This window comes from Lagopus leucura, unplaced genomic scaffold (genome assembly GCF_019238085.1).
Source record: "Lagopus leucura isolate 7727_CA_CO unplaced genomic scaffold, USGS_WTPT01 Super-Scaffold_739, whole genome shotgun sequence".
In the NCBI taxonomy this organism is placed as follows: domain Eukaryota; kingdom Metazoa; phylum Chordata; class Aves; order Galliformes; family Phasianidae; genus Lagopus; species Lagopus leucura.
Window position 1 is genome coordinate 7,898,076 of NW_024962255.1, and position 66,250 is coordinate 7,964,325.

General features: G+C 39.5%; 1 protein-coding gene across 10 annotated transcripts; it reads right to left on the reverse strand.

The window, feature by feature from the left end:
* Window positions 1–6,717: 6,717 nt before the first annotated feature.
* RHOBTB1 (Rho related BTB domain containing 1) lies at window positions 6,718–60,688 on the reverse strand. 10 transcript variants are annotated; one of them, XR_006177434.1, is made up of 16 exons: window positions 60,609–60,688; window positions 56,396–56,490; window positions 46,413–46,489; window positions 45,854–45,967; window positions 33,979–34,180; window positions 33,496–33,599; window positions 22,736–22,921; window positions 20,083–21,050; window positions 19,555–19,673; window positions 16,923–17,073; window positions 15,329–15,417; window positions 14,096–14,201; window positions 13,410–13,618; window positions 10,223–10,335; window positions 7,336–7,417; window positions 6,718–7,053 (listed from the first exon to the last, which is right to left on the reverse strand). XR_006177434.1 is itself a non-coding variant. In XM_042863313.1 (14 exons), the coding sequence occupies exons 6-14, from the start codon at window positions 34,168–34,170 to the stop codon at window positions 13,449–13,451; spliced, it is 2,085 nt and encodes a 694-aa protein (XP_042719247.1). In that variant the 5' UTR covers window positions 34,171–34,180; window positions 45,854–45,967; window positions 46,413–46,489; window positions 54,286–54,388; window positions 56,396–56,490; window positions 60,609–60,688; the 3' UTR covers window positions 11,332–13,448. The 10 variants fall into 10 exon arrangements, 9 of the variants coding, with proteins under 9 accessions (XP_042719247.1, XP_042719248.1, XP_042719246.1 ...); XM_042863313.1 differs by lacking the exons at window positions 6,718–7,053; window positions 7,336–7,417; window positions 10,223–10,335 and adding an exon at window positions 54,286–54,388 and having other exon boundaries at window positions 11,332–13,618; XM_042863314.1 differs by lacking the exons at window positions 6,718–7,053; window positions 7,336–7,417; window positions 10,223–10,335 and having other exon boundaries at window positions 11,332–13,618; window positions 46,433–46,489.
* Between the last annotated feature and the right edge of the window lie 5,562 nt (window positions 60,689–66,250).

Sequence of the window (66,250 nt, forward strand, 5' to 3'; positions counted from 1 at the left end):
ACAGCACGTACCTGGGAACCTGCAGCCCCACACCAGACTTGGTAGAGGACTGGAGAGGAGAGGGGAGGTTTGGCTTGGCTGCCCATATCCACGCACCCTCCCAGAGCTCATGTTCTGAGGTTCCTGAGCCAACCTCTCCACGCCACTGTCTGTGACTTGTGTTTGGCAGCAGAGGTGGGCACAGAGGAGCTGCTCTCCAGACAGATCCATACGGATCTCTTCCGTGCATTACCAACTACACTCACAGCTGTAGACAAGTAAAGCTATGGCATGAAGGGCGTTTGCCCAGGCCAGGTGCCACATTGTGCATCCCTAAGGCCTTCATAATGCTGAGGAAAACATAGTGCTCCAGAGCAACATGTGGACGTCCCTAGTGCTTCCTCCATATATTTAGTTACATGCATACATCCCTTATGAAGATGTATATTCCTCATACTTTTCATGAACGGAGTGTGTGTGCCAGATAATTAAAAGACTGATTCCCCGAGGAATTCATGAACCTGTCACCCGTAGGATAGGTCACGATACTATTACGAAGGGATGTTTTCATTTTTGTGTTGTACAAAACCCAATAAAACTGAAATACCTTTTCCGCATACCTTGCCAGCTAATAGAAGCAAGAAAAAAAAAGGTTATGCTTGACTAAATTCAGGAAAACTTCAGTTAGAGATTGAAGGAGAGGCAGCAGCACACAGGAAAGGATTAAACAGAATTATTTTTTCTGGTCAGCAAAACAATTGCACTCTTTTTCCTTAAGAACCTGTTCATTATCCTCTTAGCAATCCAATCCTCAAATTTTATATAGGACTACAGCAGATAACAGATTACAGAAGGATGTCAAAGTTTGCGAATGGGTCTCCTCTAAGAAATAAGCTTAAAATATTTTTAATTTAAACTTTCTAAAGAAATATCTGCTTTATGTGGCAGAACGAAAGCAAGAAAACATTAATACATTTAGCACAGCACAATTTCAGTAGATAAAGATGTAATTAAAACCAATGCTACACCTGAAATAAATTCACTTTCCTAGTAGGTTAAAACCTGAAATAAAGGCTGGAGGAGGAGAGATAGGGAATGCTGCAAAGGTTTCTGGGGGACAGCAGGGCAATAAAAGCTGAAGTAGCAGCAGCTGTGTTGATTGCTTCAAAGCTGGAGGAAGGTAGAGCAGTGTTTAAAGTTAAAAGGAGTAAAAGGTAATGAGTTTCATGCTTGCCTGATTTAAATTGATATTTTTGTTCTGTTGTGTGAGAAGAATTAAGTTAGAAAGTATTTAAAAAAAAAAAAGAAAAAAAAGGAAGAAGAAAGACAGCTCTTATGAGGGCTATATGGAAAATCCCCTTCTTACTTTGCAGGGGAATTTCCACTGCTGGACAAGGAGGTAATGTTTACATACTAGTAGCAATTTAGGTGGGGTATTTGCTTAACCTGTATGTTTGCTCGCAGATCGAGCTAAGGATTCCTTACAGTTTCATTTGCTACATTTTAGCATTCAAGATTGTGGTCTGCTAGAAACCTTCTGGCTTTGTTGGGGTTGGCGTTGTGTAAGTTTATGACACTGCAGGATTCCTCTTATAAGGAAATAATTGTAAGCTTCTGTTATTTCTAGATTTCAGTCTGTGTTCCCTGATGCTATACTGCATCACTGTGCAAGAGAAAGAGGTGTTTAAATAAGGAATGAATAGTAAAACATCTAGTAACTACAGGAGAGGGTTGATACAGGGGACAAATCATGGCTTGGCATTAATAGCTGGAAAAAATGCCTTGCTCGAAGATATAGAAGGTATTGTTGCTGCAGCATTGTGCAACAGCTGAAGATAAGTAGGTGTGGGGTTCTCTGTGCAGCTGATAGATGGTAGTTGATCTGAAAGTAACGCCTCCTATTTTGTTATATTGGTCCATGATATCAGAGGCAGGTGTTGATGGTATGGCAGTAAAGACGAATCTTCTCACCAATATTCTGTTATATTTTGTTGCTGTGTGACAAATGGCAATAGAGGGGCAGTCTGACAGGATGTGTCTAAGGCAGAAATGAGGATGAAGCAAAGGGATGGGATTGAATTAGCCCATATAGGAAGAAAAAAAAAAAAAAAAAAAGGGACCCACTGACATTCAACGCTCACTGAATGCTTTTTGAAAATGAAACAGTGGATGTGAGCAAAGCCAGGCAGAGGGTGGAGTGTTTCAGCAATGGCAACAGTGACAGAAGGTCATCTCTGCTGGTGCAAACTCTTAGGAGTCTGGAATGCAGGCTGTTGGTCATTGCTGGTAAAATGCATAGCTAATGGCAGGGACTGTACTGAGAAATCATGTTTCGTAGTTGAGAACTTGCTCTACTGAACAGTGCTGTTATGCTCTTTGTATTTGTTCTAGTTTTCATGGAGCTAAATAAGCATTACACTTGAAACGACCTACGCTCTTTCAATTAGCTTCTGCAGACTACATTTATTTATTGCATTTTTCCCTTTACGGTTCTGCCTATTTCACAAAGGTGTCACAGTACTAAATTGATTAATCTTGGAGCACTATGTCATACTACAGGAATATTGCAGATTAGCCACTCATGTTGCTTGAATCAGACCTTCAACAATATGTTCAGTTTTTATCTTACTACTTCTGATGTTGTGATTTTGTCTTTTTTGACACTTTCCCTGTCTCCTGTTTCTGGTAACCTTTAAAACCCTCTGCAGGCAGGTGAATAACCCAAAACATAAAAATGAATCTAATTTATCAGGAAATGTGGAAGCTCTTGTAACTACTTGCAAAGCTATGCAGTAGCTAGCTATGCAAAGGTAGAATTGATGTGAGGTAGGCTTTAATGTGCAGTGCTCAGGAGAAAGCAAGGCCAAAAATAAGCCATTTGTGTGACTGGCTTGCATCCAAATGCAATGAGTCTGAAGGTTGTCTTAGCAGCTCACCTGTGGTAGTGCTTAATGAGCTGCTCCAGAGCTTTCCTGCAGCTGGAGGTCAGAGGGTGGCTGTGCAAGAAGATCTGTGTGCATGAGTGAGGCTTGCAAGCATCCTCCTCAGCTAAAGCAAATGTAGGTGAATAGACTAGAGGTGGCAGTTGTACATCTAAACACAAGCCTCACCTACCACCTTCTATTCAGCCTTGCTTAAACATTAGCATTTTCCTTTTTCCTCCCCCTAGTCACAAAGACATTGAAGTACATATCATGTTTTCAAGGGCTTGGTTTGCACTCACAGCAAGCTACTAACACAGGGCGAGGATGAAAGGCTCTGCTGTCCCTGAACTTTATATCCTCAGTCTATTTTTAGGAAAAACAGTGGTTTTCTTGATAACCAGCTTAGTACTGACAATGTTTACTCAAATGTTCTCCCTAAGGCTTGTGTCTTCAATTAAAAACTGGCACTACACCTCTGCATGAGTATCATTCTCAGCTGAACCTGGGTACTTCCCAAAGGGTGTTTATGGTAGATGAAGCAATGTTCTGTGTGTGACTGCAATCTGCTACCAGACTATCTAGGAAGAGTTGCTCTTTCTTTGTCACAGGAAAGTAAGGGCTGGCCTAGTCTGGCAGCTCTGACTAATTTGCTTTGTCCTATCTGAATCTCTGTGAGCTCACAGCAGTGATGGTAGTACCTGTTTTGTACTAAGTTTTCCCTTTACTTTGATGTGAGTGTACCCTCAGTCATCTTTAATCACACAATATCTAAGCTTTGCTACATAGCTTAAGAAAAGCTTAAGCTAAAAGAGGGAAGAGGATTTATGGAGAGGGGGAAGGTGGGAAGGAATAATTCTTAAAGGCAACTGTAAACAGAGCCTGGACTGTTTCTTTTAAAAAACATCTTTAAATATAGATCATATATATATAAGTAAAGAGATGTAACTTAAACTAAGGATGTAAAGCCAGAAAACTAAATGAAGCTCTGAGGGATAGTTGTAGCTTGCTGTTCTAAGGGTTTTCAGCTGTGCTGGACAGTATTGAGAAGCTTCTCCTCCAGGGAGGATGCCAGACCCTCTGTCATCTATGTGGAACTGAGAATTGGAATGTGGTGGCAGAAGTCAGCAGGTTCAAAGTCTCATTTCTAGGTGAAAAATTGCACTGCAAAAGCTATGAACATGCTGATCAACTAGCCAGCAAAGAACTCATCAGAGACATATAAATACAGCTTCGCACACTTTAATGTGTGTAACCTATTCAACAAAATAAATTATGCCACACTGGTAGAGTGGTAAAAGGCCTAAAGAAAATTGAAAAAGCTTATATAATAATGAAAGATTATTCCCTGTTCAGTAGAAGAAATGTATATTGCAGTAAGTGTCAGAGCTTTGTCAGCCTTGTGTGTGAAAAGAATGAGCAAAGTAAAACAAAGAGGGTGGGCAGAAGTGGTAGCAGGATGCAGCCACCAGGCTGTTCACCAGAGTAAGCACTACACCTGAAGGCACATCTCCCTGCTACTACTGTTCATTGTTGCCCTTTGACATGTTACTGTACAGATATGGAATTAGAAACATTCATTTCCAAAGGGCAAAGAAGACACCCAAAGAGCAGTGCAGCACAGTTGATTCTGAAGTCACAACACTGAATCTAACATATTGCTTAAGTGCTTGCTTAAAATCCCTGGCAGGCATCTTATTCATACTATGCTTTACCATTATTTAGCATCACCCATGACAATGGCTGGCATTTGCTGGAGATTGTGAGGACGGGTTTCACCATTCATTACGTGTACAGGGCATGACTAGTCTATCTTCATCCTGGGAGATGGCACCTGGTTCTGACTACTGTGCTCAAAGGGGCTCCCATTTTGCAGTCTTTCCATCTGTAGCTTTAGGGATTTGGCCTCATCTAATAAACTTACTCTTTGCATGGAATGCTGTGAGAACATAACCATCTTCCATAAACAGACACACAATCCCTCTGCTTTCTCTTTTTCCCCTTCACAGGCTGTACTCATGCTTGCCATCAGCAGGTAAGTGAGCTCCCGAACTGACACTAGACAAAAGACCAGACTGTTCATACACTCTATCCATCGCACAGGGTGGGAAGCAGGAGACAAGTGTTTCCATGTGGAAATGGAAGCCTCGCTAGGGTAGGTCACAGGAGCAGCCACAGCAAAGTGCTCGGTGATTCCCTGATAGCCTTTCCATCCTTTGTGAGTTTGGGCTTAGCCAATATACATACATTTTTTTCTGTCTCAGGCTGAACACTGCCCTTACTGTAATAGAGATGGCTGCCTTTTAGCCCTCTACCTCTTCCTGAGGAGCCCTCTTGCTTCCTAGTGTGTGCTACTCCTTGCAAATGTGCAGACAATTCAACACAAAAATAGTGATTTTGCCAGTCCACCTTCTCTATGTCCAAATGTAGTCTGTATACTAAAAAAAAAGGCATATTCATTAAATTTCAAGTGCCCAAATCAAATGTTTTTTGACTTGATCGATATTCACTCAAATTCTGCCAAATCAGAAGATGACAATATAGCTGTGAATGGACAAGGGAAAAATGTGGCTTTATTTTATTTCCTGAGTGTAACAGTTAAGGCTAAAAGGGAATTCAAAGAGAAGGTATCTTATGTTGGTGGGTCCTTGAAAGGAAATAGCAGTAGATGAAGCAGTGCAAAGGGAGCACTTAGTTCTTGTATGGATCATTAGATATAAGCTGAATTGATTATGATTGGCTGTGCACCTAGAGGAGAGAGATCAGAGGTAGGTATTGCTTGTCCTGAAAAAAAGCACTTGTTTCAAATCTGCTGCTGTGAAGTAAAGAGCAAATATGGTAAATTTGGATAAACAGCCAAGAGATGAGAAGTGTGCCACAGAACAATGGACTCCTGTGACTGGTAGAGAGAAGACTGGATAGTGCCCAGTCTGCCAGGGTGTTGTGAATGAACAATATGGAAATATTCAGCACAGATGGTAGTAAAGGCTGCATGTTAACCTTCAAAAAGTGCAGGTGAGTGAAGTTTTTTTCCCCCATGTGTGCTGCCCTCAGTGCCACTTATATTTATATTGGCACTCACTGTTACAGGGACTGCTGTCAGTAGTAGAGCTTCTAGAAATGTAGCTTTCACAGTTAAAGATGTTTTAAAAAAAAAAAAAAAAAAAAAAAGGCAGGGAAACATCCCTTTTTGATAGCTTACTGCAAAAGGACCATGCAAATAGATAGGAAAAGATCCCTCTGAAGCTTGAATCCCTCATCCCATCATTTTTTAGAGCATAGAAAATAGCAGTGCTAGGTCAGACCAAGGACCTGTGTATCCCTTGCATTGCCTCTGAAACCTAGAGAAGGAATAGCGTGATTGCTTAGCAATGCCTCTTCTGAAAACTCCCAGCATTTGTTTGACTTGGGGAATTGCTCAGTCAAGCGTAGTGTCCATGTATTTATTAGCATCAATAAATATTTCATCCATGAGCCATTCCGGATTTCTTATGAACTTGTGTAAGATCTTTGTATCCCCAGTGTCACGTGGTGAGTTCTGCAGCTTGACTGCTCTGCGTGGGCAGCCTAGCTGATGAGGACTTGAACTAGCTTAGATGGACTGGGAGTTCAATATGCTAAGTTGTTGGATTTCTGCTTGGCGTCTGTGCACCAAAGTTTAAGAGAACAAGTCTCTGAAGCCTGAAGAAAGAATGTAGCTCTAACTCAAAGGTCATCTCCCTGGAGTGAATCTAACCTTTATTTAGGGGACTGGGAGGGTGAGGAACATCTCCTTGGTACTTATTCCTAGAGAAAAGGGAAAGCCATGGAGCTAGATAAGAACAGCAAGGTCATCAACTGCTGCACCTATGTGTGCACTTGCTGTAAAAGTTGCAACCACCTTGTACAGTTATATGACACATTTACTCCCTGTAGTGCTGTAGAATGCTTTCCCAGAGCCATACAGCAAGCTCCAACCAACATCACCTACTGCAGCGTACTGCAAAGATGTGGTAGATGGTGAATCACTTCATGATCTCTAACAAAGGCACTTTTGCCCCTCTTTTCAGCTAAAGAGAGGCAGTTTATTCTATTAAGAGTTGGGACAAGTCTGCCCAGCAATCCCAGTACTGATCTTCAAAACCTTCATCATAGTCTAACACCTGGGAGATGCCTAAAAAAGGAAAGGAAGTCCTTAATTACCCAATTGCTTTTTGATAGTTACCCAATTTTCTTTTAATGCATTTTCAATTTTTATTCTTCCTATCTAAAATTAGTTTCAACAAAATAAACCTTGCTGTGACTACAGCAAACAAGCTCCCCACAGAATATAAAAGCTGTGAGAAGAAGATACACTGGACCCTATTGCTCGTTACTACTGCTATTCATTTTCTATCATTACTAATCTGAAAATGAAAAGAATATTCAGCTGTGAGTCCTCCAGTTCTCCACTCACCACAGTGACTTCTAGAGATGTGCTCTCATCTGGTGGGTCAGACATCACTTCAGCGTTCTCCAACTTTTCTGCCCTTGGCCAGCTGAAATCAAATGGGAACGGAGCTAGAGAGGATCTGCCTCAGCAGGTGAGTCTGAGGGAAGCAGAAAAAGTTCTGTACACAACCCTAATGGAAAGCAGAGACAAATCCTATTCTCCACAGATGAACAGTGAGTGTGCAAGAATTTACATTTGATTGATGCTCACTTAAAGAGCCGTATGTCTTACTGACTGCAGGACTAGTGACCCTACATCACACCTCTAGCAAGCTACAGCTCTTCCTGCAGAATTTGCTACACAAGAATAGGGAGGATTCAGTCTCATGCTCCTGAGTGATCCTGCTCAGGGATCTTCTAACGGAGTCTTTTTTTTAATGTGAGATTTGTTAATTGTCTAAAAAATAAACCCACACACCCCACAGTTGGAAATGCACGTGCAAATCAGAATGGGGATCCATGAAACTGTGCAAGTGGACTGTAAGTCCAACTGAGAACCTAGGATAGAAGCCTTATGAATGACATTTGTAATATGAAGAGAGTGAGCTAATGTTTATAAGGTGGTAGGGAATTGCATCTCATCATATGCTCAGAATGCCCATCTTATACTTACGGCAAAGATGTAAATTTAATGATATATTCCTAAGATGCTGCCAATTGTGTTTTGTTTTTTAACCCTTGAGGGTATTTTGACTAAGCACAAGTATCAGGAATGCCATGTAATCCTTGTTCTACAGCCTCAGTGTAAAACTAAAATAGTTCCCATGAGGAATAAATAATTACCTTTTTTTCTTTCTTTTTTTTTTTTTTTTTTAATGTTAAGGTCAAGAATTAAAAATCCTCCTTGTGAGGTGTCATCAACTGGCTGCTTATCTAAACTTCACTGAAGCCAGAATGGGAGCTGGGGGGAGATGCTCCACTAGTGCAGCTACTCAGGCCTGTAGAACACAGAAGGGATGGCACCCAGATCACTAAATATCTAATGGTGAAGACCTAAAGCTGAAAGTCAGTGTTGGTATCTACAGGGAATCTCCCCCACCCCAGTGTAGAATTTTTATATGGTACCTGAAAAGCTGTCGCACTGCTGCTACCCATGTTTCTGTGACTCACCCTCTTAACTTTGTGTTTTTCAGAAGCTGATGAACTTTTCTACATTGAAATCTCTGAAAAGGCCACTCCCTGGTGTCACAGAACTTTGCTGTGTGCTGTCCTGATAACATAGATCCACTGGAGATCCTTTGTATATTGGGGTAAGGACTTGCTGTTCTGGAATACTCTTTCAGAAGACAAAAATAGATATCCCAGATGGTACTGGGCTCTTTCTAAGGCCAAAGGACAGACTGAGGTTTCAGTGCAGTATGGGAACGGATTTGAGATGAATCAGCAATACAAAATAATGTTTTCACTGTAATGTGTGCATAGGACATGCAGGAGCTATAACTGAGCACATCTCTAACTGTAAAACAGCCCAGCAGGATGTTACAGTGATTGTGTCTGCTTGCAAATGAGATACTAAGATCAAACAATTATAGAGGAGCCGTAACAACTTTGTTCTGTGTTAACTGCTCTCTCTGAATCGCATCTTAATCTTCTCACTGGACACTCTTCAGAGTTTAGATACGTTAGCGTTACTTGTGCATCTCATGTTCAAGTTTCTTCATAGGCTTCTTTAGCCTTGATCCCAGAACTTCTCACATTTCTACCGAAAGCTCAAGATTTTCATGTAAGCAGCAGGGAGGGATTTAGTTTCCCTGTATAGAAGGATATACAATAGTCTCACTACTCTGGCTGCTAATGCAAAGCAAATCTTGACACGGGTTATATTCTTTTACCTGAAGGCAAAGGCATATGCTAGCTGACAATGAGTTATCCTGTTGCAGGGCCTGCAGGATGGGGATTATTTCTGCTAACACGCTTTCATCCTGCATGCAGTACACAGAGCAAATTTCAGTTAGCAGATTTTGAACAAAGACAGGTGATAATGTGTAAATTCATTAGGTGGCAATTCAGAGCCCAAAGTGTGCTTTTAGGATAGCTCATTGATTTCAATAGGAATTTTGCCTGCAGGAGAAATAGACTCATGCAAATGCTGTTATATCATTTTAATAGACAAAAAAATCTAAGGGGATTCAGGAGTGGCAAGAAGACACCTTAAGGCATCTCTGCATAGTACGTGCCTTGGACTCCAAATAAGAACAAATAAATGCCGGCTTATCTGATGACAAAAGACTGACCTGGGTTTTTAAAAAAAAAAAAAAAACTAAAAACAAACAACAACAAAAAAAAACAAACGTAGACAAAAACTGTGGCTTAATCTGACAAGGTCAGCAAATCTCTCTACCAAACTGCAATCCTTCTCAGTGTGGAAGAACTGAAATATTTCACCATTCAGATACCAAAAGTTCAGATACCAAAATTAGTCCTATTTAGTATAGAAGATGGAAGACTTGGCCCTCAGAGCAGGATTACCAAGATGCCTTTAGACAGACTCTGAGTGCTTGTTATGGCAACAAAGGGAAAGCCCTACATTTTACAAATCAAACACTTCAAGGTATAAATTGCTCTAAACTTGGTGGATTCCTGTAGATAAGTTGACGTAGAATTAGGCCAATAAACTACAGTGCTGCTCCTTTCTTAATTCCTTTGGCAACACCACCATGCTTTCAGTGCTCAGAAGTTATGTTCAGATTCATCTCTTCTATAAGGTAATCCTTTTTAATGTATCCATGAATTCAGTGCTTTCCTTTGCACACCTTGAGACCTTGTCTGACTGAAAGGCAAGGACAGCTACATCTTCAGAAAATGAAATTAGTGAGTTACAGCTGAAGTATGGTCAATCTCTTATTACTCACAGAATATCTTATTTCTGGCTCCTGGTGTGCTGTGTGCAGGTGGGAAGCTGCAAACATTGGCTCTTGTTGTGATACAAGTACTCTAGGCCAGATCTTGCTTGTAGAAGTTCTTGCTGTCTCAGAAAAAAAAACCAGAAGAATGCTGTTTCTAAGCAATAAGCTGAGTCTCTCCAGAAACAAAAGCTATGCAGCTTTCTCTAGATTCTATATATATGTATTTTCACCTATGCTTTTAAAATATATTTATATATGTGTGTATGCATATATATATATACACAACACAAAACAGGCCTGAAAAGCAACAATTCTGACTTGAAGCTACTGGTTTAATCAGAAGCATTTTCATATTTTTTGTCACTGCTTTTTGTGTTGAGATCATTACCTTTTCTAATGGTAAATTCAAAAGAATAAAAAATTGCTTCCAGAAGTATCAAATTGCTGACATTAACAATCCTATAAATTAGCACTTTAGAAAAAATGTACGTTGTGTGCTGAATGCATTTACTTTTCCATGTCCTTTGTATTGACTAAAAGCTTTGAGAAAAATCATAAATGCTGTACTTTTCATTGTCTTACCACAGTCTTCTAGAAAAGCAACATCTTTCTAACTAGTATCAATGTTAATATCTGTAGCTGGGGACACTTTTGCTGAGGGGCTACTAACAGGTAATTAGGGATTCTGTACAATGGCTGACAACCTCAGTAGTGAGAAAGCAGGAAACTTAAAGCACACTGAAAACCTTACGGATTTCCTGCTGTTTACCTGCAATTTTTTTCCCCATGTCTGTCTTGACTAATTAGTTTCATGTCCCTTGGGTAGTATCATGGTAATTAAACAGTAGAAACCACACAGAAAAGTGGCAGGAGGTTTTTTGTTATCCTGTTGAACAGTAAATGACAAGTAGCAACCTTCCTGCATCCCTGACACATACAAACACTAGAGAACTTCCCTGTCACATTCCCAACCATAAATCTGAATATGTCATGCAAATACCAGCTCAGCAAATCTCCCTGAATGATACTGAAGTCAAATGCTTAGAAGTAGCTCCAAAAAAGCATGGCAGACTTTTCAGGAATTTAGAAAGCTTCTTAAAAAAGCTGAGAGACCATTTGTAACTAAACAGTTTTATTGACTTTTTTGCAAAATAAAAAACACAAAGTAACCACCAAGATTAAAGGCCATAGACAGCATTAACCAAATGAACCAGCCACTTGGTTATAGTAGCTGATAACTAGCACAACTGGATTTTATTGCATATACCTCAGGTTCACTTATATATCCATTAGTTTGGCAAGATTACAATCATACAGTAGCTTTGGTTGTGTAAAACCTAGTAGTAATACTTACTCAAAATGGCTAATGTTTTATGACAACAGATACTTATCACATCTTTGCCTTCACACATCTTTTCTCATTCTTTCTTCTCTGTAATTTCCATCATCACTGACCAAGAATTAAGGAGACAGTGTTTGCAACTATCATTTATAGCCCTTCTTTATCACCGTATGGTGATGAATCTTTTATAGGGATAGGAATCTGTTGCTTGCTTGCCTTATAGAAGCCTGTAGAGCAGCATCTCTTTCCCTGCTAGGCAGCTTCTACCACCCTGCGGTAGCATGTGCCCAGAATTATTCCAACTGGAACCTAAATAAGTAGAGGTGTATATGGCTTTCAGTCCAAAGCCTTCCCTGACCTACAGCATGGGGGCTTGACTGCACTGCCTTACCTGTGAATACAGAAAATAAAAACATAAACAGCTTTTCACATTGGTATGCTGAGACACCAGCACAAAAAATATTAACAAACCTAACATACAATACCTAACTTAGTTACAGAATTGTGCCTGAGACACTGTGCAGGGCTGCACATGTATGTTCTACAATCTATGTTTTACTTTTGGTCTTTTAAAAATGCTTCATTCTTATATAATCTAGTATAACACCGCAGCTTTAAAGCAATGGTTGATAAAAAGTCATAAACACACAGCGTATCTGAGAACACTGGAGGCTTTTTTTTTCTCACATTGCTTTTGAGGAATTCCTTCCTTTCTGCCTTTATTTTGCCTCCAGCTTTCTGAGGATATTTCCAGAGGAAATACATGACCTACTCAAACCCTACCACTTTGAGTTCTACCAGGGAAAAAGCTACAGAACACTTTAGATTAAAATGAAGTGATAGTGTGCGAAGATCATTCTTCACTTACGAAAGGTTATAATACTAGATAACTTAGTTGGTTTTGCAGCCCTTTCATTTGCTTGCACTGAAGTAAAATGGAATTCGGCATGAGGAATGGCTGCATGGTTAAGACCACAATGAACAAGGTAACTGCTGTGCAGTACTTCAAATGCAAGCAGTATAACTGCTTTCTCTATTCAGATCCATACTTATAAAGATATAAATTAATAAGCCCTTCTAAATGGTTTTAGAAACATCCTCTTTGATCTAGACGCTTAAAACCTCTGAATGCTTAGAACCACTAGATTTCACATGGCTCACATAGTCATAATTATTTGCACTTACAGGGCAAATATTAGAAATACATTTGCCTGCAGTTGAACAGGTAATTATATTGCCTATTATTCAGCTGAGCAAAGATCAAGCACTCCGTATCTTGCAGTTATTGGATCTTATTCTAACTTTTTACTTTAGAAAGGAGAAATACCCATCTAATTATATTACCAAATGCACAGTACTTAGTTTAAAAAAAAAATAACAAAACCAACATTTATACTAGGCATCTTGATTTTTTTTTTCCTAAGGTGACTTTTTATGAGATTGAGAGATTAGACTCTAAAAGCTGTTTCTGATGACTGAGGATTGTCTATTTCACTGTACTCGTATAGTAAAAATAGTTAAAATCTAATACAAAGCTGCTACATGGTTTTGTGGTCTGTAAAATAAAATGATAATCCACAATTTTATCTGAACAAAATACACTAGACAGTATAAAAATACTTCCCAATTGGAGATTGAAACATTAATGCTCTATTATTATTTTTTATATAAAAAGAAAGGTAATAATGGTAGACATTTGTCTTCTTATAAGCCAAAAATATACATAGGACTTCGAGGAGCTGTTCCAGGCTCACTTTCAGTGGGCTTGTGCTTTTGACCCTAGCAGTAATAAATGCACAGATATGGAACAAAGTTTCCTGAAAACATCTTATTTCTAACAATAAGACTAACTTCTGACACTGGCTATGAATTTCCAGTTATGTGTTCTGTTCAGGCAACTACAGCAGAGGAATTCCAGAAGCACCACTTCCGCCTTGAATGGTGTTTATTTAGTGCAAAATCTTCCTTTTCTCTTTCTTTCTTAACTCGTTGGTAGTGATCTTCTTCTTTTAAATACCACACAGGTGGCCAGCGATGCCTCTCAAAATATTCTTGATTATCTGATTAAAAAGAAACAAAGCACAAACCAGCCAGTAAATTACACAGATCCCCAAAAATGCCTTGTTTGCAGAAAGCTACACAACTAATCATTTATCCAGTCTCTGTGTTAGCTAGCTTATCAGAAATTCCCTTAGTTTCCTGATGTACTTACAGTGAAAAGAATCTGAAAGCAGCCACATGTGAGAATTCTCAGACCACTTAAGTGTAAAAATGCAAGACCTTTATAGAGCCTATCTTTAATTGTGACACCAGTACATAACTTTTCCTTTTAGCATCTCTGAAGTAGGTAAAGAGCAACATGTTTGCCTAGGAATCAGGCTAATGACTATGACCCTTCTTTATAGATTAGAAGAATGTAAAAATGCTACATGTAATTGTGCAGACGTTCAGTCTCACAGCTGAGCTATCTATGTGTTGAATGGACTAGGAGAGAAAGAAGGAGTGGCCTCATGAAAATGGAGAAGTGTTGCCCATACCTGAAGATTTAGCTTTGATCTCCTTGCGGAATTTGGAGCAAACACTGTTGTAATTGGTGCAGATGTAGTGCAAGCACCAAGCTGCCAGCTGGTTAGCGTTGTGAAACTGTAAAGAAAAACAAGAAGCTTATTCAGTTTACTGAGGTTATTGTTCATTCTGCAGTCCCAACTAAGAACCAAAGCTAGTGTGATTCCCCAGTGAGTTGTATCTGGCAGCACTCTCACAAGAGCACAGGGAAGCTTTTGAAGATGAATTCCCCTCTAGATGTTCTAGCCCTTGTCAGGCTTCTCTGCTGGAGCAAATGGTGGCCCAAAAGGCTTGTAAGTAGGTGTTTAGTATGCACAGCATTTAGTTCCCCTGAACCTCAGGCATGCTGGACCTGTCCCTTATGTCTGTACCTATGAGTTATTACAAAGCCTGTTCTGAAGTAACTTTCTGTAAGCTTCACTGATAGAATTCAAGCATTAACGAAAGCTCAATACAACACCTAGTAAAAGCTTCCTACAGTCATAAGGAAGAAACAGCTAGAATGCAAATCAACCTTCATTGCATGTGTTTCAGTTGTCTACTATGACCTCAGGTTACAAACACATTGCAGTTGCATGTACAAGGCAGTGAGGATATCCTAACAGCAGTTAAAACTTCCTAATTCTGTCTTCAAGCAAGGAAACAAAAAACACCCTTCATAAAATTAAGTAAGCTGCCCTTCTCTTGAAAAGGGTTCAGTCTTGGTTTCTGGGACTCAGCAAACATTGAAATATGTCTGAACAAGAAGAATTAATATTTGTACATGCTCTGAACTATCAGAAGACTGGCTCTGAGTAGCTAGTCTAGGCATTAAGTTTAAAAACATAAAAACTTTTGCTGCTACACTGCAGATCTAAATATCTACTGGAACTAAACAGAGAGGAACCCAAGAACGAGTTACCATTGCTAAACTGCTCCATTATATTACAACACAGCCATGAAAATAAAGAGCTTGCAAGCTCAATGATCAAGAAAAATTAAAACTTGTATTTGAAACAAAACTACCTCCAGTTTACTTCATAGATATTTCATCTCTGAACTAACGTAAAAACCTTCTTTACAATAGAAAATAAGAGTCAGTTTTATTGTCAGTTGCTCTCAGAACTAAGGACTTTGAGTTTCTTAAGTGTAATAGTCAGAACAAAGAGAGCTAAAACAAGTGCTACAGTTGGCAAGAGTATCTTTAAAGAACAGTGTGCACTAACCTGAGCCAATTCTAAACAGGACAGTACATCCCCATCTATTGCAACGCCACTCATGGAGGCCTTGGTCAGCTCTTGTACTGCATGCTGCTCTGTTACAGGAGAAAACCCATTACTCATATGGGAAACAGTCACATCTCAAGGTCAGATCATCCAGCAGTAACAAAGATCCAAGAAGCCACGTTCTTCCTCCTTCCTGTGTTAGCTCTAGCATGGTGTAAGTGGCATATTCACTTAGGTAGCCTCAGCAACTTCAAATCTGAGTAAAGTCAAATTCTGGCCTTCACAGCTATGGCTGAAGATTCTGCATCACTCCTGTGAACTCTATTGCTACAGTAAAGGACAGTCCACACCAGTATTTGCCTCTTTGCCTCAATTGAAATAATTCATTTCTGTTTTCACATGTAATTGTTATCTCTTTCTTACAGAAAATGAGCCTGCAACTATTAATCACTCATAGAAGTACAAAATTCAGCAGCCACCTGTCTCCTTCTGGCAGAATGGATAGGTGCAAACTTCAATATAAATTAGAAAAATACATCGGCTGTCTTTTTTGGGTAGTACAAAAACAATAGCCAAGGTTTTGGCAATAGCATACTGACAGCACTAATGAAGAAAAATTCACTTCAGGCCCTCTCAGATTAGTTACTTCTGCAGATCTAAATGTGGGCTCACCACTGAAAGGTACTTCAGGAGATTCTCCTTCACCCTTTCCTAGAAGCATAAACATTTTAGAGGCTGGAATGTTTACTGGGAAGTGAGCTGATTCGGCTCTTCCGGATTAAGCTGCTGGCAAAAGCCTTTAGGCTCAAAATTATTTCAACAAGAAATTAAATAGAACAAAATATTCTTAATAGTAAATGTATGCTTATGCAACATTTTTTTTCCTATTAACCCGTGTAACCTTTGCTTCAAGCATCTCTGACAGTTTTGGCCTTGGCCACGTCTTCATAATAATATCAAGTTACACACAAAGAAAAACATATCCTAGAGGCCTGGAGCATGAATAGACTTAATTTTAAAACCAGAATAGTAACCTATTCTGTCATTTTTCTCTAAATATATGGCAGATGAGTTTCATAGTGAACTGAAGATTGAATACCCGTGTGTATACCAAAATATCCAACTCCCACCTGGGCAGTGAAAAGAGATACAGTATTTCTAAAAAACTCATGAACATCGTGATAATTTTTAAATCGGTTCAGTTACCCTCTTTGAACAGAAATTTATAATGGAGCACTTTATCCGTTACATAACAAAAAGTTCAGGGTCCATCCTGTTTTCAGGTAAATTATTAACTACAGAATGGATACTATAAACCATAGATATTGCATCAAGGCTATTGAGAAGGTTTACTCTTCGCATTTTTAAAGCACAAAATGCTTCAACGAGCTGGTTTTGCACAGAACTAAAAAAGGCATGAGGAAAACAAGTACATTTTCATAAGAGAAAACATGAAGTTGTACTATAATTTTCCTTTCATGGAAAAAAGAATATCATCTTTGATATGAAAAAAATCCTGTGCGTTCCAGCATCATTAAGACATGCTTAAAGTGTTGCAGAAGACACTGCATTGGACATGGTCACAGGTCCTTACCTGCTAGAGCAACCAGGTGAGGAAGGCAAAACCTATTTGCCAATGCGATTAACTCAAGTATGTCCAGTTCTTGAGTAGAGGATAATTGCTTGGTGTACAAGTAATCTAAAACAGCTTGCATGGAAGTCTTGTTTATGTTGGGCAGAACTACCTGGAAAAGACATATTAAAAAAACCCAAAAACTCCAATAATTGAGGATTTTTAATATAAGGGTCATGTATCACTTTTGCCACTTTGCTGGACGGTCCCTTTTTCTCAAGTCATCTTAGAAATACAAGGAAATTATTTTTTCAAAAAAGGAATTTGCCATTAAAGTTCAATAAGCTGCCAACTGGCAAGTTTACCTCCAGAGTCAGACCTTTTGTCAGCTTAAATACAGACAATTCTACCAATTTACTGGAATTGGCTCCACATCAAACAGTGAATCTGCACAATGCTTTCTAGCCTGCAAATGGACAGCTTTGTTAGAAGCTGAGCACTTCCCATGCCAAAACTCTCCCAGTAGATTTCTTAAGGAATACAATCTATCTGTTACTAGCAAGGGAATTAAGGAATAAAGGAATCTAGGAAATCTGAGAATAACAGAAACCAAAGGATAAGAAAGCAAGTAATCAGCCAACCAACAAAACAAGGCATAATCGCCAAATCAGAAAAAAACAAACTATACACACACACACAAACAAACAAAAACAAAAAACCCCAAACCAACAAAAAAACCCCAAACCTTCTCAGTTTGTTTCAAAATAGCCAAATTATCCAAGTAAATGACAGTTGGGAAAGGACTGAGAACTGAAGAAACGAGGCAAACCTTTTCTGTCACACATATACATCAGTGTAACTACTGTGCCATGAAACTCCCTATACTGAGACAAATGCTATTTAATTTTTCACCAGCACAACCCTAAATCCTTGTCACCATGGAACTACCTTAAAAGAAGAGGAAGAAGAAATAGAAAATTTCACTGTAACCTATCATTGTAGTATCTCAACTGCAGTTTGCAGACGTGGTCGTTCTCCCACAGTAAAACTGATTCTTGTGGGTCTCGAGGTTGTGCTAGTTGTGCTAGCCCAAGCTAGCTGATGTCTCTAATCAGCAGTTTGTAATTCATATCTGCACGACTCAATAGATGCTGGCACTGAAGAATGCACTGTGGTGTTCTGAAAATCTTTTAGTAAAAAAATGGAATGGCACAGTAGAAAATAATAATTAAAATATGGCGAGGAATTAAACATAACTTAATCTGACTGCTTGAAAGCACTCAGTACGTAATTCCTGCTAGAACTGAATTAATCATTGTCACGTGGCTAGCAGTTAACTTTGGGGGCTTGGAAATTTTTCAGTCAGCTGGATGGGTGGGATTCAAACTCAGATTTGTTATAGCTAAAACATACTCTTATGCGTATCAGATGCTCTGGGAAATGTTCAGTTCTCCAAGTAAGAGCTAATTGTAAAACTCATTCATTATTAACATATTTTGTTAATGCAGAGAACAGTAAATTCAGTGAATGAATTTATTGAATGCTGTGCCTCAAGTACAGAAAAGTAATAACTGAAAAGTAGGTAATTTTGTTTTTGTAAACCAGTTGGAGAAGAAAATTAAATTTCTATCTACATGTACTTAAAAACTTGCAAATTCATTACTGAACACTTTAAACTCTACAAAGCGGAAGCTAAATATTTTAAATGCAAAAGAAGAGCTAAAATTTAAGTTTGTGATTAAAAATAGGTAGAAAATAAATGTGTATTCTTCATTGCCAAATGTTGCTTACTACAATCAAACTATGTTGTTTTGTTTTCTTTTTAAATGAACTACTTGTACTGCATGCCTCCAGGCAAGGAATTGTTTACAGCTGTATTAGAAAAAACAAGAAAAATCTAAGTAGAACACAACCTTCCAAAATATTAAATACAAAACACCTGAACTCTTCATAAGAGCTTCATGATAGAATGGACGAAGAAAATTATAACAAGAACCAACAAAACTCAAATCAAATTCTAGATACAGTAAGACACATGGAAAAAAAATGCTAGCAGAGTGTTTAGAACTCAAAAAATAGACCATGAATACATCTGAAAATATACAGTTTCTAGTAAAAAATCTTAATTCAAAGCTTTGAGATCTTTTATACTCCATAGCTGTTTTATTCAAGAGAATAAGACAACACAGTAGAGAATTACAGTTTAGCTTTCTGCCAAAGTACTGTGAAGCCAGCTCTCATTTCTAGTTTAATACTCTAATTTTTAAAATATTTTTTCCTTTAAATCAATGTCTTTTTTGTATTTTTGTATTTTTTCCTTTAGATCAATGTCTCCTGCCCCAAGTATTCTTCAAAATGTTTTTACTTGAATAAATACATATTCACACATCTTTAGAACTTATTTGAAAGAAATTAGACATTCATATTTAATTATTTCAATATAAAGTATTTTAAATAGGATTTTAGGTTCTGAGCACATTTTGAGGAAGTCTCATGCCTTGCAGAAATTATGACATCCTCCTAGGCACTGTAATTTTCTTCATGGAAAAAAGAAAGAATCTTTCCAGGGATTACTGTAACCACTCAAGTAGCTACAGAATGATGCTTCCATTGCCCAATATCCACCAAACTCTATTAAAATGTGGACAAATACCTCACTGTTCAAGCTCTCGATAAATGATCCTCCAAACATTGCGGACATCCATTCACAGCTACAGATCAGTAGTGGCTTGTGGGCATTTATGGTTCCATCATCCAATTTAAATGTCACATCTGCCATAGGAACAAAGAAACAGGCATGCTGCAAGTCTGTGTTTAAAGTGAAAGTGCCTCAAGAATGCACGTATCAATTACACATTGTTAAGCAAGAACTCTCTCTCCTCCAAGATAACCCTAGGGTTTTGCACAGTTAAGTAAAAATAAAACCTTAAAGCCTCACTTAAAAGGGAGATGCTGGCTGTTCAACACTTGGGAAAGTTCAGCCACTTAGTTAAAAGCTTCTGTATAGATCTGAAGAAGTTAAACTGCAGAATCCCAAGCTGACAAAGCTGGCCACGAGTAACACTAACTTTGTTCTCATTTCTCTCCTCTCAGAACAATGTAAGCTTTTGAAGTACGCAAAGAGACGGTAACATGAGTAAGAGAATTAATACTTTGCCTGTTAAAGTGTGTATTTACTCACCAGAGAACGTCCCTTTGCAAAGGCACTCTTTTATCCGATTAGCTTTTCTGACATGAAATGCTTTAGTAATCTCTTGATTCATGAAGGCTTCTTTATTCATAATGTTCTCCACCATCATTCGCAAATCAAATACTTCCAGGATCTCAGCAATCTGAGCCAGTCTTGTGAGATCTTTTTCATTTTCATCCAGTTGCCCTGTGTATAAAAACTGCAGAACAGTTTTGAAAGGTCCAGCCTGCACAGAGGAATCCATTTTTACCACAGTTACAGGACACATCCTATTTGAGACAGGATTCATTTGCATTTCCTTATGCACACTAACAAACCCCTTACCCCAGGATGACAGAGATCTTGCTGCAGAAATTGTTTCAGCAGGTTCGGGTTTGAGCATGTTCAAAGAATCAGTACTTTCTGGTGCAGGAATTTTAACATCAACAGATTTCAAGGATAGCTCATCAGTGTCATAATTTGTCTCAAGGTGACTTGTCAGAACATCTTTACTTGTATTTTCTTTATTGCACTGTGTTTCATCCAAGTCTGAACTTTCCTCACATTCCATTAAGAAAAGGTCATAAAACTTTGAAGAGGAGGTAGCTAGGTAAATTTTGTGAGCAAAGATGCAGTCCTGCTCCTGGAGAACAAACATCACATCTGCACACAGAGGGCTGTCCAGTAAATAGCCAGCTTCGTTCACGCTCGGTACAGGACATTCAGGAATTTTGATAACTGGAGGAGGGGCTTTTGGAGGTAGGAATGGAGCCTGAAGCAAAGGTTTTTGGACCTTCTTCAAATGAGATTTCCAGAACTGCAGATGTCTTCTGGAGATCAGGGCAGCTCTAATTGCGTTGTCAAACACATCTTTAATTCCAAATTGGTCAAATACACTGGTTTCATAATACGGTATCCCAAGCTCCTTGGCAACCTCTCTGCCTTTTTCAGGTGGCAAAATGTCTCCTCTTTTTATCGGCCTAGGGTTAAACAAAAACAGACCTCCTCACACTGTGATCACTTCAGAGTTACTCTAGAAAGCAGATTTTTACAAAATGTCACAGCACCAACTGTGAGACAAATATAATTCAAACAAATACATAGCATAAAAATAAGTGCACAAAACCCTTTGGGAATCTACAACCACTATACCAGAGAGTATTAGAATAACACACGCAATTCTGCTCAAGTTCGGTGATGTCTTTATAGTAACTATGCTACTAAAAACACATACAAAATCATTTTCACAAGATGGAGCAAGTTCTCTCTCTATTGATGAAAAATTTACAGTAGGAAGAGCTGAAAGGATGCTTTAGAACTCTGTTTAAAAAAAAGCCTCTCCAAATCCTCTTCTACTTGGCTGTTCAACCAGCATCTTTCTTTGTATTCATCCTTCAATCTCAATGGGAAACTGTCAGACAGAGATGTCAGACAGAGAAAATGACAGAGAAATGCCTCAAATACAGCTAAATACAAAGAGAGAAATATTCCTTAGGCTTGCGCTTTTTTAAGAAAATCATAGTAGCCTTTGACAAAATTGTACAGAATAAACACATGAAGAGATAGGCCCTGGTTTGGGTTCAGAAGCATTCTGTAGGATCTCATAAATTTCCAGAGCAGCTTTAGTACATGATACAGCAAATCAGAAAAAAATCTGGGCTGGGATCCAGTTTCCCAACAGAAATATCCAGAAGATATGACCTCAACACTGCATACCATTTTGGACAGACACAACCTGGCACAGATGTAACATGTTCCAGACTACAGTTCGCTGTTGTTGCCAGCTAATAATCAGCTCAGGTGGCAAAGTGTGTGCTAGACATGCAGAGTCCTAATTCAAACTTCATTACTAGTGAAATCATAAAGGAACATTAGAATAATTTTGAGTTTTGAAAAATATTTCCTTTTAAAGAGTCCACAAGAGAACCCAGATCACCCACACAAAAAGGTAATCTTTTTAAAAAAGCAAACCTAAGAAAACGTTATTGCAAGACAAGAATTTGAATGTAAGGTAAAGTTGTATAAGAGCCCATGTAATATTAATTCAGCCTTTTTATGGTAACAGGTCACAACAGATGCTTTAACTATATTTTCACAGATACTATTCATGAATCTGGTATCATTCAGATTCTTATAAAGTGGAGAAACTAGAAGCAATATGTGAAAGTTGTTGTTCTTTTTGAATCTAGGAAAAGCAAAGCTTCTCTACAGAAGCTCCTAACTCTATCAATCTCCAGTTTAATTTGGAGCACTTATTTTCTGGCATGATCTAGGATTATGTTTAGAAAAGAAAAACCCATTGAAAATTAAGATACATGAATAGAACCAATCTGTTTAAGACAGTACCTGATAGGAAAGACAGGGTAGGACATGACACATATTTGGATGGAGAAAGATATATAAAAGCCCCCAGTAATCATTATTATCTACATTATACTAGTGTCCAGGCACTCATGCAAGTTTGGATGTCCAATGAGCAAAAATATTGTTGGAAACATATAATAACTGTGTGTGTTTAAGAAGTAATGAGCCAAAACAACAGAATTACGAATTATAATTTTACTCAAAAAAAAGGGAGGAGAGAAATGTCATGCTCTGCTTTTTCTCTTTGGAAGTTATTATATTTGATTTACATTTTAAATTCCTATTCTTGTTTAAACTTTACCTTGCCAAGGGCCGTCTGGCTCTGTTAACAGCCTCAAGATCTGCATAGCGGAGATCTAGTTGGCAGCCCACCAGAATGACAGGTGTACGAGGACAGAAGTGCTTGATTTCTTGATACCACATCGTTTTCACATGATTCAGGGAATTAGGATTAGCAATTGAAAAGCAGAGAACAACTACATCAGACCTAGAAAGGGAACATGAAGATACCAATTAAAACTCAACGAGCACACTTTCCACTGCAACTTCACACCTATTTTCATCACTCCTTCTTGAAGCTATTCCATTGTGTGCTTTGAAAAACACACTGACACCCAACAAGAGAACACACGTTGTTCATGCAAAGGTTTTATAGAAGCTATGCATTTAATCACAAAAGCATGAGAGCACAGAGCCACATACTTAGGAAGTGCTGGCCCCATATGCAGAGAGATGATCTCTGCACATATAAACAGAGCACTAAGAAGGGAGGTAGAACTTGCCCTTTTCTACTTTTACACTGCAGTTGTCCACAGGCTGTCATTGCTTGCAACTGCTGACTGGATACCTGAATGCAATTCAAAGATCACTGGTGCTCAGGAATTAGAAAGGTGTTACACAGAACTCCAGAAAAGCCACACCAGCAGACAGACCGTTTCTGAGCTTGCCACAGAGGAATAACTTTACTGCATTCTTCTAGATAGTGAGGCTGTATCCTCTGCAGTGCACTTTGTACAGCAGTGCTTCCAACATCTTTAATAAATAACCTGTTAAAAGGATTAATTGCCACAGAATTTACAGCAATGATCACTTCCACAATACAAGCAAAAATGAGTATTGTAAAAATAAGGGCAATGCAGCACAGAACAAGACAGTACCTTAAATCAGTGCAAGCACAAAAATGTTCGAGAGCTTTTACAAGTTTTAAGAAAAGACAAAATATTTCAGTAAATAAAACCGCTTTCTAAAGCACAAACATGAGGATTAAAGTTGGGAGTTCAGCCACCAAACCACTTGCCAGATCTAGCACCCCAATGGTGAGAAATGCTTGAGTACTTGTCTCAGAGCATTCCTATCCTGGGATAATTCCTTTATTTATAAACTAGGATGGGATTTATAAAGCAGTTTTCACACTCCTGGGTCTCTCATGAAAGAAAAACAAGAGCAACAAAAATTAAAATTAAAAAAACAACGTTGAATTGAAACTCTAAGAAAAGACTGGGGGAAAGGGACATCTGGGGTGGTAGAGGGAACTTGCTAATACAGAGCTGACAGCAGAATAACCTCTGCAATACTATGTCTACCTCAGTTCTGTTACTCGTTAATTTAGCACAATATGCTGTGTCCGTAGTTCGCATAAAAGATACAGAAGGAACAATGAATCTTAGCGTTTGCCTTCTAAATAATGGAATACCTCCTCAGTACTGCTGCTTTCTACATTACAGCGAGGGCACAGACATACCCAGCGGGACTGCTTCTAAAAATAGCTGCAACAGTGCAGGTACTGCTGCGAGCATAACTCACACAGGAGAAATGCACCAGCTCCAGATCTGTACCTCATATAAACTACAACACATCTGTCATATTTAGAGACAAGCCCTTTTCAAATTGGAATGTTATCTGCTAAATAGGGAGAGGTAAGTAGCCAAAACACGGTTCTTCTATGTAACTGAAGCAAATACAAATCAAATTTAAGTTTGCTCTATTCAAGGTCACATAAGAATAAAACCTAGATCCAGGAGAAAAATTTGCTTAGATTCCAGGAAGGAGGAATCAGTGTGTAGCTACAGTGAAAAATCTGTTAGACGTATTCTGATCTGCTCAATTGCTTAATTTAAGATGATCAGAATTGCCAGAGCAGGAAATGTTGGCTGTCAGGCCAGCTCCAACTATAACTGAACAGTCTGTCTTGTGATTTTCAGAAACTGACACCTAAGCCAAGTAATTGCAGCCATGAGTACTCAACCCTCCTGACTCTACAAACCACAGGATACACATCTCTGCAAACCAGAAGTAAAGAGAACTCTGCAGGAGCTCCTAGACAGGAGATGACAACAGCTGCCCCCAGCACTTGTACTGCCCAGTGCTGGGATGGCCAGAGCTGGGCTGCCGAGACAAGCCAGGGATGACCTGTTTCCTTGGCCAGGACAGCCCCAAATCACTCAGCAGACCAGACCCAGTGCAGACCTGTGGTTGGGGAAATAATTCTTACTGCAAAACATTTACATCTGATGTGTGCCCAGCTTGCTCTAAACATAGCTATAGACAACTTATAGGAGACTTCTATGGACAAAGAAAGTAGGTCATAAACATTCTGAGATGCACACAAACATAAGTATTGCTTCAATGCATTCAGTAGTACACGTTTGAACATGGATAAGAACTTTTCATGAAAGCAGCTACCCCTTTTAAACTTCAGAGAATGAAAAAAAAAGCCTCTGGAGAACCACATCTGTGACAGGAATTAGTACATGGTGTGCTGCTACATGGGACATGTACATGGGAGCTCCTAGTGTCTGAGATACGAACTTTATCAGATGTAGAGACAGCAGTGGAAGTCATTGCAGAAAAGCAAGTAGTACAGCAAAATGATAAGAAAGTTTTAAATTAGCAGCCGCATGGTCTGGCAGCATTCAAGGTACAGGTAACTACTGCACCCATCTGAAGTTTCTCAGCAATTGCTACTATCAGAAACTCCCAAGGTGGGGGAGAAAAGGCAGTATATTAGCCATGTGACAAGCCTTTCTGAAAGAGCTGTTAGAAGCAACAGATAAAGTAATGTTTTTTACAGAAGGCTGCTTTCTATAATGGAGTATTCAACTGGTTTGGGACTGGGATTTTTGAAGACTCATCTGCTTACATGCTGTGTATATTCCTGAACTGTGTAATGAGGTGCACTGCAGATACAGCTGCACATCACGCTGCTGAGCCATCTCTCAGTGACAAACTACTACATAGTTTCATCTTAACTAATACTTTTATTTTAGATAAAATTTCAAGGAAACAGCGATATTAAATGGCATCTCATAAATTCTATGGCAAGTGTGCTTAAAAGTTTATCATTTTGTAGTTGGAAACTAGAGTCATAAACTATGGTGATGGCTGCAGATACTCTAATGTGGATTTATGGCTCATTAAAGAAACAGGGTGCTTTCTGAAATGCGTATATGCTGCATTACCTATGAAGAAGTTCTGTGTAGTTTGTAATTTACAAGATAGTGGGAAAAACTGCTGCATTCAAGAACTGCTGGTTACAGTTATGGGGTATCGTCATCGTCACGCAGTCATGGAGTAATACTGTCTGGTTTGGAAAAGGGAAGAAATAAAGCTGAGGAATACAGAATGTGAAGAGGAGATGCATCTGATCCAGAAGTAAATGGAAGGAGTAGGCAAGAAGGCGGGAGAAAGGCTGAACTGTACTGCAATGCTATCTTTTTGTCTCCCTAGAAGACAAGTTAGAAGTATGCATTTGTTTTAGAGAGCTTAATTGAGATTCAAGAGACAAATCTCACAGAATCACTTTAAGGATAGACAAGTTATATTTTGTTTGACAAGAAGGCTGTTACACCTATTCATTCAAAGGAAACTTTAAGAACAGACTACATTTTTTCCCCCCTGTATCTAGATATTAGCATTCTCTGCGAAGATACAAGTTCAAAAAAAGGGAATCCATTCTTAGAATTTTAAAGAGCAAGCTCTATTGCAGAGGTTCATTCAAACAGCTAGACTCTTTTGATTTTACCTTAACAGCTAATCTTTACAGGTTGATTTATCAAGAAAATGTTGTTTTGCTTTTGCTCCTTCTGCCCTCATTTTTTTTTTTTTCTCTACATGTCCCATAATTTTGCCTTGGAGTTCCTCAGAGGACCGTGCCACAGTTAAATGTATCCGATTTGAGACAGAATTGGACATTGCATAGGCTTTCAGCCACATGAATGAACAGATTGTAGGACAGCCCGACTGCACACATCAGCTGCAAACACAGTAGATTCAGGCTGTAGAAGACTACAAATTAAATCCAGAATCTCATTTATGGCACAACAAAATCCTGCTGTATCTCCCCATCAATCCTTTGAAGAGAGAGATTCACTTGATTATACAACATTTTGTCATTCATGCATCTCACAGAGCTGCAAAAAGAACCAAAACAAAAACAAAAAAACACTTTTTAATTTAAATTAAATTAACTTTTAATTATGCAGACAGCTATAAGCAGGACTGATAATATGTTTTCAATAGAACTCAGTTTTTACTAAGTGCAGTGGCAGCCATCACATGAAATGAGAAGAAATTCATTAAGTGACCCATGAGAATAACAAAATGACCTGAAAAAACAGGACTTACGTGCACACACTCAAAACAGATGTGGGGGGTGCCTAGCACGTGAAGAACTGAAGGTATCCAGGTAAGGCAGGGCAAGACCACACAATGCCCTGGACGTGAGCAGGAGAATCAATTAGTTCTATACTTTACCGACAGCAGCGAAGCTTCTTAAATACTGGTGTAATGAGCAAAACTGTCAAAATGCCCTGAAATATATTCCCATTTTGTGATGAGTAGTATGCAGATCTATTGCTACAATTTCTGTAACATCATTTTTAGTTAGAAACAAAAGTCATAAGAAGATGATAAAGCTAGCTCTAGGAAAGCTGTGTATTTCAAGGTTGTGGTTCAAAAGTGGAAGATTTTCCCATACATTGTTTACAAATAATACATCATTCTTAACTGTAAGCGTTTAAAAAATCTCTATTTCCTTTGAGGTACTCATGGAAAAAGTAGTGGTGCATGTGCAATGAATGGCAAGAAGTGTTTCAGTATCATTAAGAATTAAGATACCATATCCTCCACAGCAGAAACCTGCAAGAGCTGTTCTTAGTGTTCAAATGTCTGTGCAGCAGTAGTGCTAAAAAGAATGGTGAAGTGGCCTGCAACAATGAAACGGGGAAAGCAGTTTTATTTTTAATTTAAAGTACTTCTTAGAAAGCCTGGGGATTTGGTTCATTTTACTGTTGGCTATAAGAAGTAAATTTACCCATAAGTCTGGTTCATCATTTGCATAAAAAGAATACCATCTTAGTGCCACACAGAAATCTGCAGATGAAACAGGCTGTCTGCAAACTGCCTTGGTAGTATTCTGGGCCAAACTTTGCCAGTTTCAACTCAGTACAGTTCTCCTTGGAATACAGTATGTTTGTACTTTACACATCCAAAATATATACTAAGCACATCCACAGGAGCAGAGATATAGATTACTTCATTCCTAACAGGGGAATAAAAATTCCATGATAAATAGAATTATAGAGATAGTTAATTGGAGTCAGAAATTCTTAATTTGCAAAATCAATGTTTATCAAAGTAAGACACACAGCTTGAACACCAAATCAAGGGAGAAGGGTGGAAAAAAAAAAAAAGCCAGCGATACCATAAAAAAGGATGGAAAAAAGAAAAACAGCCAGAAATAAAAAAGGGACTAAAGAGGATTTAGCTAGTAATGTTTTTGTGAACTGAATGCTGCCTTTGGATGGAAGATGAAATAATATAAACTCACAAAACAATGAACAAAACAGACAGAGGGAAAGATGAGATTTGCACCCTTATTTTGTTATTTTCTACTGTATTTTCTGTAAGTAGGCAGCTTGCAGATTAGAACTACATGCTATTTGTCAAGGAAACTGCAGCAAAATAAAAGCAAGAACAAATGAACCTCTTATTTACTCCCACACCATCCTCTTAAAAAATACCAGGAACTACTGCTCCGTTAGAAAAAAAAACAAGTCTGAGGGAGGTAAGAAGAGATTTTGCTGAAATACCATTTGAACCAATGAAATTTAGAAAGAAAAAAGACCCTAAAGGTAGGGAATGGATGTAAGTATAGAAAGCAAACACAAAAATGAAGATCCAAAGCTAGATCCTAACATTCCTATAAATGATGATTTTTTATAAGTGCTAATGAAAGGCAACAGTGGAAAGGACAAAGAGAGGCAAAAGTCTAGAGCAGAGGACAGAGTTACAGGGTCTGGTTTGCATCCACTATGAGAGTAACTTCTGAAGTCATGCAAGACAAGAAAACTGAACATTAACATGCTAGACAGACCTTCATTATCTGGAGAGAAAAAATACTTTTTTTTTTTTGCTTTTTTTGGGCTGTCACCAAAATCATTTATTACTTAAAAAAAACAATAACAGTTGTCAGGAAGTTTAAACTTGCAAGTTGATTTCAAGAAGTTATTGGTAAGTGAAATCCACTTAAAATATTTATACGTGGTTGTGCAAGTGGTTTCTGTATCCTGATATACGCATAAGGAAATTCAGACTAAGAACTTTAAAGTAGAGCTCTACCTAGTAGATATGCACAAAGAAATAATTCACAGAGATCTACATTTCTGCAGTCAGTTATCAAGTTCAGCACTTCTGAAAGATTTTCCTTTTGCACTGCAGTCCTTAGGATAGAGCCCAAACACTTTCTTCCCATTCCCTCCCCCAGACAGTGATTTATGAGAACAAGGAAAAAAAAGAAAGCTATGTAATACAGCAAATAATATTAGATACATACTTTTTCACTCCAGTCAAGGAGTGACTTGAAAACTTTGAAACATTAGAGGTTTTTCTCTACTGTATGTCAAACAGAGCCTCAGACACCACTGTTTATTAGGTACACATCCTTTTAAGGAAAGAAGGACTCCTAACCACAATTCCAAGCTCTTTCTATTCACAGTATGGAGCCATGGCAGCATGCAGAAAAGACAAGTAATAGATCTGCACTGATTTTACTGCTTTAAGTACATAAAGCAAATACTTACATGTTGATTGAGAGGAAAAGCCTGAAATGTGAGTGTACGCAATGAAAAAAAAATAGTGCGTATATACTCCATATCAAAAGAAAATCTCTTGAGAAAGTGATCTATGAAACTCTACTTATTATAGTGTTTCTTGGGGGTGACCAACTCAAAAGAAAAAATATTTTGCATCAAATATCAAAATTTTTTTACAGGACTTCAGAACTACTTGATGAAGAACCTGAATAGCCACTGTAAACTACAGGAACGGCTCAAAATGTTGGTCAATGAAGACGAAGATACAGCACGTCATTTTTTTTTTGTGGCAGCTAAACACTCCAAAAGTAAGCAGTTAAAGCAAAAAAAAATACATGTCTGGAAACAAGTGGATTCTCCACCAGCTGACTCTTTGTCAGCAGAGCAAAAAACTCTTCTAAGTGCTACTACTGCAAAGATGCATCTCTGCAGTCTCCCTCCAGCCCTTGCCAGTAAAAGACCAGTAAAAGGTATGTGCAAGTAGGACCATTGCTCTAATATAAAAATAGCAGAATTCCTTGTCCTGAGAAAAGTGTGGGCTTTTTCAAAACATTTCTGAAATCTTACTCCTCTGAACAAAGCAGAGGAGCTGCTGCCATTCCCAACTTTGGCACAGACAGCAAGTAACAGATGATCTAATTGATCTAACTAATCTGTGTGCACAGTTGCACACAATGAAGACACCCACTTCACTCTAATCTTGTCAAGTTTCCTGAATGCAAATAACATTTTACGTCAAAGCTACCTGGGCTTTGTTGTTAGAGAAACACTATCATCGCTGCTTTTTATGAAAACCAAAAAACAGCAGCAACAATACCCAGAAAACTAAAGAACCCTTAAACAGATTGGCAAAAATCTTCAACTATTGGTGATAAACACCTTTTCTCATGGACTCATTTCAGCAGTGATCTAAATGTGTGTTTCTATGGATTCAACTACATGGAAGTAACGTGTTAAGAAACCTGTAACCACAGAGGAAAAGATGAATGCATGTGTACCTCTGTGTATATACAATACCCACAAAGATTATGAAGTCCATTCAGAACAGAGGTAATACTATGAACATATTTTAAGAAGCTCTGTCAGTAGTTTCACAGAATGGCTCATTCACATTTGTAAGTCATGAGAAAAAAGCCATTTGCTGCCCAAGCTGTATGAACAGATTTTGTTTGGTCTACAGCTCATACTTAAGTTGCAAGTAAATAAATCATCCTGGCTACATTAGCTGACAAACTACACTCGTAGTATTGAGAACAAATATTTGATAAAGGCTGAATTAACTCTTGATTTCACAAATGAGCTCTGTGCTTGTGTTTACACATACTAGAGCTGCATATATCAAAAAACTTTGTAGGTTATTAATCAAACTGTGTTGGAATATGTTTACATGAGGGAAAAAGAGTGCAAGCCAATCTTTTTCCTGTTTTGAATTAATTTGAACATAGCAACAAGTTGACACGTATTCAAAATCAGATTGTCAGAAGGATAGCTATCCTGAAAACTGAAAGAAGTGTAAATAAAGATGTTTTCTTGTCTTTAAACACGCAGTTTTGTGCCTCCCAAGGACACTGGTAAATCATTGCAACCTCCCTTTCCTCCTGTAATCTGCCAGGATCTGTTTCCCAAAGCTCCTGTAGGATTGTGATTACTATACTAAACACCACACAGTAGAGCACAGACTGATCTCACTCCCCACACTTTCATTTTAAAGGATGACGCTATAAATATTAACCATTCCATCCTCAGTGGTATTGAAATATGTTTATTTCTTCCTCTCTCACACACACAAAAATAGTTGAAAAACACTCCTTTTGCCAATCTTCTTTAATGTTTCTATCTGAAAAATAAAGAATTAAGAAGGATTTATCTTTGCTGCAAGTCCTCTTAACTGTTTGCCCTGTCATTTATAGCATATCTATTTATGTAACATGTTGCAAAACTGTATGGAACAATCTTTTCCAACGTGCAGCAAGTGAATTAACGACCTGCTGGTTCTTGTTACACCATGTTTAGAACAATTAGAGGTCTTGGTTGAGTGCTCGGCTGAAATAAACCTTCCCTTGCACAAGGAGCACATGCATAAAATGGTTTTGTAGGGAATTGAAGGAATATCTCATTAAAGAACCTTTCAGACAGTCTGACAGAGTACCTCTAGGTGTAGACTTGAGCAGTTCAATATAAACTGTTTGCTGAAAGATTCCACTCTGCTATGAGTAGACTGTGGCTCAATGTGTGCTATTTAAAATGAATTCCTATAAACATGAATATTCAATATTTTTTTGAATGGTTAAACGTTTAGAAATGCTAAAATAGATAAAATGTTAAACAACTGACTTACAACACTGGTATGCATATATATTTTTCAAGTCCTTGATCATTGTTTACGACTGGGAAACTTTAGAACCAAAATTATAAGAGAGTTTCCAGTGATTTACTGTATTACAAGACTTGCAGAAGATAAACCACTAATGGCACAGTAAGTTTTTAGAACAGCCTTTTGAAGTTGACCAGGTATAACAAACCTGACTCTACATGTACTCGGTTCTGCTACCATCACATATGAATGCCTGTGTTCGTATGATTAATCCTATAAGATCTTCATTTATTCATGTCTTCCTTGGTGTTTGCAGGATTAGACAATAAGTATGCTGTTTTTCCCCTCTCCCATCCTGTCAGCAAACAGTGGATCAGAGTTCAGAACATGCCTGATTTTGTTCTCTTAATCTCTAGTAATCTTCTCAGTGGCACAGTATCTGTTGCAGAATATCAGGAGGCCACACCGAAGAGGAACATTCAGAGGAATCATTAAGTTACATCTAAATTTATCAAAGTAGGTTCCATATGTGCCAAATGTTAAAACAGTATCTACTCACATACTGGAGCAGCACTGAGTATTAAATCAGCACTAACCTAGAAATCACACACAGACCTTATTGACAAATGGTACACGTTCTATCCCTATGTATTGCTGTGGTGCTGCACCTTAGCTCCTGACACAAACAAAATTCAAGCTAATTCATGAAAGCACACTACTAACATAGGGCTGTATGCAAAGAATAGTTTGTCCCAACTGCTATATAGTTTTATACTTTGAAAATTTAACAACTGAATTCAACCACAGAACCCTTCTGCAGTGATTCTGAGGGATGAAGATAAAACCATCATCTCCCAAAGGTGCTCGTTTCATCATGTAGTGAAGGAAAAGTAAATATGTTTTGGCAAAATGTAATTTGAAGATAGGACAGACACTATACAACTTAAGGGGTACAACCAGACATTAAAAAAAAAAAAAAAAAAGTTAGAGAAGGAGAGAAAATATGTGAGGATTGAGACCTTGTTCTTGTTAGTTACTTGTTAGTTGTTCCTCGTTAGTTATGGAAAAAACTATTCAGACCCCATCTTCTTCTATGGAGCTAAACATCTGCTCCATAGAGGTAGTCTGCTGTCATTATATTTCCATACAGAAGTACCTCACCTTTCGTGGAATGGGCTCTGCTCATTCGGTGTGAGCTGTCCATTTCATGTGAGCTGTCCAATCAACATGGCAGGTTTTGTTACAAGAAATATTCCAATGAATGCTAATAATGGTTTCCAGTATCTCTGCTTGTTCTTTCAGCGTTAAGTAGGCAATTACATCATATGCTGCTTGATCAGGCAGGGAATACCAATGTTCAATTTTGTAAAACCACGATCTCATTTTTGGGAATGTTCTTTAAAAATTGAAATGGGACATTTGTTGACAGAGCTTAGCAGGCATTTCAAGGAAATGTTGTGTAGTAAAACTACACAGCTTTTAAAATATTTATCTCTTTTTAATCCTTCTGGTATATAATCCTCTTTCCAGTAGGCAGGAATAGGAATACCCTTGATTATTTGTAAGTCCTTGCTTTTCAAAAATCAAGATTTGCAAACGTTTATGCTCTAAATTTTACTACAAGTACTATTTAAAGTTTAGCCTGGATCAACTTACCTTCCGTAAGCAAAGCGCCTGTCTTTGTGGTGGTCCCCAAACGTATCCCACAGCCTGAGAGAAACACTCACTTCATCCACAACATCTCGTGAGCGTTCAAGAACCTAAACAGAGCACAACTTATGTTCTTTTTCTCCATCAAATGAGTACATTTCTAATTTGCCTTGTAAGGAGATTCAAAACATAGTACATCAAGAGTCCATCATGTGGCTTTCAGTGAATTGTATATTTCATAAAACACAAGCAATATATTAATCTTCTCAAAATAGTTTTAATTAAAACACAAACAAACCAACACACTTTGGAATGACAGACTCAGGGACATGACAGCCCTCCTTGCTTTCCAGACCATGGCTGCAGCAGAAACCATGCATGCAATATATCTGAGTGCACTGTTACATTTTGACAGGGAAAGGCTAGCCAGTAAATATTAGTGCAACCTCAAAGCATGCACTCTCTATTCTGTAAACCTGCAGTCCTTACCTCTTGGCAGACACGGTACTGATCAATGGCCCAGACTGTTGGTACATGAGTTGCCAGCAGCTGATACTGAGTCAAGGTTGTATTGCAAGCTCTTGCACAAATTAGACGAGTCTTCCCCACTGCATTATCTCCAACCACCACACACTTGATAGTTTCAACGTTGGGTCTTTCGTAGTCCATGTCAATGTCCATTTACCAAAAACTGTAACAAGACAGTTAAAATTGTTTTCTGCCACAGTACAAATAATGTTATTTAGAACCAGACCCTTCTACTTCTTCAAAGATGTCTGAGAAAGACTGAAGCCTCAAGGAAATGTCTGTAGCTGTACCAAAGTATCCTTTAAATACTGCACAGTTATGCAAATGCAGGACTATTTTGACCGCAGTCAGTTTATGTTGTTCACATGCTATTTTCACTTCAGTTTCTGTAAACAAAGCCTGTTTGCAGAAGCCAGATCTTGGTGAAACAAGGACAGCTAGCACAAACTTACCTCTTGCTAATACTTTTTATGCTAAGAAGGAGAAAAGACTGGACATCAGTGGGTTCAACCTGAAAGGTTCTAGTATAAACTTGCCTTCTCTAATCTTGCCCATTCGGGATTTGATTTAGGGCTCTCCAAACAATACTGCTAAGACCAAGTCACACAGATGGTTTTAGTTTTATGCACACAATAAAACAGACTTTGTAAGACAGCTCCAGAGACTGTTCTCTACAAACCATGGCTCCTATTACTGCCTGCACATATTACATACTCATAATTTTCCAAGGAAGTTTGTAAAGATCAGGTAGTCTAATGAAACCAAACAGCCCTGCAGAAACTTCCAAATGTGCTCACATATACCAATAAACTTTTTAACATGATGCTGAAAAGTAAAGAGAATGAGATTTTTGAAGATACAATCCTGATTCTGAAAGGTATTACTGATAGTATTTACTTACATATTCTTTGGCAATTTATTGATTAAACACCTGGGTATGAATATAAGGTGGAACAGAAAGATATTTGAAAGACTAAACTTAACCTTGCCCATTTTCTACAGAAGTCTGTCATTCACTAATAAAGGGATGCAGGATCATAGTTTTTCATTTTCCAATGTCTGATCACCTCTCTTCAGCAATCTGGTCTTTGCTGGGGAATGTAGTCAAGGCAGAGGAAAAGTACAAGGCACAAACATGTTCAGAAAGACCTGCCTAACAGCTATTTCAGCAACAAAACCTACAGCAGCTTAACTGACAAAATACAGACCACCATCTGGAGTGATGATGTCCTTTTTTTCCTGAGAAGAAAAAGTACAACAGATAAATTACTGCGTGCCTTTGTTTCAACAGCTTTTTTAATACTTGTATCTCATTTGCTCCTAAATATAGCACATATATTAACTATTAGGGTACTGAAAATATGAGATACAAGCTGTTCCGATGGTCATTCTTCATTGTGTCAGAGGCACTATGTTGATTTAAGAAAAATCACATTTAGTAATTTGGAATCAAACACTAATTTTAATATGTCTCATTACTTTAACTGAAGTAAACAGACAAACAAAAGTCAGCGTTAGGACTAAATGTTATCCAAAGATTGTAAATTTTGAGCACAGACTGCAAAAGAAACTATGTAATGGCCATGACACGGTTATTTTAATCTGTATTTATGTGGCTGTGAGGAATTAGAGATCGCACTGACAGCTGTACAAGAGTGAGTTTATCCCACTGCTGTGTCACTACAATATGTTTTCATAGACACTGAACGCTACAGGAAAAGCCACAGCACTGACCAGCATGTAAGAATACATTTTAGAGAGTTGTCCTACACTAGTCTGCAACACAGACCCATAAACTCTAGAGCAGATCGTGTGGTTTCAAGCATACATGTGCAGTATTTACTTAATGTAAAATGTAATGGCCTTGTGATAGCATGCTGTGTTGCCACAGAGGTTTTAGCTGCTAAGGAATGAAAGCTATTAAGATACCTCCTTTATCCTTTCATTTGAGTTGTGAAAGGTGAATAGCCATGGGCTAAAGGACTACAGAGACTTTCCAATTACTTCTGCCATCCAACCACCTCTGCTCGCTGCATGCAAGCTCTCACGAGGCTGATGCCTGGGATGGACCATGAGTTTTCTATGATCACCATGAATCCAAGTATAAGAAAGCCAGAATGAGAGATAACTTTTTTCCTTTCATCCACCCCTTCCAAGTATACAGCTACAATATAAACAAAAGACCAATAAAAAAATAATGTGGTGTTTTCCACATTACAGAAAAGGACATTATTTGTACACTACTGCCTGAAAGCCAGGGCCCTGAACGAGTAGCAAAAAAAACCCAAGAGATTTCAATATGCAATCTAAAATAGTTTCATTTCACATCTGAGAATAGAGAATAACCCCCAACACATTATGTGGTATTAAATTGCTTCATATTTTATTCATGCATGGACTAGACATCACAGATGGAATGTGTTTACAAGGCTGGAAAACAAAATGAAGGCACATGGCTAGCCAGCGTGTCTGGTTGGTTTTAAACTACCAAGCAGAGTGGTGCCCAAACAATTTTTCCTCTAACCCAATATTCCATTAAAATGCTGTTGTTCCAATTAGCTTTTTGTAAGAATCTGATTTTAAATTTTTTCAAGAATTCTGAAACTGTAGTTCAGCAAAATTACACTACAGTTTGGCACAAAATATGGATTAAGCACTGAGCTGGAAAAGCAAGTTTAAAATAGGAAAACCTTAATAAAGATAACAAGAGAAATCAATGCACTTATTTGAGAATCCTAGAAAAGAAACACACAAAAATGAAATTTAAAAATGAGTTTTTTTTAAAAATTATTATTATTTTTGATATACTTATTCAATAAAAGCAAAGTTATCCTAGAATTCAGACACAGTGTGCCTGTATGCTCTGCTGGAGATCAATGGCAGTCTAATGAAGATATTTTTAGCATGACTCAATAGCACACAGGACAGAGATTAAAATAAACTGGGAATAAAAACAATGCTAAAGCTTTGTGGCTCTGCTAAGAAAAGCTCTTAAAACCACTCCAGTAGATATGGAGTATCTCTATACTGAAAATGCAGATCACTTTAATATTGTTAAGTAGTTTTCAAAAGGAGAACAGAAAACAGAAAACAGGAAAAGACTCTGAGGAAGCTAACAGAAATAAGCCTGGCCAGATATTTAGACAGCTCAAACAAAAACTGACAGTAACAGTGTAAACAGTTTCCAAAATGTGTGCATTAAATGCTTGTAAATGTGGCTAAAACCTTTTGGAGATACAGGGATGGTCATAGACCATTAGGAGTATGTACATAGGACATACATACGAGTATGTACAAGACCTTAAGGATACAGCCACGGTCAGTTTGGTTTGTTGTGTTTTTAAGATATCCTCTAAGTTAGGTTTATGTTAAACCTATTATATAACCATCCTGATAAAAATGCTAAACATGTATTTGCAAAACTTAAATAAATCTAAAGTGAGCTCTTTAGCTGGTAGCATCTGAGAAAACCAACTGGAGCTAAAACAAAACTGGTTAGACAAGAGCAATCCAGCTTACATGCAGCTTAAGAAAAAACAGCATAACATTCCAGGACCAATGAAACACTAGTCAAAACCGACCTACAACCTGCAGTACTTTTGTTTACCAACAAACGAAAACGAGAGAAGGTAAGAGGAAAGTTACTGGAAGTGTGACTGGTCTCAGAGAGGATGCTGGCAAAAAAGACACAGAAAAATTGAAAGATCAGCAAATGAGGAGCACTGAGAAACCTACAGGGGGAACCATCAGATGTTTCCAACACAGAAAGCAGTGTAAGATTTCCCTCCTTAATCTAGTTCTAAAGAAAGATGAGAAGATGGATGGAAATGAAGGACACCCACAAGAATAACATAGGTTCACCAAAACTGCTCAGGATGTTTCTGTTTTTACATTGTCACGTGTGATTATTTGTGTATCATGGGAGACAGAGGCAGCAAAAAATCAGCAGATGTGAGCAGACTCAGAATCTGAGATAAAACCATTTAATAAACCATTAAGTTAACTAACTTCATTAGCAGGAAAGAACTATTCTAAACAAAGCTGATTTATTTCCAAAGAAATGTAATGTTACTGCACTGAACCATGTCTTGCAGATGTTACAGACACTAATTGCTTCCTCTGTTGCTTCACTCAAATTGCTGAGAGGTGCTTAATTTTTTTTTGTTTAATATTTCTCACTGTTGAGCCACTTGTTTTTATCGCTAAAATACAGTTGTGGTTGTTATGGAAAACAGGTCCTTCTGGCCAGTTAGCCTCAGTAAAGAAATGCTGTTTCCTAGGGAAATTTTCCAGAAGATCTATAGATGGAGGCTACCTATAATACAATAGTTGATCAGCTGTTGTACTGGGACACAACAGACACACATCAGCTCCTCTCTCTCTAAGCATAAATTTAAAGTATACTTATACACAAAATCTAACCAGGCCTTAATCGTGAACCTGTCTTGATTTACAAATATAGTTTAATATATTTAAAACTATAACTGCACTTTTCTCTGCTGGAAAGAAAGGGGATGATGATCCAAATCCATTAGCAAGTTCCCTGTATGTCCCCTGCCACATCTATAAAATCCTATGTGGGATCAAGAATCCACCCATATGGATCTCACTACCTATGCAGCTAACTGCCCACTTTGAAATATCTAGATGTTTTACATCATCATTTAACTCACACAAAACACAGACAAGATTGGAAGAACAGCTGCTAATCGTCAGCTGTTTTCAGCAAAACATCACAGATAAATCACCAAAACTATCTGCAGTAATCAGTGATTATAGAGTGACTCCGCAGATGTTTACTTCTTATCTCAGTGCTTAAGCACGTCCAATAAGACTGAGACAGCATCTGAAGACAAGCAAGCATGTTACTTAGCTCTCACATTAAGAGCAAGCCCTTAAGCTGAAGTCTCAAAATGACAGCATGTCAGGACCTTGACTATTCCATAAAGTTTTTTATTCCATGGGAAAAACAAAAATCAGTAATTCCAACCTGGCTGAAGTTAACTAACCAAATGTGCAAAACAGAAAGGCCTTTACATAAATAGGTGGCCAATCAAAACTACATGATCACAATTACTACAGGAATCTAATGGGAAGAGACACTGAAATCCACACCACATAATGTGGATAGTTTGAGTGGGAATTATTCGAAAAGTCAGGCCAGCAGAAAGGTGGTAAATCCATTAACATCAAACAGCTCTGATTTGGGGAAAGCGTAGTGGGCAAAAAGGATGGTTTGTGTCTAGGTTTTAGTAAGGAGGTTAGGGCCTCATCAAGTATATTAGTAAAATCACAACACGGTACGAAGTACAAGAAACCCTGTACCAGCTGTTGAAAGGTTATCACAAAACAAGGTATAAACATTTGGGCTATTACTAAATTGCAGGTGGACCAAAGGAGCAACTGCTAAGGCAAACACAAGAAAACCACTTCAGCATCAGGGAAGCAAATGGTGACAAAGGGTAACAAGATTCGAGCTGAGATCAGATAACTAGGTCACCAGGGGCCATTATTCTCATCCAGGATGATGAAGCATTGCCCTGTTCCGTTATTTGAAGTTCTGTCAACTTACCCTGAAGGTGAACTAGGAAAAGACTGAAAAAGAACAAACTGATGTGGGATTAAGAAATTGAGGGCTGAATGCAGATTAGGGCCCTTTATCAAACCTATTGTGGCTACTTTTGTGATAGCACAACATCTTTTAAGCACTTCCTTGGATAACCTAAAAACAGTGATATTCTTGAGACTCCCAAAATGTGCAGTTCACAAAGGACCTGTCTGTGTGCTACACTCACAGACATTTGGAGACAATACAGAACCAAATGCGAAGCTCAGCATCAGACTTGAACTATGTCAGTCTTCTAAAAGGTTCTGGAAGACCTGAAGTGCAAAGTCAACAAGCTGATTAGTCTGAGCAGATTACGTATTACTTTGACCTGTTACATACATTGAAATATCCTCTGTGAAGAGATCATCTCTCTAGAAATTAATCCATACAGCAGGTGAAGGACATTTAGCCATTGCAGAAGGCAGATATCTGGGATGAAAATATGCTGTGGAACCCTGTGGAACCCTGTAAAGAGGGGATAGGTTGTACATTATTGATTTATGGCTCTCATATAGTTTTGCAAATGTGTTCTGTCAGGATTCAGGATATAGCTAGCTCCAACTGACTGCTCTTACCCTTTACCAGAGATTACAGCAGCAGATGTAGGGGACTAGGCAGTGTGCAACCTCTAGCCTTGCTGTGCATCCTGTGTAATATGGCATAACAGTACAAATTGAAGTCAGCTGCAGCTGATGTGACTAAAAGTGTATGAGAACTGAATAACTGAAGAGCAGACAATACCCATTTGGACCAGGTGGTAACCACCACCAAAAAGCTGTTATCCCATAGAGCAGCCACATACAAAATATTGCTGTGCACTAAATCCCTAGACTATTCCTCCTCGTGCAGCAAAAGATGGTGTTTCAGTAGCAGATTAAGGGTGCACCACCACTAGCATTTTAGTTCAGACAAGAAAACATTCTTGAAGCAAATATCCCAGGCACTGTCACTTATTATGCCTTGATTTACATCAGGAGCAGCCACAGAGTGCACAAACTGAATTCATTTCAGGTTAATCTTAAGTGGAAGTTAAGTTACCCCCACTAACAAGTAAACATTCAGTTCCCACCAGATGAAAGGTAATCTGAAGCAACCCCTGTTGTCCCTGAAACATGTGCTGCATGGACACTGGGTCCTCGGCACCAACATTTTCATCTGCAGATACCATGCTGACACACCACTTGACCCATTAATACACATGAAGCATCAGATGCCTTATCTCCTTATTCAGTGTTTGGATCAGTATTTGAGGCAAAGCTGCAGCTGAATACTCAGTGGCTGCAATGCTCAAGAGTACCTGGGATAAAATATAAAACTTGGGATGAAAGGGAGAAGCGCCACCGAACAAGCCTGATTCAGCATTACTGGGTTTTGTGATAATAAACACCATGAAATCCCTAATTTTATGTAGTTAAGAGCATTAAACTACAGATACCGTATTAAGGTTATTACTGATTTTAGCCACTATAAGGACAGGTGCTGACACTGTATGCTCCCTTTGGTATGTTACTCTGAGCAGTACTCCCAACTGGGAAAAATGAGGAAAAAACAACAAAATAGCCAACCCAAAAGAAAGACATTCTCCCAACTTCTGTACATTTCTGTGGGGAAGCATTTATCCTGTTTTGCTAGAACTACAAAGAAAAACATTCTAAAGATGTTGGTGACTTTCTAGCACAGGAGGCTGTCCCAGAAATCACTTCCTGTGATTTTTTCCTTCCAAAAGACAGAATCAGGTTCTCGTTCCTCAAACTTTAGGTGACTCTTCTCATACATTTTGTTAATCAGTGACGTTTTGGAAAGATTTTTTTTTTGTGATTTTATTCACTCTCACATATGATTGCTACAAGGAACCTGTAACAGGTGCATTACATCTCTAGATGACTCTCCCTCTCTCTCTCCCTGTGTATACACACACACACCTAAACACTGACTAGAAAAGTAAATTTTGTCAGATAGAAGACTTTAGATAAATGCTACTTTCAGATCCTGGATCAAGTTCTGAATTTATATCTCAAATGCAAATCCCATGATGCTCACTGAACTGTGATAGGAAGAAGTATATATGAAGTTGAATTGTAACATGTAGTTGCCATATAGAATTTCTTTTCTTTTTTTTTTTTTTTAAAGAAGACAGAAATTGCTATATTGTATCTTTTATGTCAGAGAAGATGAGAAAGAAAAAAAATAGAAAGGTATTAGATGGAAACCAAAGGGAGCCTGCAGTTTAATTTCACAAGCCTACCCCCAGTAAGAAAGGGTGCAACTCTCACCACAGGTACCCCAGGCTGCACCAATTCCAGCCTCCACACTGTACCACCATCCACTCCCAGCACAAGGTTTTGAGCTTTTTTAGGTAAACTCAAAGAATGATCCAAGGGTGCTTTCACACTGATGTGACTAGCTTCTCAGTCTCAGTGATGCCTTGCTGTGAGTGCTGCAACTGCTGTACGCAACAACGATTGTTCAGCATTACTTTTCCTTCTCTAAAGTGCTCTGCTTGGGAGCAAGTCCAAGGCATATACTCTCTACAGCATTTGTGTACTCTTCTGGCAGAACAGGCGGGAGCAAGGAAAGGACATGTCAAACACCTGTTGCTCCTTTCCTTTCCGAATTCAAGGCTTCTCTGTCCTTTCAGGTCCATCAGCACAGAGCAACATCTGGATGCAGGACTTAAGGATTTCTCCAGTGAACAAAATCTATTAGCAAAGAGTCAAACATTGGGATTTACTGGTCAAACGATGAGCTCTTCCTCTCAGTATAATACTCTACAGTATTTGTGAAGCTCGGTAGTTTTAAAAGGGCAGGAGATTTAGAAAGCTGTCCAGAGTTAAAACTGATGTTTATTTCTTCTTGGATAAAAATACCTCTACACATCTGAGCATGTCCCAGATCTTATGCTCTGTAAGTACAATGTATCTAAGATAAAGAATCCTGTATAAAATATTCAGCTCATCAAGTTATTTTTTTCTGTGAATGGATACATCACAGACCTGATACATAACATCAGGCATACAAATCCAAAGTGCATAAAAGAGAAACATAACTTACTGAGAGAGGGCCTTGGTAAATAGTTTAAGAGAAATTAAGGTGCTCTGTTTCCATACACTGTGATCCTGAAGTACAGTCTGTATACAGATAGATCCCATTCAGTTGTTACTTACACTAACAGTCAAACAGCAACTCTATGTCTGTAGGTTGTAACAGCAGTGTTTTCCTCCCCACGCACATAATTTTTGCCTGGAAATAGTGCTGGCTTAAGAACTCCCATTGAACACACTGAACAAAGTAATTTCCACCCCAGCTTCTCTTACAGCTCAAGCTGAACATTTGGCTTTGTGTCAGCTGTGTGTCCTGAAATAGTACACAAACTGAGGATGAACAAAGTCATTGAGAATATTCTGGCATCACTTCCTTGCTCACACTGTGACCATATGTAGAGCTTCAAGGGCTTTTTAAAATTGTTATCACCATTGTTAAACAAGTATATCGTTAGTAGCCTGCATAGTGCTTTGACCAGCAGAAGGCAATCCCGAGCTCTCTCACTAGTCCAGCTCAGTCTGTCAGCGACCAGCTTCCTTTCACCCCAGGCACCGGATGCCACAATATCCACTGAAGGTTGACTTAACAAAGCAATGTCTACTCCCGTTTCCCTTTGCAGCCCCTTTCCGTAGTCCTCAGACAGGTCCAAGCCGACAGACACTTGATAATCTGTGTGCTGCGAGCCCCACACATCAGTCTCCTGCTGTCGTCACAGCAACCCACAACAGATTCCACAGACAAAGCAGGAGAAAAGAAGGGGGAAATAAAGAGAAAGAAATCTTTCCAAACCTTCAGGTTTTTAGTAAATGACACTCAGAAGTGCCAAGCACCAGGAGGTTTCTGCTTCTCATACGCATCATCTATTTTTGTCTTGCACCTCGTGGCCTCGCTGTTAGAGGAAGCGAGAGAGATCGGCTTCATCAAGGACTCGGCTCTCTCTCACCTCGGGGGAGGGGAGAGCGCACCTGCGGGGACAGGGACCGCGCGGAGCTCTGCTAGCCGGGGCACCGGCCCGACCCGGCCCCGCTGCCGCAGCCCGATCGCGCCCGGGCGACGGGGGACCTACCCGGGATAGCGAGATGCCCGGCAGCCAGCAGCCGGGGCGCACGCAGCGGGACCGGCCCCCCGGCGGGACATGGGACGGGGAAGCAGCAGGCGCTGCGCCTCTTCCCGCCGCTCCTTAGAGCGGGGGTGCGAGGCCGGGCGCCGGCCCGACTCGGCACGGAGGCAGCATGCCGCCGGTGGTGCTGTGCCCGCCCGGCCCGGGGCGCTGACACGGACGCTCGGGCGGCGGTGGCGGCTGCGGCGGGGCCGGTGAGAGCCGCGCGCTGTGACGTCTGCGGCCCCGCGGTCTATTTATAGCGCGGCGATTGGATTTCATTCATGAAACCGGGGCCGCGCGTAAAGGGGCGGCGGCAGTGTCGTGAGCCGCTTCTGCGCCAGAACCCGGCGTGCCAGCAGCCAGCAGCCAGCAGCCAGCTGTGCGCCGCTCCCTGCCTCTGCCTGCCCTGCCGCTGCGGAGCTCCGCACGCACCTACAGCCCAGCGAAAGGAAGGGATGCGCGCACACATACGCACACGCACTCCGCGAATACCGCACACCGCGGTGCAACGGTCTTGAAGGCCCCACTGGATGGTCCCCTAAATAAGGTGCACATGCTTTGTGCAGGCATGTGACTTCTGTCCTTTTTCATTAGTATTTGAAACAGGTGCAAAATTAAAACCATAAAACCCCCTTCTCCGAGTTGACACTTCTGCCCTGGGAGTTTTTTATCTGGTAGCAATGGCCCAAGCCCTGTACCTGGTAAAAGAGCTCAATTCCAGAGCAGGCTGCCTGCTACAAACACTGCTCACAGACTCTTTACCGCTTGATGTCAATAAAATGCAATTAACTCTTCAGCACAGGAAAGGGAACAGGCACAATGGCTGTGGCTGAGGGACTCTTCTGACGCAGCTGTGACTCAAAAAGAAATCGTTCACTTACAGCAGGCCACACAGCTCACAGTCTGCCAGCAATAACACAGTCATCTTTTGGAAAACATGTTATAATGTTATTCAAAGAGCACCTCCTCCAAACTACAGTGACCGGTACCAACAACACACTAACGGTATCCAACTGCACTCTGCTTACAGTCAACCATTTTAAAAATGCCCAGAAGCCAAACTCACATTAGCCAGGTCAGACCACAACACTTTTCAGTTGAGCACAGCTACGTCAAGAAAAATTACAGTTTGCACTTCACCAGAGGCAATTAAGCACAGGAGAACAATTCCTGTCATTGCAAATATTAAGCATGACTTTTTCTTTTTCTTTCTTTTTTTTTTTTTTTTTTGAAAGTTTCTTGGTCTGCATACAGAAAGGACATTGAAGAAGGGCAACAAGACTTGTGAAAGGCTTGGAGAATATGCCCTATGAGGAGTGACTGAAGGAACTGGGGCTGCTCAGTCTGAGAAGAGGAGGAGGCTGGGGGGAGACCTTATTGCTCACTTCCAATATCTGAAAGGTGCTTACAGCGAGAGTGGGGTTGGTCTCTTCTCACTGGTGACAGGTGACAGGATGAGAGGAAATGGCCTCAAGTTGTGCCAGGGTAAGTTTAGGTTGGATATAAGGAAAAACTTGAAAGGGTTGTTAAGCAGTGGAATAGTCCCCCCAGGGAGGTGGTTGAGTCACCATCCCTGGATGTGTTTAAAAACCATTTGGATGTGGTGCTCAGGGAGATGATTTAGCAAAGGGTTGTTAGAGTTAGGGTAGTATGGTTGGGTTGTGGTTGGACTCGATGATCTTTAACGTCTTTTCCAACCTGAGCGATTCTGTGATTCTATGAGCTACATCTTCTCTACTGATTGTCTTTAAATTGTTTTACTCTATGTAAGAACAAAAACCCCTGTGTGTTCACTCATTTCCAGGACACAGCATTCCAGGAAACAATAAGGCCCAGGTTCATCCCACTTAACTTAGGGGCTGGGCAAAGCAGGGCGACAAAAAGTGGCTAGGTGATACAGAGGGTATTAATCTTGCTCTTTTGGTATGGCAAACCTTAATTCTCTATGGTCACTTTTGTTTTACAGTCCAAACACTTATTGAAGACAAACTACAAAGTTATAACACATGTCCCTATTAAAGACACCTGCTGTACCACTACTGCAGAGAATCTTGTTGTGGTTCTAACAGGTAAGTTAGTGTTACCTGGGAGAAAACTGCTGCAAAGCAACCAGACTTGTTCTGATAATGACTCAAGAAGCATCCAGACTGCAATAAAAATAACATTATCTCCACTTGCAAGCGTCACACAGAGTTGTCCTATAGGCATAAAGGAAGAGGGAAAAAGTATTAGTTTTAGTGCACAACAGTAAAAACAACAGAATCCAGCAATGATGGAGATTAGTTAGGTGGTGAAAAAGGAGTGGGAAGAAGTAGGGCTTTGCATCTGATGGGCTCAAAGAAAGGTTTCCCTTTTTTTTTTTTTTTTTACTGTCATCAAAGGGTATGCAAAGCCTGAAGGTTTCTGCAGCTGTGGAAATAGCTGCAAGCTACTAAGAAGTTTCCACTTTAATGACTATCTAAAGCAACTTTTGTCATTCACTACCTTTCCTTCTCAAGTGTATGACTTCTTATAGAGTCCAGATTGCATCTTCTCCAATGAAGTACAAAATAAAAACCCAGGACATATCTTACAATCTTAACATCACATAATCATCAGTATTTACATTTTTCAAAGCATTTAAATGAACAGTGGAGTACTGACCATAAACTTGAGTGATGTACCTTCAGAAGTGGCTGGAATGCATCTCCAACAGTGTACAGCAACTGGCAGTTTCTAGGCTTTGATACAAGAAAGGATAGTAATAAACTCTAAGTGTTTCCCCTGAGTTAGCATAAGCATTAAAAATGTACGAGTGTTAAAGCTTTACTCAATTAGATGTGTAAGCATTCCAAGTAGCCAGCTTGGATTTTTCTTTTTTGACTATTTTCAGGAGATGGATAATAGCAAGAGGGAGAAGGAAATAAACAAAATTTCTACAAGCAATCCCAAAGGATGTGGCACTGGACCATGGCTAGCATTTAACTAGAGTCTGGACTGCCATGTCCATGCAGCTCTCCAAAACATGATTATGTGCTGCCAAGTATGTTCCATCACTGCATTTCCATTATGTGCTGCTAACACCAGCACCAAAATTTAGAGAATAACTTCATAAAAAAAGAAAGAATAAAAATTGCATTCACACCCGTAGAGAATTCTATACAGAACAATTTTAGCATTACTAAATCACAAAATATATTTGGAAGTGAAAATGTAAGGGTACATTCCTGTATGTTCCAACATCTTATACACTACTCTGGGGCTAAATTGACCTTTTGTTTGTTGAGAATATGTTTCTCTAGTGATTAAAAGCATCATGAGAGAACATTAGCTGTGCATAAACCATAACCAAAGTTAGAAACAACTTTGCTCCTGGCTCTGGTAATTTGGTTTATCTTCAGAGGCTCCTCCAACATGTATTGTTAGGACAACTCCTTAGAGAACTTTCTACCAATTCAGAACTGCTCGTCAAGGTCTTCATCCAGAACAACTGAAATTACTTCTGCCATTTTTGGCAGTAACATCCAAGTACAATGACAGTTTCCTAAAACAAATTACATAAGCTTACAAACAGTCAGCATAAACAGCTACAGGACTTGATTCTGCTCCCAGGTAACCACACAAGAGAGAATGGCCTTGTGTTGTACCAGGGGAGGTTCAAGATAGATATTGGGAAAAATTTCTTCTCTGAAAGAGTGGTCAGGCACTGGCACAGGCTGCTCAGAGAGGTGGTGAAGTCATTGTCTCTGGAAATATTTAAGGAAAGGGTAGATGTATGTGGCACTTTGAGACATGGCTTAGTGGGCAGCACTGCTGGTAGGTGGACAGTTGGACTGGATGATCTTAGAAGTCTTTTCCAACATGAATGATTCTGTGATTCTAAAGCAGATCTGATATCATACAGGCAGCCCGAGGCAGTGCAAGAATCAAAGTCAGTAGCACAGGATAAACTGGAGTTCTCCCTCCTTTACCCCTGAATGCAGGGGATCTTAGTATTAGAAAAGCTCTTAAGAGCACGTTGAGATTAAAAAGCTGTTAGCCAAAATAAATATTAATTTTACAATGAATTCAGAAAAACAAAGTAGGTTCAATTATCTTGTATGGATATGGACTGTACATTGCATCTTGTAGCACCACAGGGACAGAAGGTACAATCTTTGAAACCTGCCTTCAATAATAAAAAAGAACATGAATGAACGACGTACAACCAAAATAAGGAGACATGGTGCATCAATTACAATGGGAGGATGGCAGATTCTGTATGTAGGATTCGTAGTCTCAGCCAGCTGGCAGCATGTGAATTAAAATACCAGAATTACCCAGCTCCCATCACTGAAGTCTACTCTTCCCCTACAACTAGGCTTAGAGGTTTTAATTATGTGGCTATATCAAAATCACTTGTAACTACTTTTGTTATGGATTGGCATATGCTCCATTAGATTTTACCCATAAAAATTCATAAAGAGAAAAAATACACTGGAAAAACTACATAAATGTGTATTAAAATAAAATTAAAATTGAACTAAATTCAAGTCATTTCCTGTCTTTTTTTTTTTTTTTTTTTTTGTGTGTGTGTGTGTGTGTTAATGGGTTTGCACTCAGAACTATACAATTCCCATGTCAAATGCATACGCATTCACAACTGGCCTTCTTTTCAAAACTATTACATATTGTTTGCAGTCCTTTAGCAATGTGATTTTTTTTTTGTCTAATAAGGACAGAATTTAAGAGTTTGAGATAAGGTGCTTCTACGTCACAATCTCAACATCTGTTCTCGGCCAATTGTGATATAAAGGAAATCAAATAGGTCAGCTGCATCCCTTTTCATAGTACCCACCCAATTCTGCCACAGTTCTCAGAGATGGAGATGTAACTTATGCAATTGTATATTCATTGTATGCATTACAGACATTTGCATTTATTTCTTTCCAGTTATTCACTGAATGCTAAACGCAGTGCAAGACGTTTATTCCTTTAGAAGCCTGTCATGCATGAGAATATACTGAGACATTCTACAAATGAGATATAGCAACAATTGTTTGCTGTGCGAATAGTATTTCTACACCGTTTTTCCCTAATGGAGAGAGATAAAATGCTTAATATGTGCATATATTTTGCGTAGTCCTTTTGCCGTGAAGCTTTGAGAAGAGTCTAGTTGTTTCCCAACAGCTCTTTGTTAGATACCTGAAGGTACTAAGTACATTCCCTCTTAGCCTTCTCTTCTTCTCCAGATAAACATAGCTCCTTCAGTCTCTCCCTGTACATCTGGCTTTTCAGGCCCCTAGCAACTTTACTTCAGCTGCAGCTTCACAAATGCCTGAGATGAAGGGAATAATCACTTCATTGACCTCCTTGCTACGCTCTTCCCAGCGCAGCCCAGAATGTGGCTAAGTCTGAATTTCTGGAAGAGCGCTCCGCTGACTCAGGTAGGTGTCAGTTCTGCTGTCAGAGTCCCATAAAACCTTGCAAAATTCTATTACTGCCTTTAATACTGCCTTGTTCTTCTGCACAGGCCGCATAGTTTGGTCTTTAAAAGGACTGGATTCATGTGAGTTGTCCCAGTTTGCAAAGTTAGGCCTATGAAGATAGAATTAAGCAAAATAACATTTCATGTTAATAAGGACAACAAGAGGAACAGCTGAATGCTTATATAATAGTCTCCCAAGGGAAGAAGTGGAAGAGTTACAGCTTGCTGAATTCACAACCCAGAGAAGACAAGGCAATATTAGGAATTTGTTGCATAGCTCAGTTTTGTATGAAATAGGGAACTATTTTTTTAAAGATAAAACATTTGCAACGGCTTGCCTTGGTTACATTGCCTGCTTCTAGATCCTCAGATTTACAACATCAATAGGAAAGATTTAATCAGCTGATGTACTGCTCCAAAGCAAAACTAAATGGGAAAAACTATTAGAAGGATTTATTCCACAAGCGAAGAAAATCAGAAATGTGTTACACTGAGGTATAATAAAACTTCGCCAACTACCCAGAGCCAGCTTTACCAACTATTTCCAGTTTTTAAGGGGTTTCCTGAAGTAGAGACTCATCTTTGAAATCAATGGTTTGCTCTCTGTAACAGTGCTGGAGCACAGAGCAGAAACGCTAAGTCACAGCCTGAACCAATGATGGAGCACCTTGTGGGAAGGAAAAGTCAACCCAGGGGAGCTAAAGTGCATGCAGTATGCCTGAGTGGCTGGCCAGAACCCTGGCTCCACCCCTTCCCAGACCTCATTTAAGGGTTGGCAGTGGAAGCAAGGGTATCTTGCTGGAGATCCTTACCTACCTGAGGCCTTCTAAAGGTAAGCAGATTCTCTATTTTTTTCCTGTGTGTATGGCTGCTGCCTTTGAATAAGTCCTTACTTGCTACAGCATAAGACCTTGCTGTTATTGCTGTGCTTTCCACCATGTTGCAGGAGCATTATAAAATATAATGCTTACTAGCAAAACAAATGCTAATGCATCAGTGGAATTTTGACTAAGACAAGAATTCTCAAATCTTAACAACTTTGTCTGTAAGAGCTGCCTTTGTTCACAAAGAGAAACATGTCAGAAACACGTCTTCAGTCCAGAAAAACTCCTGATTGCCACTTCATAGGAAAACATTCACATGGGTATGAAGGGCTAACCCCAGGAGAAAATCCTCATCTTGAAGAAATTATTTCATGTCTGTGCTATGTTATCCATTTATGTCACCTGTAAAGTTAATTTCTATATAATTGTTACAAATTTATTGTAACATTTCTGCCATCCAGTCAGATGTTAATGAAACAGCAAGAACTTCTTTGAGGAATGAAGTGAGAGTCATAGCAAACAGTCAGCTGGGGGAAATTTTCTGTGTAGCCTTCTGGCTGGACGTTGGTTTCAGTCCCTTCTCTCCACAGATCAGTCAAAATGCAGTTCTGAGTACTGAGTTTTAAACAGTGAGTGATATCTGGGAACTAAAATGCTCTCAATGGCAAATGCTGCCTTTGCTTCTCTCTCTTGATCTGGGCTATTGAGCTTTAAAAGCCAGACATAAATAGATCTTTTCTCACACTTTAAAGCACTATAAAAGTTCTGCCTGCCTTTAGGGGCATGTAAAAGTCACCTAATGTATTAAAAGCCTAGTAGCTGTATAAGGAGAAGGATACAAAATGCAGATCAAATTTTAAAAGCTGAAATATTGCTCAAAGACTACCACTTCTACAGGAACAATATATAAATAGAAAACTCTGCACCTACATGCAATTGCTGCTCCAAGTTCTTTTATATTGTAAAGAGATCGTGCAGACAAATCTTATCAACGATATCTAGTTACAGGAATGGGAAAGCGTAGGTTAGAGGTGGAGAGAAAGAGAATGGAAGTGTATTTTATCATCTTTTCACAATAGTCAAAGACTAGTATACGTCTCTGAATCACTGCTTACATGTAACTCCAGCATCCAAAGCCATATTCTGTTCTTTCTAGGCTGGAAAACAACTGGAGCTGGATTAAGTAGTAGAATCAAGGGCAGCTTAATTTCACCACCATTAATCTTTGAAACAGTCTTGTTAAATATGATTTACCCTTGCAACTCTGTGCTATAGGTAGCTATATTTATCTACAGAAAGCAAGGAGTAAAACTTTCCACTTGGCCCCCATGAGGTTCAATTTAGGTGCTATCTGTAGAATTAGTTGTAACATGCAGGTTCTAGAATTAAGACATCAGGTAGCTAAAACAAAACAGTGCTGAATGAAATGCCTATCTCTCTACTGTTTGTTTGTTGTTTTTGTTTTTTTTTTCCACTGGGCTGTTCAAAGAATGTATTGCTTTGGGTTAGTTTTTTTTAATTCAAAGATTACAGTAAAATTCTTCATTATTTTGACTAGTGTGATTCAGCACATGGATTTAATAATTTAAGATCCAAACTCTTTGTTACTTTTTTCTACATCTCCTGCTTCAGAAACACAGGTTATTTTTAAAGAGAAAACTTTGCCAGAAATGTAAAAACCTTTTGTCTCTTGCAGCTTATTTGAATCAGTTTATTAATTAATTATAATTACCTGATTTAGTTACACTAGGCACAGATTCCGACATAGAGACTGTATTTCCGCAAAACAAACTTAAATTCAGTGGACAAGCCTGGATTATTTCAACACAAGGTTTACACTGTCCAAACAGCACTCATCTGTTTCAGTGGTTTACTTCAATATGCCTAAACAAATCTCACTGCTGCAGTTCTTGCTTCCTAATGAGTCAAGGCCTTACATCACACGCAGAAAGTTCACTGGGGTTGCTCTGGGCTGACAATTTTTTTTCTCCCTTTGAAACATTTTATAGAAGTAAAAAAAAAAAAAAAAATTTAAAAATTGCATAGCTGAAGGATAACAGTAACTCCAGGATTTGCAGAGAAATGCACAGAAGACATCTACTTTTATATCTTGAGGAAAAAGGCTCGGAGGCAGTAAATGATGGTTTGCTTGCTTCACTGTGGGCTGTCTAAGGGGTCCTTCCCAAATTGTTTTCACCAGGAATCCTTATCAGAATTTTTTTCTTCTTTACTGACTAAAAGCCACCATCTGTGAAAGCACATCCTTCTTCTACACAGTTGAAATTTTTACAGAGTGTGTGGAATACACAACCTCCAGGAGCTGCCAAACAGTCATCCTCACACATTTGAAAAACAGGTTAAGGAAAAGAACAACTCAGAGGATTCAAGTTACTACATATCTGTGATTTTCAAAATATGAAGAAAAGGCCATCATTTTCCAACTATGCATATGCAAACAGATAACTACTGTATTTAAATATGCCAATATGCCAAGAATTTAATACTGCACAAGTAGAAACTGATTAGAATAGCCAGTTAGTTTTAAATTTAATCCAGCACGTGGGTAGCTCTAATGAAGTCAAAATTGGTTCACTGTCTTGAAATTCATTGTATGTTCATTTCTGAGGAGATATGTTGAGCAGACATCTTGAACTCTATTATAGATACACTTTTTAAATAAGGCAGCAAGGGCCTGTGGATTTTTATTTTTAAAGAACATCTCATACTATTTTCTGAGTTAGAACAAGTCCTTTTTCTGAGGAAGGGTGTAAGAGAAGAATTATGGAATTAGTAATCTTATGTGTGCCCATACCTGCCGGCTAAAGTGCTACAGCAGAGTGCAGTTCATAGTGTTTTAGAAGCTGCATGTGAATGCCTCCCCCAGCTTGTCTCCAAAATCTTTAGGCAGGAAAAAGTATGAATTAACTTTTGAACAGTATCTGTTACAGAAGATGACAATTTTAAATTGTAATGAAGGTGAAATGTTTATTACACTAATAACAAAATACTTATTCTTAGGGTGAGGTTTTTAGCTGAAATTCAAAACAACAGTAAAAAATATATTACTACTCTAAGACAAACGTTGCCAGTTCCTTCATTAAGGAATTACCAGTGGGAAGCTCTGTCACAAACACACAAGGAAAGAAGGATTAAAAGAATCAGATTCAAACCTGAGGAAATTCTAACAGAACCAGTTGCATGGCCCCAAGTAAAGCCTGTCCCACAATTTCCCTTAGAAGAGTGGAAATTATCTGTAGAAATATTCCTCCTCATCTAGCAACCAAGAATCCACAGAGAAGTTTAAATATGCATGCATAGTGAAAAACATGCATCTGAAAGAAAACCAGCTTTATGAAGCATTAAGCAGTAGCTGTGAATGATGAACTGAAACATGCACACAATCAAGAGACCATAATACACATCTGTCTCAGGTCTAAAAGATACTATTGCTCAGAACAATTCCTGCAACATTTGCCCATTCATAAGCCCAGTGATGAGATCATCACTGATAAAGCAGTGAAAACAAGTAACTAAAACCCAAGTACTGCTATCACGCTCACTATGTCTTTATCGCTGGTAACCCTCATCTTGAGAGTGCAAATGCCTTGCTTCTGAGGGTGGAAGACAAGGATACTTCCAGTTGGCAATTGGATGTTCTGGGGTAACAATGTTGTTTATATACATGTATCGCAACTCAGATCTCTTGTGCTGGGTACCTTGTTGTTCAGGTGCCCTGGACAAATGGATATTTCAGTACTGCAGCATTTGTTTCTTGGTTTCCCACCCAGAAACAACAGACAATTGTCTCCTGGTTCTGCATAGGCGCTATGAGAATCAGTCGTTCCTCTCTGTGAAAGCACAGAAATCAGAAATGTGCATAGCACAGGATTTCACAGTCCAATAAATACTGCTAGAGAATGTAAATTCAATTCTCAGGACTAAAAGCTACAAACACAGCAACACTGCCCCTTCCTTCTACACACCAGCCAAAACAGTGCAGCAGCTCCCTCATGTTCACATTCTCCAGTCATAAGCATTTGCTAGTTTGGGAAGAACTAGTTCAAGTAACTTTAGGATTTAAAATTACCTCATCTACACTTAGTTCTACTGCAGGTTACTGTTTCATACACACATACACCTTTCCGCTGGTTTTGCACAGTCCAGAGCATGGCTTTTATCAACCTGAATTGGCACCTAAATTACATTGCTGGAATCTGCATTCTTGTGTGCAGTAACACATACGTACCATTTTATTTTACTGATGGAAAAAGTAATCTCTGGGACAGCAGTAGCTTCTTTAACCATAGAGCTGGATTTACTACCAATGCTCTCCTAATTCCTCAAGAAGCCTGCAAACAAATAAGTTGTGACTGGATATTAAGGAGGAAATAATTCTGCACATACATGTCTTCCATAGATGTAGCTTTTTTCTGAATCACATATGAGATATATAAGCTAATTTCTGCACATATTTGCAAACTAAGTTCTCTTCAAGAACTGAGAAGTGCAACTTGCTCCACACTCATTCCCAGTATCAATACTGGAGTTCGTGGATGTGCATTTTGCACTAATGCACACATCCACGATGCTGAAATCTCTATTAAATAATTAATAGCGTCACAACTTGCATTCACGTAATATTACACGCTGGCTTTCAGGAACTACATTGCCTATGATTCTATTTTTGTTCACAAAATGTTTGTTATTGATGGTGTGCTGGAGGGGGCTCATCAAATTGCTAATGCAACTATTAAAGCTATCAAATTATCAATTTTGAGGGATCAATTCAAAGCACATTAAGATAAGCAGAAATCCAAAGTAAACAAGGACATGTCTCTTCCCTTCAATGACTCTCTTAACAGGTTTGGAATGCTGAACTCTATTCTTCCTGACAATATTAACCCCTTGTTTGGACGACCCCCACTGGCCCATACACTTAACTAGCTATTTTGGGGGCTCACTAAATGTTCTGTTTTGTCGTTTGGAATTGCAAGGGTGGATGGAGCGGGTGTGGGAGGGGAAGATGAGGAAGAGCACTGGGTTAGTATTTATTTTGAGAGGCTGGGGGAGAGACTGCTTCCTGATAATATGCTTATTTTTATTCACATTGTCAACTATGTTTTCCCATGAACAAATACTTAAACTTGAGAGGAAGCGTTCCAGAAACATATATCAGGATAAGTAAAGTGTTCACTTCCTTTCCCCTTATTATGAGAAAGCAATTTGGTTACATGAGAAAGTAAATAGATTCCCTAGGGATGCCTGGGAGGGGGGGGGAAGGAGTCATTCTTGCAGGAAATCCATTCTCAAAAGTAGTTGCAGCATGTCAATGTGTTAGATGATCTTTAGAAGCTTCATATGTGACTACAAGAAATGAGTATGTCAGAGATATGTTTCCTTCATTCAGGGAAAAATCACATTTGCATTTTGCAATCTTATTAAAATATTTTCCTTTCAATAAATTTTAGAAGCACAGTATGGTCCTATTTGCATTATTACAACATACATTTAATACATATGGCAAAATATAAATTAATTTCTTATTGTTTTTGAACATACAATAGTCATTTTAATTCACTGGCCTTTTTAGTCTGAATTTCATTGACTGCTGGCAAATTTGAGCAGGAAGTTGGACTACATCATTTCCTGAGGTTCCTTTACAACCTCAATTTTCCTGTGATCCTAACTAAATTCAGGGGATGTATTTGGTTGGTTTTGTTTGTTTGTTTGTTTTTTTAACTTATTCTTCCTTAACAAACAGCAGAGATCTAGCTCAGTACAGAAGAAGCTGGGTATGTGATTTGGAGAAAGCATTATTAATAATGTGCCTGTAATTCAGGCTACCAACAGCCCAACCTATATCCAGACTGCACAGGCCAGAAAGGAGGGATGCCTGATTGCATTAACTAAAAAAAGGAAATTGAAGTGAGAGAAACTTTTTCCTCATCCTAGGATTTCATTCATTTCCCCTGTCTGCAGTTGCTCTGCTTAAGTATTCATTCTTCAAAATTTGACTTAGCAGCTTCTATTGCTCTGATGCTTCATTCAAAAGCTGGCCGTTAGGCCAAACGCTACTATGTGTAGAAGCCACCCATTGACCAAGCGTGGAACAACACATATCCCTTATCCATTGGTTTTTATTTGGTGAAGTAGCCACATGAGGTTGAGTAATCCTGTAAGTGAAAGGATTAATCCTAGGACTCTCAGTTACTACTTCCAGTGCAAGGCTCTTGAAGTTATAGGTGCTGTAACTTGAAAACACATGGAAAAAAGCAGTTGGACAGAACAACAGTGGCAACAGCAACCCAAAGCAAAGGAAATCAGTTGTTCTTTCATTTCTCTTCAAGAATACTTACCTCACTGGAGAAAATAATATTCATATCCATTTTTAACTGCTTGATTAGGATCAGAATTCCATTAAAGATATTTCATGTCTTTTACCATGGCTTTCCTGAAGGGAAAAGTAGAGAGGGAAAAGACCATAAACCTTACAGTTTTCAACCTAAAGTTGTAAAAAAAGCCAAACCAAACCAAAACCCAAAGATAACATTTATCATATTTTATATTGTAGAGCAACACTGCTTACTGAACAAAACAGTCTTTCAAAGTTTCAAACATAGGTAAACTGAGTATCTGTACTTTTCACTCCAACGCACTGGAAAAATCATGGGTACAGATGAGATTATGAGCATACCTGGCAATTGATACACCTCTCTTAGATTTTTTTTTTTAAAAAAAGCTTGTTTTTGAATAGTTGTCTTCCAGATGTGGATATAAAAAGCACTCTGTGCATTACAACCAATCACTGCTGCATCAGGGATTTGTCAAGTTATTCATAGGCCAGCTAACAGACCAACCACCACCTTATTACCACCTTCCACAAGGCAAAAAGATTGTCTTAAAAGATGAAGTTGTAGTCTGATTTTTTTTTTTTTTTTTTTTTTTTTTAATCGCTTCCACCTTTAGTCCCAAAGGAAATTAATTAGAGAAGTGTTACTACGGGGGTAAATTATTGTGGTGAGGTTCTCAGCAGTGTTGAGGTTTTCCAAGAACCTAAGGTAGGAGCAACACTGATTTTACCCCAGTGCTGTCCTGAAAGCAAAGCTCAACGGGCTAATCAGCTTTAGAGGTTCCAAGCCAGCTTGAAAATGCAGATTCTTCAGCTGAAGAGGCCTGCTTAGATTTCCTAGGCACTTCCCTCCTTATGTGAATAATCAGAGCTGAATTTAGGGCTGAAATCAGCTTCCCACAGAAATTCCTACCTTCAGTAGATACTACCCTGCAAAGACAACAGTGGAAGCGAGCACAGAAAATAAGGTATCACCTGATTCCACTCTGCGAAACAGGCAATGCGCTTACACTAGAATCAAGGGCACAATCTTTATATCGTATCCTTCCAAATGGATACTACTTCTGCCACAGAAGGAGCATCTTTGCTAGTCAGCCTTAAGTATTTCAGTTGCCAAGACCGCATTACCCTTCCTTAGCTGCTGTTTCACGCAGCTATGATTGTTAAGAATCTTCTCAGCATGTTATCTACTGTCTTCACCCTGACTTCCACGAGGGCAGGCCCAAACAGCCTCCACATATCAACCTTAGCAATCACAGCCTTACCCCACAAACCCCAAACAACGAACAAAGTAGAGACATTAGCACACATGGGAGTCTTGAACTGTTTAAACACCTACTCATGTGATACTGAGACATTCATAACTTTTGTTTCCTCGTTACTGATGCCAGATTCAAAGTTATTTCCATCTTTTTTTCACAGTTCTCTCTCTCAAAAAAAAAGATTTGATACACCTGATCATAAACTCACAACTCTCTCTCTTTCCATTTCACTGAGATATCAAGTGTTTCAACCAGTATTTCTCTGCTTTGCCCTCACTAAAATCCAGATACTGACTCCATTGACAGATTAAGATCTTCCTCACTTTCAGGCAGATGTGCAAAGTGTTTCCACTAGCTCCATTCATAGTTTTTCTCCAGAAGTCATTAATTATTTACACCGCTGTCCTGTTAAAGGCCACAGTGAGACTCTTCAGCTTGCTGGGAGATTTTTTAATTGTGTATAAACAGGCAGAATGTAGTTAAACCTGATTTTCATCATTACTATGGAAAAAGCTTGAAAGTTCCAGTTCACTTAAAAAAAGGAAGAAAAGATTCTGGTCTCTCTCTTCTCACCCCTCAATCTTACTTCTACTTTCTGGTTTTAAAGATAGTTGAGAACATAAAAGAAAGGTACTCTTAATTAGCACTGTGCTGCCTAGTTACAATCTAACTTAGCAAAGATCTTTGCTACAGTGGTAGTGGGGGCAGATCATCTCAGAAATAGAGCAGCTAAATGACACATGTAACTTCCTTATCTGAGTCTTAAGGAGCTCACAGCTGAAGAGATCTGGCTTGAAGCATCTCTTATCCTGCACTTCTGTACTACAGAGCATCTATTCTGACCACAGCAGCACAGTTCCTTCCTTCCCTGATGTGCTCCTCAGTCAGGCAGGAAACAGGCTGTCACCTGGACTGACAGCACAGGTCTTGCAGGAGCACTGTTGCTGTCTGCAGGACATGCAGTACAGACATAAACTGAGGGAAAATAAAGCCAGCTGGAACAAACAGTAATTCAGTGAGGGATGTACTTTCATAGCCTAATTCTCTAAGGTGGTGAATTTTTGTTGAGCTGTCAAGAAGCAGAGGAGGCTGTTGCAGAGGGCTGGCAGGCAATACAGCCACAGCACAAGCCAGGCCCAGCAGGAACACAAATGAGACCACGTAGAATGCTGGGCTCCCTGGATGGATCATCAGGGCCAGTGCCTCCTCTGTGCAGGAGTCATTTCCCTAATGACATAGGAAAAAACTTATGGAGAGTTCAGTCAAATTTACTCCTTAAACGCTCCCTGTTGCACCTTTGGATTGTTCAGTAGCCTATGCTGATACAACCTTTTTTCTTCTCCAGTTTTTATTTTTAAAAAGATTACTAACAAACACTACTGCAGAACTTTATCCTCTCAAACTACATAAAAGCTTATTTTTTCCAGCCTGTCACTTCTACCTATTTACTTCATGTTTCCATAACGCCAAATTTTTTCAGTACATCTGCCTGAAAGCTGTTCAGCTTCAAGGCATTATGTGGAAAAAAAATAAATGCTCATAAACATGATGTTTCTACTTTAATATACTTCAAACTTTTGCCTGTAAGATTGCCAGTACGGAGAAAGTTCACATAAAACTAAGAGCAGAAGCTCAGTTTGCTGTTACAATTTCTGCTGTGACACACCTCACTTATTGTACATTACATGGTTGAACAGACATTAGAAATCTTACTTCCCATTGATACCTAACTCAACATTTCCGCTGAATACATGTTCAAGCCTTTAATGCTCCAGAACCCCGGTATAATGTGAATGTTTCACCTTTCCTTTCACCACCAGTTTTTACAAATATGCCCTTACTCGAGGTCTCCTCTGAGATGAAGATTTAGATAATGTGTGATCTAAATACTTTATTTGGCAGTCAGGTTCTAAAAGAAAATGGGGTACCACCAATGCCGCTAACACACACCACGAGCAGTGTACACAGTGACATGGTCAAATAAGCACTCAACAAAAGCACGCATGCTGAAGCTCTTAATTTCCTACACTCCCCACTTGGAGAAAGTGTTGCCCTTTTCTCATTCCTCTTTCGAGAGCTGCGGGATTGCTGGGTGAAGTGCAGCCCACACTGCTCCCCCAGCAGCCCCCTCCTGCCGCTCCTGCAGGGCCGGACCTGCACAACTCTTACTGCGGTTCTGCTCCCCCACACGTGTTTGCACTCCGCAACCATTTCAAGTGTTGTTTGTGTAACGCACAGACCCATTAATAATTTAAGATTCAACAGGAACCCAGGGGCAGGAACATTCCATTTTTGCTCAGGCGATAGATGCTACTTCACTGGTACGTCAACTCCATTTATCTCTGTGCATGCTACGTTAATTCACTAAATGACTTTTCAAACAAAGTCCATTCACAAAGTGCCCGGAGAATCTGCTTGAGAAGAAACTTCAGTTTTTGCAGTAAACGCGCCAGATCGATATTCAGAAAGAAAAACACGCACAGATTTTAACTTTGGCCACCGAGTTTTCAAAACGAGGGAGGCAGCCAGAGGAAAGCCCTCCTCGCGAACAAATGAAAGTCATATCAGAGGTACCACGAAACGCCTCTGCGCGGTACTGACAGCCCGCTCGCCCGGCAAAAGAACATAAAAAATACCTGTAGCGGCAATTAGCAGCCCCGCACCGGGACCGCCGGCACGCTGGAGGAGCGCTGCGCGGGAAGGGCGCAGGACGGCGGCGCTGCCGGGCAGGTGCCGCTCCCCCCGCGCCGGGCAGCCTGGCAGCCCCTCGCCCGCCTCAGCCGCTCCTTCCCCCGCGGCGGCTCCCGCCTCGTTCCCGCCTCGTTCCCGGCGCGGCGCAGTATCCGCCCGACCTCCCCCGAACCCGCCGGGCACACGACAGGAGCCGTACGGCTCCCGAGCGTGGCACGTCCCTCCTCCTCCGCCCCGCGGGACAGCGGCCGAGCCCGCGCGTCTCACCTGAGCGGGAAGCGCGAGGGGAACTGACAGCCACCGCCCCCCGCAGCGCTCGGTGCGGCGCGGCACGGCACGGCACGGCACGGCACGGCACGGCCCGCCCTGCCCGGCCCGGCGCCGCGGGCGGCCCAACCAAGCAACCAACCAGCCTCCTGGGGCGGGCTGCGCCGCGCCGTCATGTGAGCGGGCTCGAGCGCGCTCGAGCACGCGGTGCCGTTACGGCCGTTACAGCCGTTGCGGCGCGCGGCGCTCTGTGGCGTTTCGCGCCTCGCGGGGCACAGCGCAGCCCTGAGCGGTCTTTTCATCCCCCACGTCGAGGCAGCGCCTCGCCTCCTTCCTGCCTCGTTTCCAGCTATTGAGCGGCTGCCCAGGCGGGAAATCCTGACCCGAGCCAGGCGTAATATTCATGCTGAATCTCGGCAGGAGACCAATTATAAGTCTGTTTTTCTGCTTTTTCCTCTGATCCGTGATGCACTAACCGAACTCGTTAAGGAGAGCAGTGCAAGCAAGCCATAGGTAACCCAGCAGTTATGTACAGTATGCAAGAGGGTTGTGGTGCACATTGCTAACATGCTTAAAGCTCAGGTACAAAATTCTGGTACAAAAGGAACTTTCTCCACTTGCTTGATCTCCGTGGTCAGCCCTGGATCCGTGTGTGGTTTGGGGGCAGTTTGAGGAGCAGAGTGCTGAGCCCTGCTGCACCTGCGGGAGCTTCACCTGCTGCAGTGACATCGCTGTTGGTTTGGAGGGTTACTGACAGCATGGCTCAGGTAGGCTGAGAAAAACCTGGTTCAGGGCCAAGAGACAACTCAAGCTAGCAGTACAATGGAGATGCATGCCAAATTTGCTGTCAAATTGCTCTTCTGTTTGAGTGGCAGAAGTTAGCCACAATTCTGTTTAGAACTAAAGAATCTAGCCCCCAAACCATGTAAATGAAAGCGAAAGTTGAGTTACTGAATTTACTCTGCTTTTGATGCTTTCTATTTCATGTGCTTTCCCGTGGAGTCATGAAGGCTTGGAGGGCTGTACCTGCTGTATAAGTGTCATGCATGCTGTGTCAGTATGCTACACTGTGCAGCAGCGTATGTTGGCCTGTATGGAGCTGCAGGCAACCTTGGCTAGTCTGCCTGCAACACGTATATCATTGCCTTAGGGTACTGGCAAGCACCAGCATACACAGTGCTTCAACTGTGAGAAGAATGTAGGAGAACAATCAGGACTCTAGGAACTGGGTCTTGAAAATAAATGACACTCACCACTGTAAGCCCCTCACTATGGGGACAGAAAGAAAAGATGTTAGTAAGTTGGCTATATTTTAAGATTTTGTATAAATCCTGAAAGCAAATGACCCTTGTTGGATATGTGGTATCAAGGGAAAAGATAGGTTACTGGGACAGAGTTACTGTCTGGACTGGAAGGATTCTTTTGCTTGGTAAGAGTTAATTCAGAGTTCTGGTAGCCCATATCCAGAAACCCAGTAAGTAAGCTTCCACTGTGCTTCCACAGCCATCTGAGTGCAGAAGTGTGTAGTTGTGCAATTCCAATTAGTACAAATTCTGTCTAAATTCCTGTAATTCCTGCTGAAAACAGTATCATTTGCAAGGCAATCAGAGCAGACAGCAGAGCTCACAAGGTTATCGTCTGTGTCTGTTCAGAAGATGGCCTCAAACCCTGTATTGGCTAATATTTAGCTCTTAGCTCTGCTAAGAAAACCCATGGAAGATAAAAGTCAACCCATGCAGCAGGTGATATAGTTTGCTTTAAATCAGCTGCTTTTGGTGAATGCTGAAGAACTTGTGTCCCTTCCATGCCTTTCCTTTGCACTTCACAATGAATTTAGGCTGTGTGAGAGGTGCTTGACTGACTGTCCTGAAAATTGAACTCCAGATTAGGTCCAGAGCAAGCAAGCAGGCTTCTCAGTGCTACCAGGGAGAAAACTTTGCGAGGCTGAGGGTAGTTCATTCATTTACACAAGCAAAGATGGGATTTCCTGGGGACAGTGACTGACTGTTCACCTTAAGACTTAATGGAAAAATATAGCTGGATCAAGTAACTTGATGAATATTTCAAAAAAAAAACAAACAAAAAAAAAAAAAACAAAAACAGTGTAAATTGCAGAAACCAACTTGCAGAAAATCTTACTATTTGGGTCTGTCCATCAACTGTTACAAAAGCTGTCTGTCTTTGCAAAAGATTTTGCATCACAGGGATGAAGTAAGAGACAGTATAATTTAAATAATCATAGAAAATGCTTAAAGACTACAATGTAAGATTAAAAAATGATTTATTAATCACAGATTGCATGGTATATCAGGATATAATGATAAAGTAAATGCATAGGTTGCTCCAAAAGTAATGCCTCCTACTTTTTTCCGTGAAAACTGCAATAAATACAAAGAGCACAATAACACTATTTGAGAGCAAATTCTTACCTACAAAACTAGTTACAGCCATTAGCTATGTTTTTTTGTCAGCAAGGAACAAGAGGCTGCATTTAACACTTGTCAAAATCTGTATCAGAGAAGGTGACCCACTGTCACTGTCTCCACTGCTGAAATGCAGCATGCACCACCTCGCTGTGCTCATATCCACTAGTTGATATCCATAACCGTTCAGAAAGTGTTGATGAATGTCAGTAGGTGCCATTTTTTTCCACATGGAAGAATTCAATTCCACACCTTTGCTTCATCTGCTCTTCCATGTCCAGACGTCCTTTGTCTGACTGCCCCTCTGCTGCCATCTGTTACACAACAACATAATGTAACAAACTGGTGGGAAGATTCAACCTCTACTGTCCTACCACCATTTGCCTATGACAAACAGGGCCAACAGAAAAAAATAGAAATTTTTTTCTATTGCTAGAAATTCTATTCTTCTCTTGCTAGAAGAGCAATCCTTGTAGTAGCAGGAATTGTCTTTTGAGACACACCAACTTTTCATGGATGTTGCAGGCAATGTAATTTGATAAGTTTCTAATAATTCCCTCAAATATCAGGTAAATTGATGAAAAAACTGATAAAAAATAAAACAGGTAAAAATTACAAAAGAAAGCTAAATAAACTTTGATACCACAGTGTCAAGATGCCAAAAGTTTGCTAGATTGTTCTAGCTAACAGAAATACAAAGGTTATGAGAAGGAAGCTTTGGAATCTGTATTTGCCTATCAGTTAATGGAAAATATTTTTGTAAGTTGTCTGAAACTGGCACTGCAGTTAATTTTTAAACTGTCAAGTTCTTTCTTCACTACCGTATAGTTACTGGGTCTAGGATATCTTACATTAAAAATATGTGCTGGATACTAAAACTACAAGTTCAATTCAAAAAAAGCAATAAATTAGTAATCCATCTTTTTCTAACATCTGATTATTCTGTTTCAGCCTTAAAGTACTGTTAAGCAGTACTGTGGAAAGCTAATAATCTTTACAGCATACTCACTCAGTTTTTACCAACTTTAATTTAATATCTATAATACTTTTTGCAGACAAATTCATTTATACTTTTAAGATACAGCTTCTTTTTGTGCAAAATTGAAAGCCCTGAATCTATAAGAAGGCATAGAGAGTGTGATACTATCCTTCAAAATAGGCATGGGATAGATGAGCAGAAGCCATGTAAATTCTACATTTCAAGGAATGGATTACTAAGTATTTTATTAAATTTCCTGTCAAGAATAGTTGGCCGACAGTTGTGTAACTTTATTGATAGTATCTTGAACTCAGACACAAGACAAACTGATACTAGTCATGATGTCAGGACTGTGATTACATTGCTCCCATTCACAGCAGATACTGTGGTGACAAAAATATTTATGGTTGTGAGTCTTTTCATTGCTGCACCATTATAGATGAACTGCAGTTATGTTATTCTGACTTCAGCAGCTTCAGATGAGTCATGTTTTCCATTATAAATCTGAGATAATAGTTTGAGAGAGGTTTTTGTTCTGTAGAAAAGTGATATAAAGTCTGTTCTGTGTGATTGGTGCATTTGTCCTCTTATTCAGCACCCACTAAGCAAATAGGATGGAGCTACACTGCCTAAGCTAACGCTTGTGTTCCAACAGTGTCCAGAAGCATGATACCTCACACGGGTAACACAGCACAGGCCTTTGTGCCGTGCTGGAGTAGAAGGAAAGGAGTGTTCATCTACTCAGTTGTGCAAACTGGGCTGTGATAACTGGGGAAGTCATATGGGAGGTAATAATGAGTTGATTAGGGAAGTAAAGCCCCTGTGTTTTCCAGCTGGACTTGGAAGACAGTGGCTCACTGTGCTACAGTTCACTGAGAAGCTTTTAATATTTTACTCTCTTTTGCCACAAAGGTACTCTCAGAATTACGGCTGTGGTCATCATAGCCTTTTACTACCAAATCAGTAATAGGCTTCAGACAGTGGTATCCCATTGCTGAGTATTCTCTGACTGTGCCCATAACATCCCACAAGCTGTGCACAGATCCTGCTTACATTTCCATCCCCTAATATATGATGTTAGGGTAGTTGGAATTCCTGTTCTCCACATCTCTGTGTGGCAAAGATTTTACTGGCTGTAACTCCCAAAAGACATCAGAATCACAGTGATTCATCTGTTCAGGACTTTCAGAGCCTTTCTTAGAAAGCCCTATGATGTCTTGAAGCTGTAATTTAACAAATCATTCCAAAGAGGTGAAATATGTGGTTTCTTTCTTACAAGGTTTCAGCCAGCCCATATGTAAAACACTGCATTGTTCGGTGAGCAGACCAACAGCTGAATGAAACCTCAGAAGGCATGTTATAAAATTTTACTGAAGATTTAGATCATCTTTATAGGCTGATATAATATTCTAATGCTGAAGCAATGACCACAGTGAATCATTTTGTGATTGTACCAGAAAAATGTGTGTAAGCCTGGAAGAGGTTTGGCTGGATAAAGATACCAGCTTGGAAGATACATGAGAAGGAAAAAAAAAATCATTGGCAAATTGTTGTACCAGTGAAATATTTTAGCCTGAGCAGAAATACTAGTTAGGTTGGGGAAATGCCAAATCTATCATACGCGAAGTCATGCATAGGGGATCCATCCCTAATTTTGGCAAGTCTACCTGAATCTCCCATTGCTTTATATCTCAGAAGTTGCAGGATTGAAGTGACAGCAGAATTCTTGAAGTCTAGTGGTTCTTACAAATGAAATTCTACTTGCTCTGCTTTGACAGATGGCTTCTGTTTATCCAGCATCACTCAAAGTGATTTTTTTCTTACAGCTCTTTCTTGTTCAGTAGAAGACCTTAAACCTGGTTGGACAAACCTATGAAGAATACACTCCAAAAATGCTGGAAAGAACAGCAATGTTATGGAAGAACAGGAGATAAACCCTTTCCTTCATTAATTTCTGTGGTTTAATAAAACATGATCAGTAAATACATTTAGGCACACCTAACTAGACTTATGGAAAGCACCAAATTCAGCAAGTAAAGCTTGTATGACTTCATTAGAAAACCTAACTGATTCAGGAAAAAAAAGAGTCATAAAATAATGTAAGATGTTACATTGTCTGAAGATTATCCATTCTTGAGTTCAAATGTAAAGCCAAGAGCAGTAACTGATAAAAAAATTCCTATCCTATCCTATCCTATCCTATCCTATCCTATCCTATCCTATCCTATCCTATCCTATCC

Coding starts and splice junctions, on each gene's coding strand:
- RHOBTB1 (XM_042863318.1), bottom strand. CDS start 34,170: ATGGACATTGACATGGACTACGAAAGACCCAACGTTGAAACTATCAAG. Junction 33,600..33,978: donor AGTACCGTGTCTGCCAAGAG/GTAAGGACTGCA, acceptor TGCTCTGTTTAG/GTTCTTGAACGCTCACGAGA. Junction 17,074..19,554: donor TCGAGAGCTTGAACAGTGAG/GTATTTGTCCAC, acceptor TGTCTTTTCCAG/GTAGTTCTGCCCAACATAAA.